At 40.3% G+C, this 72,089-nt stretch overlaps 1 long non-coding RNA gene across 1 annotated transcript; it reads left to right on the plus strand.

Moving 5' to 3' along the window:
* Window positions 1-15,135: 15,135 nt before the first annotated feature.
* Window positions 15,136-41,083, plus strand: LOC120399215. Its single transcript, XR_005595035.1, has 3 exons — window positions 15,136-15,313; window positions 31,989-32,068; window positions 37,689-41,083. It is a non-coding gene; the product is annotated as an uncharacterized LOC120399215 (long non-coding RNA).
* The last annotated feature ends 31,006 nt before the right edge of the window (window positions 41,084-72,089 follow it).

The following is a 72,089-nucleotide window of genomic DNA, read 5'->3' on the forward strand; positions in this document are numbered from 1 at the left end:
ATACTGAAAGAATAAAGATTAACCTTCACAAGGCTCCATGTAATATGTGATCATTTCATTAGAAAAGATGATTTACCCAGATTAATGTGGGGAGGGATAGCTCAGTGGTTTGAGTATTGGTCTGCTAAACCCAGGGTTGTGAGCTCAATCCTTGAGGGGACCAGTTAGGGATCTGGAGAAAAAATCTGTCTGGGGATCAGTCCCCTTTTGAGCAGCGGGTTGGACTAGATGACTTCCTGAGGTCCTTTCTACCCCTATTTTATTATTAAGTTAAGCTGATAATAGTTTTACCTGTGACACTTATTTTGTGCTGAAAAATCTTCTACTATTTTTACATAAAGCAAACTTCATTAGTGTATTTTTCAGGTACATGCTAAAAGTTCATATAGAAGTAATTGATTTAATTTATCAAAATTCAAACATTGCAGAAAGATGTAAAAATACTTTAAAAATCATCATATAACTATAATTATGCTGCCAATGTAATAAGGCTTGAAATATTGTTTAGATTTAGTTGGAAAGCAGAGGGGTTGTGCAGTTCGGCTTTGGAATTAATTTTTTGTTATTTTAATCTCTGCTATAGGGCATTTGAAGTATTCGTAATAAATAGCAAAAGTACTCCAGGATCATGCTTTTTGCATTTTGTTATAAACCTTTAAATGGGGCCCATTTCCACAGAATAGGTAAATCTTCCAAGGACAAATAGGTCCATTTGTGCATGAAGATGGCTTTATAGCAAAACATATGGAAGCTCCCATTTTTAATGTTTCTGATGTGAAAATAGCTACTTCATAAAAATGTCACCCTCAGAGCCTTGCCATTGTAGGCATCTCTGCTTTCTCCAACACACTTCACCAAACCCTCATCCTTGATAGCCTGTCCTTCTTTAGCTAGTGTGGTATGGTTTTCTTCTCCTTACAGCTTTGATTGCTCCTTCATTGTCCCTTGCCCTTGCCCTTTCCACATCTCCTTCTACATCCTATCATTGGAAGCCCATATCTTCTAGCATGTCTATGCTGATGACTCACGTTTGTCTCACTGTCCTGATCTGTCTGTCTCACATGCCAACCTTCCTCTCTGATATCTCTTCCTGGCTGTCTATTGCCCTCATTCCTTTTCTCTTTATGCTTTAATGCCCCATCCTCTGACTGTGCTGCTACTACCTTTCTGCCAGAGCTTGGATAGAACTTTCACAGGTATCCATCACTCCTATTCCCTAACAGCAACAAGAACAGCTTACAAATATTGTCTCATTGTTTCCTTGTGCTCCTTAGCACATCTGGATCCATCTGGAGTTTCATGTCTTATACTTAGATTATGAACCCTTTGGGGCAGGGATCGTCTTTGTTCCCTGTTTGCACAGAACCTAGTACAATGGGGTCCTAGTCCAGGACTGAGACTCCAAGGCCCTATGGCAATGTAAATAGTCAATGAGGGGCTCTGTTGTGAGATGCAAGATACTCACTCCTCCCGCAATGGCACATGCTGCTTTTATGCCGCATCCAGCTGCTGCTGCTGACACAGAGCAAGAGACCAAGCAGTCTAAATTTTTAAAGACACTTTCCTCCTTGTGTGAGCTTGGTACCACTGGAGCAGGGCAGTCCAAAGATTGTATGGCCATGCATGACTCCTCATGTGTCACAGTCAGAAAAAGGGCTTGTAAAGAATTACTGAGACATGTTCATGGTTAAAAGAAACTTTTCAGAGGTAGAAAGAGTATTTATTTTAATATACTCTTTCTACATCTGAAAAGGTATTTTATGAATATGTTCCAGTGGCTCTTTTCTGACTGTTAACTTTAAAGACTTACAGCCCAATCCTACTCCTGTTATAGTGAATAGTAAGACTTCTGTTGGGTTCATTGGGAATTGGATCAGGGCCCTAAATCAAAATACTCATCTCCAATGGTTACTGCAGGTTTCCATTGTATAATATGGATTTGTGCCAATGATATCAATAGCATCCTATGAGCCAGATCCTCAGTTGGTATAAAGGCGTGTATCTCCACAGTGAACCGACACCACTTTGCACAACTGTGCACCTGGCCCTAAAAGGATACTGTGTACAGAATATGTACTACAGATCTCCACTATGCATAAGAAATCTGCAGTGCAGAGTGGAAAGGAAAATTCTACCCTTAAAATTTATATCTGAGTACTAGTACCCATCTCTTGGATTAAATGGTAATGCTGTGGCTTGAGGTATCATAGCTGAATGTTTTGGCTGCTTCCCTCCCTATCTCGTCTTGGAACATGAAGTTCCTTTACAGATATTTTTAACAAGTTATATCTAGATGATGTTGAAAATCTGATTTTTATAAAATGTGCTCACTGCAATAAAATTATTATAGCAGGAATATACTAAAAATCAAAAGCACTGAATAACTTTGAATGTAAAGCTTTGCATGAATTTTTTTCTAAAAAGACTTTTCAGCTGCTTTATTTTCACAGTGCTGAGACTATGGTATATTGTGGCTGCATCAAAAACATAATGACATTGATGATGCTGATTTAAATCTACAGTTTTCCCTGAGTTTTAACTCTGGCACAAGAGTGTGAATCTGGAAAAAATGGATTTTTTTGGTTATTAAAAAAGTAGGCTACCTAAAGTAAAATTAAAATTAGCCTGACCAATCTGTAGTTTATAACTTTGTTTTTTTATATTACATCTGTAATTGCGGTGCTTTATATACTTTTTAGCATTGCAATGAAAATGCAGTCAGAGTGGACTTCTCCAGGCTGTTAAACTGCCTCTTATTAACATTGAAACTATATTTGCAACACATTATCTTAGGCTATTTTTTTTGTATAAGGGAATTGCCATCAAAGCATAGTTAATCTGAACTGAATTAGATTATAATTGGAATCCTTATGAATGGGGATTTAAAATTATTCTGTATTGTTGTAGAGTAACAATACATTATTGGGATATTAAAAATATTTGGCAGTAGTATCATAAGGGTACATTTTATATTATTGCCTGGTGTAAAGCTAAGTCTCCATTTGTTTTCTTCATATCACTAGAATAGTTTCACTTAGTAAGCAGAGTGTGGAAATTTTGAGGCATTTTTCAACTTTAAAAAAAATTACAGTTTAAGATATAGCTCAATAAAGGTCTCTTTCAAAGTCCATTGAAATCAATGGAAAAGCTCTCTGCCTTTGGATCAGGCCCATAGTGCACTTGTTTCAAAGTAACAGCTGTGCAAGCCTTTGTTTACAAGAGAATCAGAAGTCTTAAATGTGGCTGTTAGAATGCAGTGAAGTGCAAAAAACAAGAAAGACGGAGGCAAAATAATACATGACATTTTTAAAAATTAAAATGAAGTCTGTTTTTCTCAATTTTGTAATGCATCATAAGTCTTCAGTGTTGCATTGTTCTACTCTAAACATTTTGATTTAAAACATCTGAAGGGGTCAGAATTTTTCTATGAAATTTGACAATGGCCTGTGAATATTGTGCTGCAAGTGAAATGGGGTGACATCTTTACATTGCTTTGATATACAAATTAATAAGGATGGCAGCTTCCACTCATTTTCTAACACATACATTTGAGCTTGTTTCCCTCTACTCTCTTCTCACATAAGACCAATAGAAAGTACCGCTGGATCAGAGTACTGTTTCTCTGTAAGTAAAGTGCCAGCATTTTTTTCATATCACAGTGTGCTGGATAACCTTTAGATATAGTTAACACAGCAAACATTGACATAATGCAGTGCATAGTGAATAAAAATAAATATGAGAAGTCCACATTGTATGATTAAAAATTTATATTCATTTAAATGTCTAACTAGGTATGCGGTTGACAGGCTCCAACTGTCCTCTGTAATCTTATGGATGTAAAAAATTGAAAGACACATTATAACTATAGTAGGGTCGACTTCCTCCTGATGAGGGTGCACTTATACTATTTCTTGAATTAGAAGATCTTTTAATAAATAGAAAAGTAATACGTGTATTTTAACACATCTTTTGTTAATATAAATTGATTGTATTCCCCATCTCTGTCTTGCTATAAAATCCAATTGAATGCTGCTAAGAGGCAGTGGCAAGCTCAGCTCTTCCACTTGATATTTAGGTTATTGTACCCATATCAGTTGACAGCTATGTTAGTGATAGAGCTGGGGAAGTAGGGCAGTTGCCCCACCCACCATGGGGTTCATCAGCATATGCAGAAACTAAACTTTAAAAAAAAAGTTCCTAGACCTTATGGTTGTGAAGAGAACCCTCCAAATGTGAACTGAGTACAAACCAATGCAGTACTGAGTTTGCTGCCAACAGCTGTAAGAGAGGTGTGAGCTACCACATCCTTTCTCCATTCATGTTGACTCTGGTGGCTATCTCTGGAGGACAACTTACATGTCCATGTAGGCTCATGTAAGATACATTGTTGCCTACGTTGTCAAATCCCAAGAGACATGAGAAATGGAAATGTATGGGGTTTGCAGAGTCCCTGAGGCCTTATCTACTCTAGCAGTTTTAGAAGAAAATTCCCATTGCTACTATCACTGCTGCAGCCGAACAAGAGTTAACGCAGTTGGGAACCCTGATGTAGATAAGGTGATAGCAGCTTCAGGCTTCTTTACTACCATGTCAACTAAACCTGCTGAAAAATTCAGTGCTGGCGCTTGTGTCTTATCCTTTGGCTGAATTGGTTGAGGTTCTCAGGTCTATCTGTGCTCTTCTAAGTATTCTTGAAGAGGATTATGCCAAAAACCTGGAATTTACTCTGGTCCCAATTAATCAAATCAAATCTTTTCTGGTTGTAGAAATGGAGGACATATGGTAGCTTTCAGTGTCTTCTTTTTTAATGAGATTTTTTAAAGATTGTTTTAACTATCAGTTTTTCATTTTCCCCTCTGTCTCAGGTTGTATAAAACATATGGCTAAAGCAAAGAATGTGTTAAGAGTTGAATTTGTTTCACATTACAAATACCTTGCTGTGAGTAGGTATTGTGGTGTTTTTCTTCTGAGTTCTTTTAGTCTTTCTTATCACTGTCTGTGTAATTCTGAATAATTTGTCAGAAGTTAAAATACTTGAAATACAAGCATTGGCACCTTAACAGCAGGATTGTATGGCTATGTGGACTCTCTCCTCAGGCCCTATGCTACCAGCACCCCCAGCTATCTTCGAGACACCACTGACTTCCTGAGGAAACTACAATCCATCGGTGATCTTCCAGAAAACACCATTCTGGCCACTATGGATGTGGAAGCCCTCTACACCAACATTCCACACAAAGATGGACTACAAGCCATCAGGAACAGTATCCCCGATAATATCACAGCTAACCTGGTGGCTGAACTTTGTGACTTTGTCCTCACCCACAACTATTTCACATTTGGGGACAATATATATCTTCAAGTCAGTGGCACTGCTATGGGTACCCGCATGGCCCCTCAGTATGCCAACATCTTTATGGCTGACTTAGAACAACACTTCCTTAGCTCTCGTTCCCTAACGCCCCTACTCTACTTGCGCTACATTGATGACATCTTCATCATCTGGACTCATGGAAAAGAAGCCCTCGAGGAATTCCACTGTGATTTTAACAATTTCCATCCCACCATCAACCTCAGCCTAGACCAATCCACACAAGCGGTCCATTTCCTAGACACTACTGTGCTAATAAACGATGGTCACATAAATACCACCCTATACCAGAAACCCACTGACTGCTATACTTACTTACATGCCTCCAGCTTCCATCCTGGACACACCACACAATCCATTGTCTACAGCCAAGCTCTAGGACACAACCGTATTTGCTCCAATCCCTCAGACAGAGATAAACACCTACAAGATCTCTATCAAGCATTCTTAAAACTACAATACCCACCTGCTGAAGTGAAAAAACAGATTGACAGAGCCAGAAGAGTACCCAGAAGCCACCTACTACAGGACAGGCCTAAAAAAGAAAATAACAGAATGCCACTAGCCATCACCTACAGCCCCCAACTAAAACCTCTCCAGCGCATCATCAAAGATTTACAACCTATCCTTAAAGATGATCCCTCACTCTCACAGATCTTGGGAGACAGGCCAGTCCTCGCTTATAGACAGCCTCCCAACCTGAAGCAAATACTCACCAGCAACCGCACACCATACAACATAAACACTAACCCAGGAACCTATCCTTGCAACAAAGCCCGATGCCAGCTCTGTCCACATATCCATTCAAGTGACACCATCATAGGACCTAATCACATCAGACACGCCATCAGGGGCTCGTACACCTGCACATCTACCAACGTGATATATGCCATCATGTGCCATCAATGCCCCTCTGCCATGTACATTGGCCAAACCGGACAGTCTCTACGCAAAAGAATAAATGGACACAAATCTGACATCAGGAATCATAACATTCAAAAACCAGTGGGAGAACACTTCAACCTCTCTAACCACTCAGTGACAGACTTGAAGGTGGCAATTTTGCAACAAAAAAACTTCAAAAACAGACTCCAAAAAGAAAGTGCTGAACTCGAATTAATATGCAAATTAGATACAATTAACTCTGGCCTAAACAGAGACTGGGGATGGTTGGGTCATTACACTAATTGAATCTATTTCCCTATGTTAAGTTCTCCTCACACCTTCTATGGGCCATCTTAATTATCACTTCAAAAAGTTTTTTTTCCTCCTGCTGATGATAGCTCATCTCAATTGATTAGACTTTTCCTGTTGTTATGCATACTTCCACCTTTTCATGTTCTCTGTATGTATAAATATCTCCTGTCTGTGTGTTCCATTCTATGCATCCGAAGAAGTGAGCTGTAGCTCACGAAAGCTCATGCTAAAATAAATTTGTTAGTCTTTAAGGTGCCACAAGTACTCCTGTTCTTTTTGCGGATACAGACTAACACGGCTGCTCCTCTGAAACTTGAAATACAGAGTTTCTTAGCTGATCAAATCTGAACAAAAAGCATCTGAAATTCCATTGTGAATATTGCACTTGAAAAAAAGTCTGGGATCTCTATAACTTAATAGCTGTATCAGGCTTTGTCTTGATGTTTAAAAGTCTCTGAAGGAAACTTTATTTTTACTTGAAGCTATTCTTTTTGTTTCCCTGATAAAAGTGCAACAGAGAATTTACATGTTTTGGATCAGGCACATCTATGAATTTTCCACCTCAAATTATATATTAACAGAATCACTTTTATTTTTAAAAAACTTTTCATACTGGGGTGGGGGTGGGGACGGTGGAGGGAAGAAAGCACCCAGTCCCTTTGAGGCAGGCTTTTGAAATGTAATATTACTTGACAATGGGTAAGTTCAGTGCATATGCTTTTCAGGCATCAATTGAGCAAGGTATATAAGTTTAATGGGTCTTAAGATTGTACATAAAGTAGCACATGCTTAAGTGCTTTGCTGAATAGGGATGGACTTAGGTATGTGCTTAAAAGCTTTGCAGTACTGGGGTCTTATTGGCCCTGCCAAAGCTAACAATCTAACTGTATTTAGTTTTAAGAACTTTGTACCACAGAACTCAACAGTTAGCTACTTACATGTAAACATGCAGCAGAAGCTACAAATATGGGGAATCATGCACAATACGTCAACTACAGTATAGATGATATAGTGGGTTCAAAGAATAGATGGTATGCAGTGGAATAGTCTACTCTCATATGTCTCTTTTCTCTTTGGAAAATGTGATGGAAACATACAAAAATGTAGCCCCTTGTTGAAGCGAAGTCCCCTGGTTTTGTGCCATTATTATAGTTTATTCAGTTTTCTCCTTTCCCTCATCCAGAAGCCTTGTGGTGCTCATCTTTATATGCAACTCATCTATCTATCGATATTGCCCATAGTATTTGGGTGCCTGTCAAGCATCTTGGTTACATCTATTCAACTGTTGTAAACATATTGAGCAGGAACAGTCAAATTAGGCCACATGTAGGGCTTTGGGGTTTGTTTGCCTCTCAAATGGATTTGTGTGAGCAGCTCTTTGGAGTATGGTGAAAAATGAAGATGCATTTTTTGGCATTGATGCAGAGGATTGAAGAATATTGCTGGTGACTAAGTGGTACAGATATAGAGACATTGAGGGAGAGGAGGTTGGCGTTTCAGTGGCGAAGCAGAAGATTGGTATTGTGCTGTGCAGCTTCAGTCATCGAAGAGGAGGTTGGATGTTTGCATGGTAAGACAGGAGTTTGGGGGCTTGGTCTTTCAATGTGAGAAGCAGTATTCTAAAGAGAAGCTTGGATCCCTTTTGTGAGGATAGAAAGTGAAAGACTATTTGCTTCTGTTTGCTTAGCTACACAGGATCAATTTCAGACAGACTGTATTTTCTGTTTTTCTTAGGCCTGGTCTACACTGGGGGGGGGTCGATCTAAGGTACGCAACTTCAGCTACGTGAATAGCATAGCTGAAGTCAAAGTACCTTAGCTCGAATTACATACCCGTCCTCATGGCGCGGGATCGACGTCCGCGGCTCCCCCGTCGACTCCGCTACCGCCACTTGCTCCGGTGGAGTTCCGGAGTCGACGGGAATGCGTTCGGGGTTCGATATATTACGTCTAGATGAGACACGATATATCAAACTCCGAGAAATCGATTGCTACCCGCCGATCCAGCGGGTAGTGAAGACGTACCCTCAGCTACCACGCCTGTACTTTCAGGGTTCCTTTCTATAGTGTCTAACTATAGAGGTTACATTTGAAAGAGATTAGTTACAGTATTCTTACAGGATTGAGTTTTGCACATAGGAAATTTAATATGTAATAATATGAAAATGTTTACATGGTGATTACAGAGAGGTAGCGCTCAAAATTTAAGGAAGATGTTACTCACTCACAGCCCAAGTGAAGAAAGGATAAATGCAAGAAGTAAGGGGAGGAGGAATTGCCAGCTACCATGCTAGAGAAAAAATACATTTCCTTTCTGGTATCTCTATATACAATAGACACTTCAGAAGAGAATTTCTTTTACACCCTCTAGTTAGTAGAATCACTTTTAATTTCCATGTTATATATGCATATGTTGCTTCCCTAAGATAAGACATTAAACTCTTTTTTTCTATATAACACTAATTTTATATTGTAGACACTCCTGTCTTCTGTTGTGAACTTCATGATTGGACATACATTCTATAGATGGCTGAACTAAACCCCTAAATTTGAACACACTGGCAGTTCAAGATGACTTGAAAACCAGATACAAATTTGGCAGTTCAGACCCATCTCTGTGTAAAGCTTCTATAAAGTCACAAAAGGATGAGCAGGCTAATGGAATATGTATGAGAGAGAGTACTATACATCTCAGTGTTTTGGTAACAATGTCTATATTAGAAAAGTCTTTAGACTAGGGGTTACTAACACTGATAGACATAAATCTTTTTAAATCCCCAAACAAAGTTTGCCTACCAGCAAATCCAAATGCTTCTCTGAGAGAATGAAATGTTCACTAGCTTTCTAAACAGATTGCTAAGGGCTGAAAACCTAATAGTGATCACCTAGTGGAAAAACCCAGTGGATAAAGGGTTAATAGGAATAATTGCTTTTATTTCAGCACCTCTAGAGAGACCCCATATCAGTTAAACAATTCAGTTTTATATTTTGTACATATCCCGCTTTCTGAATTCTGGACTGAATTAACAACATATTTTAATTCACGTTTGGGCTTTAGGTTCATTCCAAATCTCACACTTAAGTCTTTTCTTTACAGTTCATCATCAGTAGTTCTGTCATCTTAACAGTACTTTGTCAAATGTTTAAATGCTCCTATTATCTAAACTGAATGCCTAAAGTTAGGCATCTGAATCTATATTTAGACCAAGATTTAAAAAAAAATTACAACCCTAAAGTTAGGCTTCTAAAAGCAATATTTAGGCTTATAAGGTTAGATCCACAAAGGAGAAAGAGACTCATCGTTGCAATGGCTAACTTCTAGGTGCAGAGATTCTAATGGAATCCACAGCCCTGAGTTAGCTGCCTACACAGTTCATGGGGAGAGTGTGATGCCTAAAAATGTGATCCACAAAAGCCAGCACACTGGCTATCATAGGTGGCTCCCTGCTCAATGGGAAGGCTGAGGAGCAGGGTGTGACCTAAACTACAGCCCTCAAAAGGTTTAAGCACCAAAGTCCAGGTTGCCAGAGTCGGTAAAAATAGGAGCGGAAGAGCAGGGGAGCTTTCACGACACCAGCTAAGGAAGAAGGGTAGCAAGCAGGAGGAATAGAACTAGGTGATTTTTTTTGAAATTATATACCTTGCTGAATTTTTCCAGTGAAAAATGAAAATTTGGCAATACTCTAACCTTTTTTAAATTCATGTTGATTTCACAGAATTGTTTTGGTTGGGAGAACAAAAAACAAAGAAAAAAATTCTGAAAAAATGGATTGTTTTGTTTCCACATTTTCTGAACAATGTGTTCTGATTTTTTAAAATTGAAAATTAGGTTTTCTTTCAGAAATTTCCTTTAATTTTATTTAAAAAAATTAAAAATGTTAATTCTTGAAATTTAAATGAAATGTTTTGGTTTGGGTTGAATGAAAATTAACAAGAGATTAATTTTGTTTCATTTTTTTTCCAGAATTGCCAGCAGAGTGAAAAATTCTGTTATTTGCCCAGCTCTAGTGGGGAAGTGCTGCTTCCCCAAGCAAGGGAGAATTTAAAGCATTCCCTCTACTTTTTCAGAGGAGGGCAGATTTTGCCCCCCCTTGCTTTAATTCCCTCACTGTGGTAACTGCTTGGCAAATGCTGACTTTTTCATTGGGCCCACTTGTAATTCTACTGAATTCTGCTGGCTCCCTCTAATGTAATTTATATGTTTCATACAGGCATCCTGCTACAAAATACTTAATCAGAGCAACAAGTTGTTTGCTTAAAATAGGGGTTCGCAAACTGTGGGTCGGGACCCTTCAGGGTCGCAAGCTGTCAGCCTCCACCTCAAACCCTGCTTTGCCTCCAGCATCTATAAAGTGTTAAATATATTAAAAAGTGTTTTTAATTTATAAGGGGGGGTCGCACTCAGAGGCATGCTATGTGAAAGGGGTCACCAGTACAAAAGTTTGAGAATTACTGGCTTAAACAGATTCTTCAACAGTATTTCCTTTATCTTCCTATATTGTACGAAAACATAGATAAATGCTACAGTAGATCAGAAAGTTAGGCACCATTTTATAGAAATTTCAGAAAGAAAACAAATGAAAATTTAAGTGTATTGATTGGTGCACTTTTCTGAGAACAAAGATGCTAAAGGCCATTTTGATCTACTGACATCTGAATTGGAAAATGGTGACTGTGACTACATAGAGAGAGGAATGTTAAACTACATGCATGGGCAACAACACTAAATAAATAACTGTAGGCGACTTGCAACTGTTTTTTACACTATACTCTTGGTCAAGTCTGATGATTTTAAGATGATCCCTTGATAAAGAAGCAGGTTGTGTTTTGATCACTGCTGCAATCATGCTGCTGGAACATTTGAGTGACTATATACTAATTATCCCCCTAGTGTCCTTGGGTAACTGTTCCTGAGCTGGTGACTCCATTCCTCTCTCTCTCTCTCTGCTCACTCTCCTTTATCTATCTATCTATCTATCTATCTATCTATCTATCTATCCACCTCCTTCTCCTATCTTTTTTTTTTCTTTTGAGGAGGAATTGGAGAGAAGGGAAGCATTTGCTTCCCCTTTACTGGACACTATTTAAGCAGGATTTTTCTGAACAGTAAGAAAAGTGGACAAAATATATGTCACTGACATCAATAGTTACAATTAATGAGTAGAGCAGGGGAAATTTTTTCAGTCAAAACTTTTTTTGACTGAAAAATGCCTGTTTTGGACTGACTGAAACATTTTGCAAATTTGTGTCACGTTGGGCAGATTATTTCAATAAGGGTTAAAAAATGACCGAAATGGGAAATGTCAAAATGATTCATTTCAGCATTTCTGTAATGAAACATTTTGATGTTTTGAGCTAAATTCACAATGGGTGCCATTCACAAGGAGGAGGGGGTGGTGCTGGTTCTTTATATGCAATAGCTTGGGGGTTAGAGCATTCATGTGAGGTGTGGGAGACCCAGCTTCAAATTTGAGCTAGCTAAAACTCACAATTCTTAGTTTGCAAAATATGTCAGCATTCTGAAATTTGGTTTCATTCCGAATCATTCCTATCTGGGCTGCCCAACTCCTGACCAGGCAACCCAAACTTTTTCCTGATATTTTGATTTGCCAGAAATTCTGAAAAAATTCACTTTCAGGTTGACATGAAATGACTTTTTAAAAATTGTTTGGAATTGCCAGTAAACCAAAAAATAAGTTATTCACACAACTCTATTAATGAGCTCTTACAAAACAGAAAACAAAACAGTTGTCATAACTGGTTTCGGTATCTCTTACAGAAAAGGCCTATGGAATGTAATAGGGATTGATCAGCTAAAGAAATTACTCTAAAATTACAGGATTTAGTAGAGGATAGTATATTTTTCAAAGGTTTCTTGAACTTTCCTATAGAATTCTATAGCAGTTCATAATTTCCAATTCAAATGTATAAGTTGATCAGAAATATATAGACAACTTAATGGGTCTTATTCTATACTCAGCCTCAAGGGCTATGTCTACACTGCACTGTAGACAGGGTCTGTGGGACCCGGGCTTGTGGACTCAGTGTTTCAAAGCCTGTGCGTGAGTGTCCACACTGCGTTGTAAATCTGAGTTTAGAGTTGCTGGACCCAGGTCTCACAGCCATGTTAACGCTTCCATATTGCACTACACAGACCTTCTGACTCACTCTGCAGCTAGAGCTGCATCCACACTGCAAAATGACAGGGTTTGGACTGAACTCACATCAGGACTCAGGCACTGACCCACTCCCCTAGCAGGGTCCTAGGACCCGGGTCCTGAGGGCTTGCTGACCCAAGTCAGATTGATTTGTGTGTAGATGGAAGAGGGGCTTGGGCTCAAACTTAAGTTAGAGCCTGGGCATAGTGTGGACCATAGACATACCCTAGGAGGTGCAGTGCAAAAGGAGGGGAAAAGTGGCTTTATATCACCTTTGCATCCTCCAGGGTGCTTGGACTCTGAAGGCTGCTATAATTTATGACAGCCAGTCCTGAACCACCTAAGGTATGTGGTGCAGCCCAGAATCCCTGTAGCATCAGGAGCTATGGAACCTCTCTCTCCTACCCTAAGCCTGATCCCTTCCCCAGTCCACCTCTTCTTCCTGGTTTGTGAGGGGGACAGCATAGAGTTGCTTACAATGACATACACTGTGCCTGCATCAGGGAAATTCTCATTACCAATAATAGGCACAAAAGTGGTGTGTAGGGGCCTGATCATGTCAGAGACAGGATCTGTCCCAAAATTTTCTATTGAAATCTATAGAACTCTTCCGTAATTTCAGCCAAGTAATCCTACTAGTTAAATTACTCAGTAATCTCATTAGAGTATCCACTGTACTCCTCTAAGATCCTGTTCAGACATACTTTGAAATTCATTCAGTCATGGGGCAGTTGTAGAGTTTGTTAGACATGGTAGGAATTTTCCATGAAAAATTTAAAACAATAAATTATTTTTTCCTGTGTTTTTTTAAAATAATTTTCAGATATTTTCCTGTTTTGTCTATGTGAAAGCAGAACGTTTTGAAATTAAAAAGTAAAGCTATTTTTATCACAAAATTTTAATGGAAGATTTTCTACATTCTCCACAGATAAGGTAATTTCCCAGGATTCACTACCCCATGTCCTATTCTGATCAGGTGGCTGAATGTGTAACCATTAGTTTATCCACAAACCCTGGTTTATTCCTGCCATATAAAGTTCCTGACTTGAAATTAGCCTATCCATGTGCACTTTCTTGTGTGTGTGCTTTGAACTGTGTGATTGGCAGCAGGTTCAGCTAGCACTCTCTGTCTACATTAAAGCTAAAACATGTTAATGACTTTTAAACCATGTTAGTATCCCTAAAAAGTTTGAAAAACTGGTACAGAAATGCTGTTGGGTTGGGGTACCAAAGCTAGCGATGTGTCCTTCTATATGTTTGCGGAACATTGAAATTGGAGTCCAGGCTGCAAACCTAGTGTGCTCTCAGATATTGGCAGAATAACTGTAATTAATAGTGAAGGGCAAAAATGTTTCATATGCTTGTATCTTTTGCTCCTTTGTGATGGTACTTACTGTTTGGACCAATGGGCTACTAATTACAAACCGACTTTGGTAGGCTCCAGCACACTCTCCAATGATTATTCATGTGTTTGCATTGATTTTTACATAAAACCAAAATGAAGCTGCACTATTTAGCACTTGGAAGTTGGTCATCAATGAATTGCTTTGGGCTTAATAGGTTTAATAACACTTGGCAGATCATTATTATGTTGTTATAATTATTACTTAGATTAAATAATCTCTCTCTCTGTGTATATATATGTATATACATGGACTGATCATGTAATACTCCTTATACATGAGTATTAATAAATGGGGTTATTTTCTGCTTGGTTATATAAACACCGATGCACTAATTCAACTAAGGTTCTTAAGTATATGCCTAACTTCATTCACAATATAGGTCCATGTTAAAGTTAGGCAGCTGCTTAAGTATCTTGCTGAACTGAGTATGTAATATGCAAATGGTGATTATGCACAGGATCTATCTGTGTGGTTCAACAGCATTCATCCCTTGCAGGGACAGATTAAATCTAGTGAGCCCAGTTTGGTAATAAACCTAGGTGCCCATTCATTATGGGTGAGATATGCTGGAAAAAAACCTACATGAGAGAAGACCCCCTTCAGAGCACCGTAGACTGGCCAGCCAGTTTATTTGATCATACCTTAATCTGCTACTGTCACATTTTGTCATGAGTATTCAGGAGATTTAATTTTTGCACAGTTTCCCCTTCTGGATTATATTTTCCATTGCAGCTATTTGCATCCCCTCCCCAGGGAAGTAGTGTTTCTGAATGTAGGCATTTTCCAGTGGACTCAAACCCTTTGGGGTGAAAATGAAAGCATGCAGGTTTGTCTCTCAGCTAATGGAAGCCTTGAAGCAAAATGCTGAAACTCTGGTGAATCCAGGTTTAGTTTTCAGTGGTAAAAGACTATTTCTGTCTTCCCAGTAACTGGTACAGAACCTGCACTAACCCAGAGCAGTAACAATTAACCACAGGCAGCAAACTGCAAGAATTACTAATATAGACAGGTGGAATTGGACTAATTACCATACAGGGTTACACAAGGAAAAAAGGCCTGAGGTCTCTCTAAGAGAATTACATATCTGTGATGGCCCCCTCCCTCTTCTGCAATTATTTCCAAGTCACACCTGCCAAGCTGTAGGGAAGCATTCCCATTGTTTGTGGGTGAGAACACAGTCAGGTAAACTGTTGTTTTAGTTGGATTTTAAAATACAACACCCTTCACTCCTTTTAAATAATATTTTACAGTGCTTATTTCTTGCATTGAAGGGGCACTGTGAGGTAAAAAAACCACATTTTTAAAAAACAAAAACCAATTCTTATCTCTGTTACTGAATACACCATAGATGATAGAAACATTTTTTAAAAATTTAATTCAATTTTTTTACCATTTATACTAATTGTTACCTTTAAGCTGAGCAAAATGCTTGGGTAGTGAGGCTAGACTGGTCAATTTTTAGGCATATTTGCTTTCTGATATTGTATCAGCATAAATATGCAGTATTTGGGTTGCAAATGTTTCAGGGGAGTTTTTAAATTAAAAATATTTTTTCTATTGATATTTGTTTTAAACGTCATAAAAGTCAGTCCATTAATTTAGCATTTGCAAAACTTCCTTATTTACCTTTGCAGAATTTAAATTTGTGGTTTAAATTATTCCACAATATTCTTATTAAAAAGGAATTTGTATGTATTGCAAAAGATAACAGGTACCTCTTTTGTGTGGAAAACTTGAATACATGTTTGTTAAATGCTTTACTAATATCTGTATAGTACAAGAGCATTTATAAGTTCGTTATGGAAAATCATGACTCAATAATTGTTATTGCGTATTCAGTGTGTTAAAAATTGTTTTCTCTAATTTTGGAGTGAAATCATATTTGACCCCAATCTTGCAAACATCTGTGCACGTGAGTAACTCACGGGACTACTCACATAAAGTTACAGAAAGAGAGCTCTTAGCCTGCCAATAATCAAATGTGAAAGAAAATCTGAAACCCCTTCCCAAACATAGGAGAGGGAGACTGGGAAGGGGAGAGGGAACAGAAGGAAATTAGACATGGAAACCTGAAATAATGTGATCCTGACTTCCGCAGTTTGAGCCAGCACTTCAGATGTAAATAATTTACAATGATAAAGTTGGATAATCAGGGGAAGCTGATGGTGACACCTCTATTTAGTTGTCAGACACCTTGTTATAAAAGTTTCTTGCAACTATTTTTTTTTGTTAGAAACTCTTAAAACCTCTATTGTATACAGCAGGCCTTTGAATTTCATCAAGAAAAAAGTCCTTGGGCTACAGAAATGGCCTGTGTCCTTATGTACACAGGAGTGTTTTTTTTTTAAATAACCTAAAGGTGTGAATTTATACTGATATATTTATACCAGAAAAACTCTCATGCAGACATTATTCTGATATAAGAGTGTTTTTATTCATTTAGGCATATGTGACTTGGGAAAGGGTAAGCTAAACTGAAAAAGCTACTTTTATACTGAAATAAGAGAGTTCACATGTGGGTTTATACCAGAATAACTATACCTGTGTAACACCAGTAATATCACTGCTGGTAAAACTTTTCCATGTAGTCCAGACCTTTAGCCCATTAAATTCCATTCAGGTTTCTTGGAGTTCATGGACTGTTAAAATTCATTATTTCCCTTTTCTCACTTCTGTTGCACCTGAAAAATGTGTCAGCTAGCAAAAATAACAACTCAGTGTGAACGTTCTAAAGAGCAGGGCCTGTGCTGCCGTAGCAACAGTGGCAGCCCAGATTACATTGGGAATGCCTGTGAGAGGCTGTGGAATCCAAATCAGCCACTCCTATTTCCTCTTTTGAAACTGGGAATGGCACAAAATATTCCTTTTCTCCTTGTGAACCCATCTGCAGTACCTTCTGGGAAAGTGATGTGGAGGGGAGTATGGAGTGTTCAGTTTTTGCTCAGTCTCTATTCCCAACAAACTCCCACTGGTATGGGCTAAATCCTTTCACTCTAGCTTGCACTATAATATATGATCTATGTCTAGACTCAGAGGGGTAGCCTTGTTAGTCTGGTTCTGTAGAAGCAGCAAAGAATCCTGTGGCACCTTATAGACTAACAGACGTTTTGCAGCATGAGCTTTGGTGGGTGAATACCCACTTCTTCGGATGCAAGTGGTGGAAATTTCCAGGGGCAGGTATATATAAGCAAGCAAGAAGCAAGCTTGTATCATCAGGTGATGATAACGAGGTTAGATCAATCAGGGAGAATGAGGCCCTGTTCTAGCAGTTGAGGTGTGAAAACCAAGGGAGGAGAAACTGGTTCTGTAATTGGCAAGCCATTCACAGTCTTTGTTTAATCCTGAGCTGATGGTGTCAAATTTGCAGATGAACTGGAGCTCAGCAGTTTCTCTTTGAAGTCTGGTCCTAAAGTTTTTTTGCTGCAGGATGGCCACCTTAAGATCTGCTACTGTGTGGCCAGGGAGGTTGAAGTGTTCTCCTACAGGTTTTTGTATATTGCCATTCCTAATGTCTGATTTGTGTCCATTTATCCTTTTCCTTAGAGACTGTCCAGTTTGGCCGATGTACATAGCAGAGGGGCATTGCTGGCATATGATGGCATATATTACATTGGTGGACGTGCAGGTGAATGAAGCGGTGATGGTGTGGCTGATCTGGTTAGGTCCTGTGATGGTGTTGCTGGTGTAGATATGTGGGCAGAGTTGGCATCGAGGTTTGTTGCATGGATTGGTTCCTGAGCTAGAGTTACTATGGTGCGGTGTGCAGTTGCTGGTGAGAATATGCTTCAGGTTGGCAGGTTGTCTGTGGGCGAGGACTGGCCTGCCACCCAAGGCCTGTGAAAGTGTGGGATCATTGTCCAGGATGGGTTGTAGATCCCTGATGATGCGTAGGAGGGTTTTAGCTGGGGACTGTATGTGATGGCCAGTGGAGTCCTGTTGGTTTCTTTCTTGGGTTTGTCTTGCAGTAGGAGGCTTCTGGGTACACGTCTGGCTCTGCTGATCTGTTTCCTTATTTCCTCGTGTGGGTACTGTAGTCTTGAGAATGCTTGGTGGAGATTTTCTAGGTGTTGGTCTCTGTCTGTGGGGTTAGAGCAGTTACGGTTGTACCTCAGTGCTTGGCTGTAGACAATGGATCTTGTGGTGTGTCCGGGATGGAAGCTGGAGACATGAAGGTAGGCATAGCAGTCGGTAGGTTTTCGGTATAGGGTGGTGTTAATGTGACCATCACTTATTTGCACCGTGGTGTCTAGGAAGTGGACCTCCCGTGTAGATTGGTCCAGGCTGAGGTTGATGGAGGGGTGGAAGCTGTTGAAATCGTGGTGGAATTTTTCCAGAATCTCCTTCCCATGGGTCCAGATGATGAAGATGTCATCAATGTAGCGTAGGAAGAGAAGGGGTGTGAGTGGACGGGAGCTGAGGAAGCGTTGTTGCAGGTCGGCCATAAAAATATTGGCATATTGTGGGGCTATGCAGGTGCCCATAGCAGTGCCACTGATCTGGAGATATATATTGTCATTAAATTTGAAATAGTTGTGTGTGAGGATAAAGGCACAGAGCTCAGTAACCAGTGTGCTGTGGCATCATCAGGGATACTGTTCCTGACAGCTTGTATTCCATCAGTGTGTGGGATGTTTGTGTAGAGAGCCTCTACATCCATGGTGGCTAGGATGGTGTTTTCTGGAAGGTCACCAATGCATTGTAGCTTCCTCAGGAAATCAGTGGTGTCACGGAGATAGCTGGGAGTGCTGGTAACATAGGGTCTGAGTAGAGAGTCTACATATCCAGACAGTCCTTCAGTGAGAGTTCCAATGCCCAAGATGATGGGGCGTCCAGGATTTCCGGGTTTGTGGATCTTGGGTAGTAGATAGAATAACCCTGGTCGGGGCTCTAAGGGTATGTTGATTAGTTCTGGTGTTAGTGTAGGGAGTGTCCTGAGTAGATGGTGCAGTTTCTTAGTGTATTCCTCAGTGGGATCTGAGGGAAGTAGCCTGTAAAATTTGGTATTGGAGAGTTGTCTGGCGGCCTCCTTTTGGTAGTCAGACCAGATGATCCCACACTTTCACAGGCCTTGGGTGGCAGGCCAGTCCTCGCCCACAGACAACCTGCCAACCTGAAGCATATTCTCACCAGCAACTGCACACCGCACCATAGTAACTCTAGCTCAGGAACCAATCCATGCAACAAACCTCGATGCCAACTCTGCCCACATATCTACACCAGCAACACCATCACAGGACCTAACCAGATCAGCCACACCATCACCAGTTCATTCACCTGCACGTCCACCAATGTAATATATGCCATCATATGCCAGCAATGCCCCTCTGCTATGTACATCGGCCAAACTGGACAGTCTCTAAGGAAAAGGATAAATGGACACAAATCAGACATTAGGAATGGCAATATACAAAAACCTGTAGGAGAACACTTCAACCTCCCTGGCCACACAGTAGCAGATCTTAAGGTGGCCATCCTGCAGCAAAAAAACTTTAGGACCAGACTTCAAAGAGAAACTGCTGAGCTCCAGTTCATCTGCAAATTTGACACCATCAGCTCAGGATTAAACAAAGACTGTGAATGGCTTGTCAATTACAGAACCAGTTTCTCCTCCCTTGGTTTTCACACCTCAACTGCTAGAACAGGGCCTCATTCTCCCTGATTGATCTAACCTCGTTATCATCACCTGATGATACAAGCTTGCTTCTTGCTTGCTTATATATACCTGCCCCTGGAAATTTCCACCACTTGCATCCGAAGAAGTGGGTATTCACCCACCAAAGCTCATGCTGCAAAATGTCTATTAGTCTATAAGGTGCCACAGGATTCTTTGCTGCTATGTCTAGACTGGAGCTGGAGGGTGTAATTTCCTGCTTGAGTAAACATACATGCATTAGCTTTGATTTGGCTAATGTGCTAAACATAGAACCCATGGTGGAGTGAGGGGCTAGCTGCCTGACGTGCAATCCTATCTGAGACCCTAGGAATATATTTGGGCAGCTAGGCCCTCCCACCGTTTGCAGTGTCATGGCTACACTTCCGCTTTTAGTGTGATCAGAGCTAACCTAGTGTGTCTATTCAAGCTGGAAATTATATTTTCCAGTTCTCGTGTAGACACAGAAGTAATAGAATCATAGAAATGTAGGGCTGGAAGGGATCTCAAGATGTCATTTAGTTCGTCCCCCATGCTGAAGCAGAATCAAGTATACCTAGATTATTCCAGACAAGTGTTTTTCTAACTTATATTTAGAAACCTCCAGTAATGGGATTCCATAACATACCTTGGAAGCCTATTCCAGAACTTAACTATCCTTATAGTTTTTCCTAATATCTAACCTAAATCTGCCTTGATACAGATTAAGCCCATTACTTCTTGTCCTACCTTCAGTGGACACGGAGAACAATTGATCACCATCCTCTTTATAACAGCCCTTAACATATTTCAAGACTAAACATGCCCAGTTTTTTTAAAACCTTTCCTCATAGGTCAAGTTTTCTAAACCTTTTATCATTTTTGTTGCTGTTCCCTGGACACTCTCCAATATGTCCATCTTTCTTGAAGTGGCTCCCAGAACTGGGCACAGTACTCTACTCTGGGCACAGTGGCTCCCAGAACTTGGCACAGGTGAGGCCTCACCTGTGCCAAGGAGAGCAGTACAATTACCTCCCATGTCTTTCATATGACACTCCTGTTAATAAACCCCAGAATGATAGTAGCCTTTTCTCTAACTGCATCACGTTGTTGGCTAATATTCAATTTATGATCTACTATAAACTCCTGATCTTTTTACCCAGTGAGAGAGTAAAAGACAGGTGATGATAAGATGAAGAACATTGAACTTTGAGTAGCTCTTAAGAAAAATATAGAGATTAAGCCTGAGTTATTTTTAGAAAAAAGCAAGAACTACTTTCATTGTAACACAATTATGATTTAGTTGGGGTTAGTCCTGCTTTGAGCAGCGGGTTGGACTAGATGACCTCCTGACGTCTCTTCCAACCCTAATATTGTATGATTCTATGATTCTATATAAATCATAGTATTTTATTTTAGAGTGATGTTATATATACTGTACTGATTCAGTGTATTCATACAGTGTTAACCTAAATATAAACTTTTTGTATTAATTGAATCCCTAGTGAAAGCAGATTTTAGAATCAATCTTATTTTTTTACGTGATCTAATTATCTCTGTTGTATTGACTGGTATCTAAAAGTTGGATTGATTCTACCATTAAACTGCTATTGGAAAGGACTTCAGAAAAACAGTTGTTTAGCTTTCATATTGCCAAAAGAGGTCAAATTAAAAAGCATGTCTAGAGTACGATATAGCTAGCTAAAAGGAAAGAGGGATTAAAATTCAAGATTTAAAATTTAACATCTTGAAAATTTTCAAAAAGTAGTCATTTTTCAAAAAGATTGACAAAAAATGTTGAAAACCACATTGCTCCATTTCAAGCTCTGTGAAATGGCAATTGCTTCAATTTTTTTTCTTTCTCTTCCTGCCTCTCCTCACTCCATTTTTGGACCAGCCCTACCTGAAGCTCTGTTTGTTTCTCTGAAACCAAATGAAAATCTGGGTTCAGAAGGCCTGCAAACAATTGTACATCTCATTTTAGAGCTATGTCTTAGTTCCCCCTACTGAGCTACTCCCCAGCTCACTATAGCACAGCATTCCCTAACATGGAACCAGGATCAGCACTCTCTGCAGTACAACTAGTATCAACGAGGGCCGTACCAGGGTCAGCAGTGACTATAAAAGGAGGGGACCCTTGCTGAGCCCCCACCCTGCTCTGCGTCTTTCTTTAATGAGTTAGGTACTGTCAAGGTTCCTTCCCCACTCTGAACTTTAGGGTACAGATATGGTGACCTGCATGGACACTTCTAAGCTTAATTACAAGCTTAGATCCGGTAACACTGCCACCAGCCAGTCTGGCACATTCCCTGTCCCCCCAAAACTTTCCCCTCCCTGGATAGCCTTGAGGCTTTTCCACCAAGTCCCTGGTGATACCGATCCAACCCCTTGGATCTTAACACAAGGAGAAATTAACCATTCCCCCCTTCTTCCCCCCCACCAACTCCTGGTGAGTCCAGACCCAATTCCCTGGGATCTTAAAACAAGAAAGAAAAAAAATCAATCAGGTTCTTAAAAAGAAAACTTTTAATTATAAAAAAAGAAAGGTAAAAATCATCTCTGTAAAATTAGGATGGAAAATACTTTACAGGGTAGTACTTAGATTTATATAGCCCAGAGAAAACCCCTCTAGCCTTAGGTTCAAAGTTACAGCAAACAGAGGTAACATCCTCTCAGCAAAAAGGAACATTTACAGGTTGAGAAAACAAACATAAGACTAACACGCCTTGCCTGTGTTACTTACAAGTTTGAAACATGAGAGACTGATTCAGAGAGATTTGGAGAGCCTGGATTGACGTCTGTCCCAAGAGCGAACAACCCCCAAAACAAAGAGCACAAACAAAAGACTTCCCTCTACCTTCCCTCCACCAAGATTTGAAAGTATCTTGTCCCCTTATTGGTCCTCTGGTCAGGTGTCAGCTAGGTTTACTGAACTTCTTAACCCTTTACAGGTAAAAGAGACATTAACCCTTAACTATCTGTTTATGACAGGTACTTTTTAACTTTGTTGAATAGAGGCTTTGTAAAGAGACAGTACTGCTGTTTATCCTGTTTAGCCACTTAGCCTCAATAACCTTTTATGCTCAGCAAACTATGGACAATAATACATGGTGTATGACTGTTGGATTATTTTGAGTTTTCAGTAGAGGTTCTTTATCTCTCCCATCTTTAATCCTAAATGGCCACATCACAGGGTTTTTCCATAGGGATATCAGGGACAAGGCCTCCTCCACCAGGCAGTGGGCAGACTCTGTAGCAGCTTCTCTGTATTAGCTCTGACTATTGTATCCCTTCTTTATAAGGGGGGAACATCCTGGTGTGTCCATGTAGCTGAGAGCCACAGGGGTTGCCATCTCTTTGTGCCTATCCAAATCCTGCCCAACACCTTATTCCTCTCCTCTTCCATCAAAGAAAACCATATTTTCCACGGGAATCTGCATCTTATATCTACTTTTGCAATTCTATACATTGGCCTTATTCTTTACCTCCAGTCTACCAAGGTGTTTGAACTCCTGCCTCTTCTTCCATCAGCTTTCACAGAAAAATTCTTTCCATCTATTCCTTTCAAAGATTGGAGTTTTCATGTAAAAAATGTTGTAGCTTGTCAGAATAACCCATAGCTGTATTGCTTCTTTGTGAGAGTACAGTCTACTTGATATATGCCATTTGAAATATATGTCTTTAGACATGGAAAAATTAATAAAACAGAAATTAAAACTGACAGCTCTGAAATGATATGCTACCCTTAGAATATGGACTACCTCACAAGAACATTTTACAGACTTTGTATCAGGATTATAGACCATTATCCAATTGGGAATAACTTCTAGATATACACCTCTACCTCAATATAATGCTGTCCTTGGGAGCCAAAAAATCTTACCGCGTTATAGGTGAAACCGTGTTATATTGAACTTGCTTTGATCCACCGGAGTGCGCAGCCCCGATCCCCTGGAGCGCTGCTTTACCGCATTATATCCAAATTCGTGTTATATCGGGTGGCGTTATATCGAGGTAGTGGTGTATTCCTAAATCTCACCTGACAGGTTTTTGATGCTGTACAATTCCTATAGAATTACAGCATCATACCAGCGATGCTATAATTTTTGTTAAGATAGTACTTTCATTCTCAGCTCTGATTTTGCCTGATAACTGCTTTTGTATTGAAATTAATTTCTTATGCTTTTTCTCAGCACAGAAAGTTAAGATTTTGTTATCCACCAAGAAGTGTGTGTTGAAAATCCAGAAATGGTTATCTGAATATGGGGGAAATAATTCAGCTTTTTATGCTTGGATAATTTAAATACAGTTATGATTTAAAAGTTCAAACTTGGCATCTCCATTAAAATTGGTTAAGAGATAAAACCGTGAAAATAACATTGATTTATCAGGCACCGTGTGCTAATTTACTACCAGTGTAAGTGCACAACAAGAGCCCTATGTCTGAGTGCAGGATTTGGCCAAAGTTGGGTTAAGGGACAGATCTCTAAGGTTGCAAAATTCTCTACTCCCTGAAAAGTTATCCTGACCTGAATACTCTTCATCTTTTAAAAAATCTATCCAAGAGATTCAGATATTGCTTGAAGGCTCTCTGATAACCACTTCTGTAGCCATAGGACCTAATAGGGCTTGTCTGCACACACAAATTGCATCAGTTCAACTTAAATCAGTTTTAAAAATATTTCAGTTCAACTGGTACAAACCCCTGCCTGAACACACTTATAGTGGTTTAAACATGGCATGTATCATTGTATAATTGCTTTGTAATTAAGGACTTGTCTTCACATAAATTTGCACTGGTTTAATTAAATCAGTTTAGTTAAATTGATGTAAACCCCTTGTGTTTTATTTATGCTCTTATTTCGGTTTAAAAGTGGCTTATTTCAGTTTAACTTAAATCTGTTCCTTCACACAAAGTTACACCTGTTTTACTATACCATGTCTACTATAAACTGTGGCTGTGCAAGTTACGTCTGTGTACAGCCACTGAAGATTTAAAAAGTCCCTTCTCTTATTCCCATAAACACAACGGTGAAGTCTCCCACAGGTCCTGGCTCATGGCATGGCCGGAGTTGTCCTCCTTTTCCTCCTCACCATTCATGGCAGCGGTCTCCGTCTTGGGCTTCTCTGAGGTACCCACAGTGGTCGGCAGGGTGCTGATGGAGTCTCCGCCAAGTTTGGCATGCAGTTCTTTATAGAAACAGCAGGTCTGTGATGCCGCACCAGATCTATTGTTGCATTTCCTGGCCTGGTGGAATTCCTGGTAAAGTGCCTTTGCTTTCACATGGCACTGCAGCTGACCCCTGTCATACCCCTTTGCCTGCATCCCTCTTGCAATCTGCTCATTGATGTCTACATGTCTATGGCTGGTCTGTAGTGGTGCTTGCAGAGTCTCTTCTTCCCATGCTCTCAGGAGATCCAATACTTCCTGTCTATTCCAAACAGGAGCGCATCTAGTGAGTGGAGTTGGGATGGTTAGCTAGGCAGTTGCACACAACAAGGGTGAGCTGCTAGGCATGTTTGCAGGATTGGGCAGTCAGAGAAAGGCATTTCTAGGGGCAGGGGCGGCTCTAGAAACTCGGCAGCGCAGCGCGCCGCGGCGCCGCGCGCCCGTCGGCGGGTCCCGGCGTCCCTCCGGCCCGGCTTCGCCATGCCTGCTGGCTGCCCGGGAGGGAGCTCAGCGAGTGGGCAGCGCCAGCCGCCCGCGCGTGCGTCCGCGGTCCGCTCGTCCGGGCTTCCAGTGCTTCAATGCCGCCCCAGCCGCCGCCCCCGCCTGCTTGGCGCGCTGGTGTCTAGAGCCGCCCCTGTCTAGGGGGACTGAAAGGAGGTGGTGGAGTGGCTTCCGGTCCCTGTGACCACTGTGCAGTGACGTTTAAAATTGTGACCAGAGCAGTCACTGTTACAGGGAATGGCAGCGTCATGGGACAGCTGCTGAGATTAGGGATGACATAGGTTATATAGTGTCTACACTCTCACTGCCTCAACCTCAGTAGGTCAAGCATGGCTCTATCCTATTCTAGGAGGAGGTTTACTATGTCACTGTAACAGGGTCGTTATGTTGGACAGAGACAAATTTGAATGTAGATATATGTGCACATTGGTGCATAGTAGTGAGTTGAGTTAATTGGTGAGGGCAGTGGCTGACAAACAAGCCCTTTTCTGTAAGAGGATGTTTCATTGGTACTTGAAAGTTTATTCATTGATTGTTTCAATTTGTTTTGCAAAAATACCATCAGTATCTGGGGGTAATGACTCTGACAGTCCAGGGACATGATTTTAGCTAGAGCTGGATGAATAATTCATAATTGTTCATTTTAAATTATTCAAGTAGTTCTTGGTCTCCAGCTTGTTTGAGAGCAGTTGTGAAGATTCAAAATGTGAAAGCTGAGCTATTTTGACTGGACGCATAGGTGGTATGGTATGTGTCTGTTTATTGGTTGGATGTGCAGAACTCAGACTAACACTTCAGATGCAAGTACAAAATCAAAACTCACGTCCTGTGAACAAGCTGATTAACATTAACATTCATTGTTTTGGCAAACCAGCCTCCCAATAAATTCATTGCTAGAATATTCATATGAAGTGAGGACCAAAAAGGGCATGGACACAAAGTGGATTTGTTTAATATTTGAACTGATGTAAAAAATGTCTGGAGTATTTGCCCAGCTCCACTTCTGACAAAGGACTTTTTTTGTGTGTTCTGGGGAAGGAGTTTGGACAACCACAGCCCGGGGAGCAGCAGCCCTCACAGGCCTGTTTGGGAACTCCAGCGCAGAATTGTTTTGCTGGGATTTTGGGTAGTTATATTTGTGAATTACAAGCTGTGCTTTTGCTTTTGCCATTAGATGCCCCTGTTCAAAAGTGTACATGCTCATGATTGTTAAAGTATACTAGAAATACAGAATTCTGTCTTTGTGTCTGCTCGTTGATTGCCACCCTTTGAAAGCAATCAGGTATCCTTTCTGACCTCTTGGAAACCAAAACAGTATTAAATAATACACAGAAGTAATATAAAATCAATTTAAAATACTGTACACTTGTATTTAGATTGATAAAATTATACCTGTTCTTCCCTCTAGCTGTAATAGCTCCATGGTTCGTAAGACAAAATATATTGTAGAATTCCAATTGCTGTGGATACCACAATTTTGTCTTCCCTAGTTCTGGTGTGTTTGAAATCCCAGTCCTAATGCTGCATTAAAGGCCAAATATACCATCCACCATACAGCTCACGTAATGGGCTAGTTGTTGAGTAGAAGGGAAAACAACCTCCCACCAGTCACATGGAATAGCTGTGGAACCTCTCCCTGGAGGCTGTTTAAGTCCAATGGCTGAAGTAGCTGCGTGGGGGAAGGATCCACCTAGCAATGGATTCTTCAGCGTTATCCCCATTCTCGCCTTTTTGCTGTGAGCTACTGCACAAGAATGCCCAATGAAGCTGGGTTCCCTGCTGCGCAGGGCATATGTATCCCATAAAAAGGTACCTGACCATGAAAGACTGTGGTGTTCATCTCATCCTTTAGCCTTATAAACATATGCTGTCTGTCCTGTTGTAATTCCTATGCCTGCTTTGTCAGATATGTGGCTCAGGGCAATACTGAACTGTGTCACATAAGGGGTTAAGGGAATCATGAAGCACAAAAACAGCAATGCCAGCATAATCCCCCAAAGAGTAAACAAAAGTCTTAACTGTTGCAAACAATAAATTGTCCATACCTTGTAGAAGCAGTGGATAATGAAAAGTTATAATGCCTATAGTTAGTACCCTCTTTAAAAGAATTTACACAGTATATGAAATTAAATTCTGTTCACAGTTCTCTTAATTTGTCCTTAATTAAACAATACTCCATAAATGGTGCATTCAGTGACCAAATGTTCAGAGACAGCAAAATGGTGGGTCCCAAGCCATTAGGAATGAAATAAAGTCGATCCCCTGAGAGCCTGCTAGAATCTGGTCTATGTAAGTGACAACTGATGGTTTAGGAAAGATAATTAACTTTGCAATTACAAACCCCAGCTTTCACCAATGCTATTTCTTCCAGTATCATCTTGTAAATGTTCTAGTATTTTTATAAAATGAGATAAAATGTTTATGGGGGGAGGAGGGGAGAAATGTTGAGTTCATAAGGGATTAATTCTTCATGGATAAATGTACTGGGAATATTATTTTTAAAAATATTTCATAAATATTTGATGTGCAGTGGTTTTGTACATTATAAAATGATGAAATATTCAATTTTTTGTTTACTGCCAAGATTTTATTTTGTATCGTGTAAGATAAAAGGGATAATATTGGAGTACATATTGTATCAAAGAAACGTGATTTTTCTTTTTTGTAACAAAGGTATGGCAGTTAAACACGGTTTGTTCTATAGCTCTGCAGACTGAGGTTCTCCATCTCATAGACTTTAAGGTCAGAAGGGACCATTATGATCATCTAGTCTTACCTCCTGCACAATGCAGGCCACAGAATCTCACTCACCCACTCCTGTAACAAACCCCTAACCTATGTCTGAGTTATTGAAGTCCTCAAATTGTGGTTTGAAGACCTCAAGCTGCAGAGAATCCTCCAGCAAGTGACCCATGCCCCATGCTGCAGAGGAAGGTGAAAAACCTCCAGGGCTTCTGCCAATCTGCCCTAGAGGAAAATTCCTTCCTGACCCCAAATATGGTGATCAGTTAAACCCTGAGCATGTGGGCAAGACTCACCAGCCAGCACCCAGAAAATAATTATCTGTAGCAACTCAGATCCCACCCCATCTAACATCCCATTACAGACCACTGGGCATACTTACCTGCTGATAATCAAAGATCAATTGCCAAATTAATTGCCAAAATTAGGCTATCCCATCATACCATCCCCTCCATAAACTTATCAAGCTTAGTCTTCAAGCCAGATATGTCTTTTGCCCCACTACTCCCCTTGGAAGGCTGTTCCAGAACTTTACTCCTCTCATGGTTAGAAACCTTCATCTAATTTCAAGTCTAAACTTCCTAGTGTCCAGTTTATATCCATTTGTTCTTGTGTCCACATTGGTACTAAGCTTAAATAATTCCTCTCCCTCCCTAATATTTATCCCTCTGATATATTTATAAAGAGCAATCATATCTCCCCTCAACCTTCTTCTGGTTAGGCTAAACAAGCCAAGCTCTTTGAGTCTCCTTTCATAAGACAGGTTTTCCATTCCTCGGATCATCCTAGTAGCCCTTCTCTGTACCTGTTCCAGTTTGAATTCATCCTTCTTAAACATGGGAGACCAGAACTGCACACAGTATTCCAGATGAGGTCTCACCAGTGCCTTGTATAATGGTACTAACACCTCCTTATCTGTACTGGAAATACCTCGCCTGATGCATCCTAAAACCGCATTAGCTTTTTTAACAGCCATATCACATTGGCGGCTCATAGTCATCCTGTGATCAACCAATACTCCAAGGTCCTTCTCCTCCTCTGTTACTTCCAACTGATGTGTCCCCAATTTATAACTAAAATTCTTGTTATTAATCCCTAAATGCATAACCTTGTACTTTTCACTATTAAATTTCATCCTATTACTATTACTCCAGTTTACAAGGTCATCCAGATCTTCCTATATGATACCCCGGGTCCTTCTCTGTGTTAGCAATACCTCCCAGCTTTGTGTCATCCGCAAACTTTATTAGCACAGTCCTACTTTTTGTGCCAAGGTCAGTAGAGAAGGACCCACCACTGAAGTGCTGCAGATCATGGGTTTTTTTTGGTTTTTTTTTGCTTTGCCACTTGGGGCAGCAAAAAAGCTGGAGCCGGCCCTGATTGGATCAGGCAAAGGCTGAACTCAAGCTGCATGGAAGCTTGTTTGTGAGTCTATAGTTATAACTGTTTTCTTTAATAAATGCCTCCTGTGATTCCATATATCGTGAATCTGAATTCATTTCCCAGCTCTGAGAATTGGGAGAGCAGATTCTGTTTCTGGTTTTGCCCTAACTTGATGGACCACTTTATGGTTAACTGAGCTCAGCTTCCTCATCTGTAAAATGTGGATAATAAAGTTTATATAGTTTTGTAATGTTTTTTGAGATCTACAGATAGAAAGTGCTGTATACTTTTTATGAACTGTGGGATGCATGTGTAAGAATGAATTTTGTTGCTGGTGTAACAACAGGTCACATGACCACTCCCTGAATGATGCAAAAGTAAGATGCCTTTTTTAGCACTGATCTAAAATAGCAGTAGAATGGTGTCACAAAAACTAATTTGCATGTGACCTCAATCTATGTGCCCATTGTTACTTCAGTCTCATAACTACCATCTTTTGCATTTTGTTCCTTTAAAAAAAGCAAAGCAAAGCAAAACAAAACAAAATCTTTGTCAAATGAAAAAAAAAGAAAAAATAGAGAGAGAAACAAATGAGCAGCAAACAAAACATTTATATTTGCGCATTTATATAGCCTTCCAACTAAATCACTGACTCCAGTTCTGGAATTAGTTCTTAGCTCTGCCATGGACTTCCCGTGAGACCAGATAACCTATCTGCCTCAATTCCCCATCTGTAGAATGGTGATAGTAATAAATACTTACTTCCTTTCACCCATGTTTTGACTGTCTTTGAAATGTAATTTTTTGGGGGCATGGAATGTCTCTTACCAGTCATATGTACAGAAAATAGCACAATGAGCCCTGATCTCAGCTGAAGTTTCTAGATGCTCCTGTAGTACAAATAATAAATAAAAACATCTGTATATTGTTTCAATGGTAGGAATGAATTATTTTTAAAATAGGATTTTTCACTGATGAAGTTAACTTTTTGTGGGTTGGGCTATGTATCTGAAATATAGTGGTTGCCATGGTAAAACTTCACATTTGCCATTTGTATGTAATTAGTATTACCATAACTCCCTACACATAGCATAGGGAATACTGTGGAAAGAGTTCAATATTTAGTTACAATACTTTACAACAGTTTGTTTTAAAGAACGTAATGACTAGCACTGCATACTAGCATGTAAATTTGTAAATGCTCAGGAGGAGGGATGTTACTCCAGATAACTTATATATTCTGTTTTCCTAACTAATGTCCCGTCATGAACATACTTTTTAAAATGTTCAGCTGCTTTATATACCATTTTTCCCCAACTTTATTGCTTGTGAAGCAATACACACACATGCTTCATCACAGATAACAGTCCCATCATATCAAGGGGCTTAGAGTCTTAATGTAATATATGAAATTCACATGGAAGGTAGTGTGGTATACCATCTTCCAATTTTGATATGTAGGTGAAAAACATACTGGTGGATAAAAGACAAGGATATCAAAATACATGAGTCAGCAAGGACCCCCTTGTTTGAAAGTATCTGATGTCTATATTTCCACTTTAGTTCCTCATAAATTGTATATAATTACTGCCAGTTGATATGAATTATTTCATATTTAGTAGCTACTTGCAGGATAAAATGTATGGGCCAAATTTATCCCTGATATAAATTTAAACTAATTAGAGTTATACCAAGGGTAAATATGGCTCTTTGAATCTGTGTTCTTGTACATACTAAGAGGAAAATCAATGGTATTGTATAAGCCAAGAGGACAAGTTGTTTCCTATCTTTCTGCGAACACTTTCTAATAGTTACAGTAGATGGTTTTATTTTTATTATAAATCTTTTTTCAGACTAATGCTCCACCTGGCTTTTTTAAAAACAAAGTTAAAGAGATGGATTCATTCTTTCAAAAACATCAAGCAATTTGGAAAGGAAGCAAAGGAGACAACATGGAGTTAACCAACTTGCTGGAGTTTGTTATTGTGGGAACTCCTCTTCCTGGCACTGAATGCTGAATTTCTTCAGGGAGGAAGACTTCTATCAATACCAGCTGTCTCCACCCTTCTCTATGATGTGCAATATTAGATGCCACTCATTGAGAGTGGAATACAGTTACATTCATTAATACGTCTAAAACAGAAAATCTTGCTGTCAATATACACTCATTAGTAGTAAGCTGCAAATGAACTGTATTCTTATTAATTAGGTGGCAGACTAGAAAACATCCCTGCTTCTGTTCCACCATATGGAGGGACACTGGGGGTGATGACCTATGTTGGGCCTTTCCCAGTGGATTTCTTTGGTGAATCTATGTGTCGGCATAGATCCTGCTCCAATTTTCCATTTAAAATAACCATTCTCAAACTTACACAAGTGAGCACTCCAATTAAATTCCTTTAAAAATGTGGTAATTTTGCTTTGTTTTACAGTCAGCTATGCATCGCACTCTTAAAACCCCAGAAGGACTGTGGCACACGGATGTAAGCTGAACAGATCTCTCTAGGAAAAGGTAAGCTAGACTGCTTTTTCTGCTACATTATCCAAAAGTACTCTGCCACATAGTCCATTCAGGTGAAAGGTGTTGGATTACAAACTTTAATTGCCATTTACTGATGTTGCCTTTGTCAGCTGCTGAGAATGATAAGAAGCCTAAGATGGGTAGGACATTTTTTTGTGCTTCATTTGGTGTTGCTCAGCCTATGAAAAGTCCCTTCTTCTCCTGGCGCTCTGGCCTTTTAGGGTATGTCTACACCACAATTAAACACCCTATGGCTGGCCTGTGTCAGGTGACTCGGGCTTGCAGGGTTTGGGCTATAACTGCTGAATCTTGCGAGTGGGAAGTCTCCCAAAGCCCAGGCTCCGGTTTGAGTCTGAATATCTACCCCACAATTAAACAGCTCTGTAGCCCAAGTCAGCTGACATGGGCCAGTTGATGTCAGTGTAGACATACTCTTACTGTTTTAATGTGTCTGTACACTCTTAAAAGCCATATTCAGCTGTGCTTATTCCACTTTATGCTCTGCAGTATAGATATCAACATTTGCATAGCTAAACTGTGGCCTCAGTTCAGCAAGATACTTAAGCCTGTACATTGCTTAAAACACATGAGTACTCCCATTGAAATAAATGAGATTGCTAATCTGCTAAAGGTTCACATGAATTTAACTACCTTTCTGAATCAGGGCCTATATAAGGACATGTGTGGCACCATCACATTGAGAAATGCTCCCACTTCTTTTTTTAAGGTTATCCGTGATTTCTTCAGCTCTGTCAGGCCATAGAAATAATTATTTGTATATTAGTAATTCATCTCTAGGGCATAAAGTGTCAAGAAAAATATTCTATGATAGTGAGTTGGGGTACATATTTACAGATGTGCTGTATACCAGAAGAGGTCATACATAACTGAACTGATGTAATTTCTTGCACCTGCTTTAGTCAGAAGAGAACACTGTTATGAAATTGTAAATGATTTTTTCCCATAAGTGTTTTGTTTTATGCAAGCAAACAATGGAGGTTGGTGACAAAAATAAATGGTGGCACTAAAAGTGCCAGGAGACCCATCATCTCACAGCCTCTACATAGTGAAAAACTAGTGAAATAAGGAAGCTTTAAGGGTCATTGTGTTAGTTACTGTATGTACATATAATATGAGTTAGTCCCTGACCCAAAATGCTTGCAGTCTAAGCAAGAATTTACAATTCTCGCAGTCTACTTATCCAAAACAATTGGCAGAATAAATTTGAGAATAATTTCATATAACTAATAAGCTTAAGAATTTTTTAATAGACACTAAAGGTAATATTTGTTCAATAAATTGTTGAATAAATTAATCCTAGTAGATTATTCACTCAGCTTTAAGTATTTGCAACTTTTCAATGGAAAGTGGTGATGGTACTCAATACATTGTGGATCTGAAATCACATATACAGGACATGCAGTAGCTACACTGTGATACATGCACTTATAGGGTGGCAGTGCTCTGAAAAAGTGACTAAAAATGCATTGTGTGTGTTACATGTTTATTGTCGATTAATAATTCCCATATCCTCAGTTGTCAAGTGAAAAGGTGATTTTCTAACTGTCAGTACTGCATACTTCCCTGGTGCTAGAGAGTCAAGGGTTATGATCTAGGAAAGCAACCCTATTCAGGACAGCACTTAGTACTTACACATGCTTTCCTACTTGAGTATAAGCTTAGGTGCTGCCCTGATTTGGGGCCCAAACTGGGTTCTTACCTCTTTGTGCCTCACCAGTAATAAAAGTTCTGAAGATTAACTTAGGTTCTTAGGTCCAGATTAAAGGTATTTAGGCATTGTGGCACACAGTGCTGCAAGGTCTAACTGATTTAGGAGCCTAAATCTCAATTTTCAAATGACAGCCAATGAGATTTAGGCTCCTAATTGCCTAAAATACATTTAAAAATCTGGACCTTGCTGTCATTTAGGCTAACCTACTGTCTTCCAGTTGTCCAATGTTCTTTATGACAATGGAGTTGCCCAGGTGTCACTGGTTGAAACTCTGTAAACAATTTTGCTGATAATGCACAAAACCGAATCAAATCTTGTTTGCTCACTTAGCTGTTTTGTCTCTGTGTTGCTAACATGAGTAAAAAGAAGTAAAAAAAAATTATTTAATTTGCAAAAGTAAGCAAATCTGATTCTGAATACAGAAAGGAAGCAGATGAGAAGTAAGGAGAAGTCATTTTTTCATAGTCCTTTTTCAGAGAAGAACTGCACTTTAAGCATTTTTACAGACATGGCTAAATAAGTGCCTGCCTAAGGCCAGCCATATCAACTTTGAAATCATATAAAAGCTGGGGAGAGAGAGATTGGATACTAGTCATTGGTCACTTTCAGAATAATGTAAAAGGGCATGACTCCCATGAGATCCATTTTTCAGATCCCTACATAATAGGTCATTTTTTCAGCTAACCCTTCTATCGGGCAGAAACACTGAAAGTACAAGGGCTGTCATCTATCATGTCTGCCCATGAAGTTCAAAGAAGGATAAAATAATTTCATTCTCACTTTCTCTTTGTTAAAGCTCTTTCCCCCCTTTTATTCTTTTACTTCTTCTCTTTAAAACATTATGGAAAACACACGTGATGCATGGTTAAAGGTCAGTGAATACTGATCTTTTTAGTGCTCTCTTTATATGTGTTTTGTGTGTCTATCTTTTTGTTGAGTTTCCTTGTGAAAAAAATATACTGCTGAACCACTGAAAATCTAGTGTTGTTTTTTTACCCACCTCTGAATGATTTTCCAATATTTTTTAAATACTCATCAGTAAAAGATTTCTATGAGGGTCTTAAGTCCTTCACAGTGTATTGAAGGACCACTTTACCAGGATCCAAGAAAATACATTAATAAATTCTGCGGCGTGAAGTAGGTTCCAAATAATATGTACACTGTAGATAATGGAAACATGTTGACATTCTTAAGGTTATAAAAACACTTGAAGTTATAATAATCGTAACACTGAGCAAGACTGAAGATTATGAAGTACAATGTCCCTGAAAATCCTAGAGCAGCATCTTTCCCATTTTACTAATTGCTGAGACACTTGAGATCTCAGTGTGATTTTTTTTCTCTCTGCACAAATGAACAAGTGGAGGCCACAGCACCTCTTTAAAAAGGCAGATGTGCTAAATAATTAATTTATAAAGAGAATCAGAGTGGGAACTAGAACCAGGATACTGTGACTTTCCAGGTGAATTCTCGGATAGTTCAACTAAAGAAGCAACTTTGTTAATGTGAAAAAACACTTCGATAAATCCCGTTTCTTTTTTGAGTACATGTTAGTGTGGATCCCACTATAGGAGTGCACATGCTTTGTGTATGAGATCATATTTATTTTGCATAGCAGTGTGTTTGGGGCTGTGCATGCAAGCTGTGCTGCCTCATGCTCCGGCATGAGGGCCATAAAGGGCTGGGCAGCTACATCCCTTCCTCAGTGCCCTCATATCACTCATAGCAATGAGATGGAACCCAGTGAGTATCCAAGCCCCTACTTTCTTAGAAGCCCTAAGCTGGTTCATTTTCAACCCTTTCCATGAAGAAATCTTTTCACTTTCATTCAATAGCTTTGTCCCCCTAACTCCCCTCAGGGGAAAAGGAAAAAAGAGGAAATTGATCTATGACCCCTCTGTACAGCAGGGTGATTAACTTTGCATCAATCTTCCTGTGGACCATCCTGCCATGTGCTGAGCATCAGATCACCCTCCCTCATGCCTACAAAGAGGAAATAACTCTCCCTGGTGGCTTTGTTCACACTGGAACTGGACAAGGGCCCACAGAAGTGGAAGATGCTAGAAGGACAGCAATAATAATTTCCATCTCCACTCAAGGAATCCTCCTCATTGGTGGACAAGACAATGACAGTAGCTCCCATGCTAGCAATCAATGACATCAGAGTCTTTCCAGGGCTTCCTGTGCAGGACCATTGAGACTATGTTGATATTATGAGTGTGACAACACTGGCTAGGATTGCTCTCCCCATTAATGAGGGGAGCCTGAAAGAGCTAAAGAGCTATGGCAGATCCCGGTCATCATACTTCCCATCTCCAAGCCCATGGAGAAAATGTATCAGGTGCTCCCTAAAGGTTGTGAGCACTTCTATGCCCAACCACACCCTTGGTCATCTCCGTAGTGCAAGGAAAATAAAAATCCACTAAAGGCACTCTGATGGCCAAGAACCCTAAGAAGTTAGATCTGTTTGGGCACAAGGCTTATTCATAAGGTGCTTCCAGTGATGAACCACTAGACATTGTCTGCTATATGTAATTACCCCATGGAAGAGAGGTCATCCTTTCCTTTCAAAAAATCCTGCAGGATTGTAGGTCTGAAATGAAAGACCATCAATGAGAGGCTCTGAGAACATTGCTGCAGATGGTCATGGACACCTCTGATACAGTAGCTATGTCAATGGCTACAGCCATCACAGTGTGGCAGGCATTGTGGCTCCAGGCATCAGGCACACTGCACAAAGTACAGGCTACATACAGGAAGTCCTACAAGTATCAAGTCCAGCAAAGGCCTTTTTAGTTCTGGAGCTGAGATCCTGAATTCCAGTAAAGGAAGAAAGCTAGGTTCTCCAGGGGCACCCATGTCCTTATCTGACTAACCCAGCCTACTCCTAGATCCAGCAGATTTAACAGCCGGGTTGGGAACCACATGGGAGCTGATCTGAAGCCTAATGCTGCCTTTGAGAATCACCAGGCCTGGGCAGCTTTCATAGCCAACAGATGGGCATTAGACCTCATTGTCCAGGGCTACCACATACAGCTCCATTCACTACAGCCTAACCCCACTCTTTCCTGTTCTTCTTCATAAGAGCCTGTTACAATCAGAAATGACATCATTACATTGTCTAGGAGCCATAGAAGAGGTACTGCAGGATACAGGGAAAGAGGCTACTCTAGATATTTTCTTATCTTAAATAAAAGCATTCTTTATCCTATCCTAGACCTGGGGATATCCAAGACACATTCATACACCGCTCAGATTCAGGATGGTAATGTTTGCTTCCATCATTCCATTTCTCCAGGTTCAGGATTGGTTTGTGGTTTGTGACTTACAGGATGCGTACTTCCATGTAGCTATCTATCTGACCCACAGGAAGTGCCTAAGATTCAGAGTGGGGCCCAGTTATCACCAGTATAAGGTATCTCCACGTCACTGAGAGCCTTCCCAAAACGTTTAGTAATAATAGCACACTTCAGAAGGAAAGGCATTCATGTCTACCCTTACCTGGACAAAGGCAGATCCCAGCAGGAGGTGGGCAAGCTTAACATTTATCCTCTCCCTGTTTTTTCAGCTAGGCCTCCTAGTGAACTACTAAATATAGTCCCTCACCCATTACGGATAATAAAGTTCATAGGCCTGACTGACTCTCGTTGACCTTCCCCAAAACAGGTTCCTGTTGATGCAGTTGCTGGTGTTTGGGATAGAACTAAATGTGACACCAACGGTGCAGCTGTGTGTGGGGTTGCTTGGCCATGTCCATGTGCACATACAGGACACAGCTTGTCAGGCTTCATATGCTACCGCTCCAACTCTGGCTCAGGTCAGTCTATTCCCTGAAAAAACACCATATGAACATTGTGATCTTACCTCTTGTTATTGCAGAACTGGTGGAAGAAACACAGAAATGTGCATGGAGGAGTACCATTCTGTCCCCACTCCCTGACAAAGACATTAGTCATGGGACAGAGACAGGTTGGAAAGCCCATCTGGACCATCTATGAATGTAAAGGATTTGGTACCCAGAAGACATGGGGTCCACATCGGTGTCTTAGAGCAGAGAGCTATAAGACTAGCCTGCATGGCCTTCCTACCTGTTCTTCACAATCCCACAGAGCATATCCTGATGGCCAACACCTCTGTGATGCACTATATAAACAAGCAGGAAGGTGCACAATCATCTCCCTTCTGCCTGGAAGCCACCAAGCATTGGACATACCACCAACATGGGATAATCCCAATAGCTCTTCACCTCCCATTTGTCAGCAACAAGTTAGCACGCTTCCTGAGCAGATAGTCAGGCCACCACCTGATCCCCTTTACATCAGTTCCTCTGATCCCCAGAATGATTTACAAGTTGCAAGGGGACACATTCACCATCGTTCTCATAACTCCATACAGACTGAGGCAGTTTTGGCCGATAGACCTACTAAAAATATCCATCTACCTTCTGAGCTAGCTCCAAGACTATCCTGACCTGATCTCCCAGCTCTATAGTCAGACACTCCATCCAGGCCTGAAATCCCTGCACCTGATGGCATGACTGTTGGCTAATTAAGTACCACAGATAGACACTGCTCCTGGCAGATCCAGGAAATCCTGACACAGATGTTTTCCTACTCTACCAGAAGAACACAATCCTATACATGGAAGAAGTTCTTGATTATGGGCAATCCAACATGGTCTAGATCTGTTCCAGGCCTTGATACCAAACATATTTGACTACTTATTGCACTTAAACCCTAGCTATTTGTGGGTGAGGATAGGGGGTGTTAATGTTTACAAAGATCAAAGTATGTGTCCTGTATTTTTATTATTATTAAATATTTTTATTTAAAAAGTCAATGTTTTATTTTGGCTTGGTTTGACATTGAACCCCATCCACCTGAGCTACTGTGGTGTCTCATGGGAGTTGTAGTTTTGCTGCCTTTATGGGCTGAACTCTCTGGTCAGACTACATCTCCAATGATGCACCATGATTATGGGATTCCCATGTTGAATTATTGCAGTGCATCCGGAGGGGTGGGGAACTGCAGTGAATTATGGGAGATGTAGTCCAAATTAGGAGCCCTACCCATAGATGAGAATGGGGACAGGAAGCACCCGAAGTACAACTCCTGTGAAGCACCATAGGTACTCAGGCAGTCCAGATTAATTCAAACTGATTTAAAGCTAAATATTTGGAGTCAGTTTGACAAGCCAAAATGTTTTGACTCAAGTTGATCCTACTTGAAGCAAAATATTATCCCAAAGGAAAAATGAAAAATTTGGTCAAAATAAAAAAAAACATTCTTGGAAAATGTGATTTTTTGGAAACTGCATTTTCAATTGAAAACATATTTTGATAGAAAACTTTGACCAGCTCTAATTAGCTGTTTATTCTGTGAGCTGTTTGGTAAGCCAGGAAGATCTTTCAATAAATGATGATGATGATGATGATAATTTAAAAAATCCTACCTTGGAACTAAATGCTGAATTTCGTTCCAAGGGTAATAAACAATAGACAACCACTATTTGAACAGAGATTGCTAAAAACCATGGAATCTTAGCCAGTGTATTTGTCAGCCTGAAGGGATTCACTGAAGTAAACATCTGAAACAGTCACTGGGTGTAAGAAACATCCCACTGATGGAGGTTCCTGAAAATAAAGTAAAGTTTTTTGCATGGGGAGGTTTATAGAATGCACACTGAAGGTGTAAACATGAATACTTTCAAACTCTCTATTATGTTTCCAGTATGTCTTGGTTTCTCCTCCCACACTTTTGTCTGTCACCTCTTTAGACTTGAAGCTCTTAGGGACTATCTCTTACTATATGTTTATACTGTTCCTAGCACAATGGGGCTATGATTTTGGTTAAGGCCTCTAGGCGCTGCTGTGATACAAATACTAATGTACTAATAATGTTTCAGAGTGTTAAGAATGACGAAGATAATACTTCGTGCTAAGTGCTTTACAAAAATTATTCAACTGAGCCTAACAAAACCTCTGTGACAAATAGCAATCCTTTCACCTGCGACAGAAACGCTGTCATGTTTGGGTAAGCCTCTGGCTGCAGTTCAACAGCATGCAAAAACATTACTCAAAACAGGAAACAAATGATACCATGTGCAGTCACACCTACTGAAAGTGAAATGTAGGTGGGCTCTATCGTCAGGCACCAGGGAGACAGCCAAAATCTGTACAAAAATATCTTGGAATCCATCTCTGATCACAAATGCTGAGGACCTCTGTTTGGTCTCAGAGACATGGCACCTCCTGTAGCACAATGCCCACTAACACCATGCTGGGCCATTGGTTCAACCTTCACTCAGAAGGAAAAGTGTCACCTACAGCCTCTCAGTGTTCATCTATCAGTCTAATCATTGACTGGCTAAACCCTTCTTGGCTTGTATGACCTAACAAAATCACAGAACAGGGTACAGTATGTTCTGCTTAGTAGCAGCCCCTTGGTTGCCAGAAAAAAAGTTGCCATTATCTGGCAGTTGCTAATAAGAGGAAGGAACATTTTCAGGGCTAAAGCCAGGGAAGAAAGTGCTGGGACATGCTTTCCCTGGCTGTAGCCTTGCAAGCCTGTCTGTGGACAGAGCAGCAGCAGGGATGGGGCTTTTTACAGGGACCACAGGTGCTGGAGGCCCATGGACATGCACGATACCTCTCCATGCTCTCCCTGGGGGATGGAACTTAGCACATCCCAGAGCAGCCCAGAGAGAGGTATTGTGCCCTGCTGGCAGACTCCCCTCTCAGCCTGCAGCCCCTACCTCCTGTGCCATGCCTGTCCACAGGCAGGCTTGTGGGGCTGCAGCCCCAGAAGGAAGCGCTGGGATCAGCTGAGCACCGGCTGAAGGCAGGTTCCTTCCCTGACTGTAGCCCCACAAACCTGCCTACAGTCAGTGCTCGACAGGTGCGCTGCCTCGTGCTTCCTTCCCTGGCTGCAGCCTTTAAACCTGCCTACAGCCGGGGCATTTCTTTGAAAAATGTTGTTAGTAAGTGGCATGCTGTTGCCAGCATTTGAGTCTCATTAACATTAAAGTGAATGGAATGGGATTAGTTCCCAGCAAAATGTTGCTGTTAACGGGGAAGTGTTAATATCCGGATCGCTATTAAGTGGAATCTACTGTATCCTGCTAAGACAAACCAAATTCTGTTTGCTTTTGCTTCTCGCATAGGTGTATCATTTTTCTGCAAGATGAACAGTGGAAAAAGTTAATCTCAGGATTCAGGACAGTCTCCTAAAACGGCCACTTAATAGAGTGTTGTACTTTTACAATGGCATTATCTTTGTTTTGTTTTCTTAAACTTATTAACACTAAGTTTAATAATAAACTTTTTGGGACCCTCAGAGTTGCTACCATATAAAAATGCAAATGAGTTTTACAAACAATAAGCCTTTCAAAACTTTTGTATGGTACAGTAGGTAAGTATCCCAGCATCATACTCATTTTACAGATGAGTAAACAGACACAGAGAGGGTAAATAACTCTCACGAGGCCACACAGCAAGTGAGTTGCATAGTCAAGACCTGTAGTGCTGAGTGCTCTTTTCTAACAACTAGACTAAGCACCCTCTGTGTTTAATGTTAAAGTATTAACTTCTTCCCTGACACACCATTCTCAAACTTGCAGGCATAATGAGATACACTTGTAACAGACATATCTACTATACCAGTGTCTGCTAGACCTGTTTTTGCTAGTCTGCTCTCAAACACTCATTGCAGTGCTTATTACTGAATCTGACACTAGGGATATATGGCAACCAGCTTCCAGGTTCACTAGTTTGCATTAGGGGAGGGAGTAGGGCTACCGGGTGGCAGCAAGTATGCAAACTCTTATTTCACATTAGTTCCCCCAGGTAGGAAATTCTTCCAAAGGAGATCATTGAATTTACCTGTTTCATATTTCAACCACCATTGTACGATGCCCAATTGCACATAAAGCATCTGGTGTAAGCAAAACTAATTTGGATTTTCTTTTGTAAAATGTTAGCAGGATTAAAGGATCAGGTAGCCGGTTTCCTTACAAGAATCACTAGAGGGAACCATACTGAGAAAGAGATAAAATAATTAGGACAGCAGAAAAACAGGCAGCACGCATCTCAACTGCAACTGTTCCTGTATAAACTTAGCCTATAAAATTATATTAGTTTGCTTATCAAGCAAGCTTCTTTTCAAATTTAATAGCTACCTATATTACACTGACTGTATCCACACCTGTGACTTTTATATTGTAGACAATTTCCAGATCTCCTGAGCTATAGTTCTGAGCACATATCCAAAAAGGTTCAACAACCAAGGCTAACCCAGTGGATAATGTTTTAAAATAAGTGATATGATTTTAATTATTTATTTTTTATTTATTTACATATAAAATGTAGTATTTTACACATCTGTTGTAGATTTAGTAATACATAAGCAATTTGCCAGATTTTGGATCCCATGACTAGAGTTCCTAAGTGCTACAGTAATATAAATAATAAAATACAATAATACATAAGATAGTTAAAATATTTTTCAATTTATTTAAAATATAGTGAGGCAGATACTCACTATAGGAGGTGTGCTCTAGTGAAGAGGCAGTGTCAGGGAGGGAACATGTACAGGATGTTCTGCACTCTGATGCTCTCCAGCAGTCAGCATGGGGGACATTTATATGTGCTGTAAATTACAATAGTCCAAAGGCTTCTCTTACTTGAATCAGAGGCTGGACTTTTCCCTAGGAGTGTAGGCATCTACCTTTGCCCAGACCCCATTGAGTCCTACATGAACACTGTCTGTCTTAGCTGGACTCGAGGCTCAGGGGCAGTGTTATACCATAAATATGCAAACATGTGAAAACTGGCCTGTTCAATGCTATTGCATGTGTGTGTATAATATATATAAACTATTCCACCTTCAAACAAAAAATAAAGTTGGAGGTATTTTTACAAGGTAAAATATTAAGAATCTTCCATTTAGGGTTTGCTATCACTTCCCCTTTAGTGAAAATGATATAATGGATGCACAGCACCCACCCGTACACCTAAATGAGCCATGCTTTAAAAATGTATCAATTTGGTCTCAGAAAAAAAGTATACAGATACCTGAGTATTTCTCCTTTGCTATACTTATGTACATTACTCTACGTATTAATAAAATGCTGCAGATATTGAAGAAAGGTTGTTTAGTTATCTAAGCAACTGGCAAGTTTTTAGTCATGGGCACCATGTAGAAATTAGAAAACCCTGTTATGGCTAGGTAGCTGGTTACACATTGTCCATAATATTATTAAGACTAGTCAACATTTTTCATAACAAAGTCATTTAAATAAAAAAATAGCCTTTTCTTGAAATGATTTTTTTCATGAACACATTAGAGTTAATTTGGGCTTTTTGCATTTGTGCTGCTTATGTGTTCAAACATTTTTTAATCAAAAATCTTATAGAAAGGTGAAGGGTTTTGGGTAAATGAATTTTTTTTATAGCTAACGTTTTTGATGTTTTAGATTTAAAAAATGGAGAGAAAAATCATCAAAACCAAACCAGTTTTTGTTGTTGTTTTTTTTGAAAATTTGTAGGGAAAATATATTCTCTTACATGGGAAGTCCTAGTCCTTGGTCCCTTACAGTTAGGGCTAGCTCTAGTTCAACCATGAGGCTGTTACTTCTTACTACCCATCAGTGAACCCAGTTAGTAGGAATGGAGTGGTTTTTTGGGGCCTTTTTTGTTTTTGATGTTTTGGTATCTTGTGCTGCTTGGTAGATCTGCAATAACTGGTCTCTAACATCAGTGTTCTCTTGTAAATACATTTTTTCTCCCTACTCGCCTACCCAGTGGGATGTGTTGTAACTAATTCTGGAAAAAGAGCACACAAACAGTATGGAATCTTCCATCCATCACACCATATTTGTATCTGTCCAAGGAATACTCAACCGTTGCTTATTATATGGTATAGGACAATATTTTCCTTATACCACTGCAATATTATAATTACAGTTTTGTATCATCTTTTCCATTACAACACTTTAGTTTCAGTAGTTCAGTGCTCAGTTATTAAAATTCACTCCAGGCTGCAAAACAACATAGTAAACATTTTTTAATATAGTTTTTGTTTTTCGGAATGTGAAACAAAATTATTACTAGCAGAAACAAATGCTAACAAGATATTAAAATGGACAGTTAATCTTCCTGCCTGGTGTTCAGAGCTCCCTATGGGTTCACTCTGCACTACTGCACTGAACTTACATCCCAGCTACAATCCTGACTGCTCACTTTCTCCTCTTCCACCTTCAGTGAGGAAGAGACTTAACCTCTTATTTGTGCTGCTCCCTGTATTTGGAATTCTCCCACCTCCTCCCTTCGAGTGACAGAGTCAGTTCCAATTTTTAAACCTCCCTTTAAATTTTGTGTTCAAGTGAGCTTGTTGTGATTTCATATTTGAAGTTATAATATCTAAGTATTCTCCAGAATTTAGAGGAAATGCCAAAAAACTGTGAGAGAGGCCCTTCTGCCGTATTTCTAGCCTGACCCGAAATAAGTAGTAAAAATCTAGCAAGGAAGCCTATGCTTCTGGGATTTGCAGCTTGTAATATTCCAATATTGTTATCTAATAGAACTGACATATCTCTGGTCCCCGTATGTTAAATCTTCAGCCCTAGCTGTGAGATAAAAGGACTATGCTTTTTGTATGAGGAAGGTACTTACTGTACCTTTCAGTTGATTTTGCTCATGCTTGCTTCCTAACATTTGCCTATCTCACTGATCTAGAAAGTACATAAGAGCTAAAGTTGTGCAAATCTATTTATTGGTTCCTAAATTTAAGAAGTCATTTAACGGGAGTCAGAACATGCTTTGAGGCTGAGCCTCTCAAGGGGAATACAAGAGAAATGTGGTGTAACTCTGAAATGTTGCAATAACCTATGTTTACCACAAGGTGGCACAAAATTGTGTCTAATGAACTAATGAACCCTTGTGAGTTTGGGATCCAGATCTTCAGACTGGGCCTCAGCCTTATTTGTTTTCTGTTTAGCAACTTCCTAATATCTGTGTGTTTGCTCAGCAAAATCAGTGAGCTCCTATAAGCAGTCTACACACACTGCAAAAATAACTGGGTGCAGTTTGGCAGGTTATTATTGTACTTGTAAGGGGTGAAGATATGGATATAAGAATTTTTCCCTGTATTTCTGTGAGAAGGTTCAGAAGCAGATCTCCTTGGGAGACCACTAGTAGCTAACAGTTAAAAGTCTGGATCCAGTGGCCTGAGCTGGGCTTGGTACAGAGCTGGGAGTGGAGGCAAAGGTGGATGTTTTTGTGCTTCCCCAACAATGAGAGCAATAAGGGCTGAAAGACACCATTTAAAAGCCAAAGTCAACTCAAGACAATGCCACCCCCCTCCAAACGCCTAGAACAGAAGTTCTCAATTTGGCAGCGGGGAAGGTTGGTATTAGACTTTCCAGGAGGGCACAATAAGCCTTCCGATGGTTCACACCACGCACACGCACACTTTGACCTGGCCAGCCCTCCATCATGGTAAAGGGGGAGGGACAGGGATGGCTGGGCCAAAATTAAGTGTTATTGTGACCTGGCATACAGCCAGGCAAATCTGCTGCTCTAGGCAGCTGCCTAGTTTGCCGATAATTAGAGCAGCCTTGAGGCCATCTCACCTGTCCATTCCCCCTGCTTGGAGTGGTTGGTGCAGAGATAGTATAGCAGCCCTACACCACTTACTGATTATCTCCAGGTTGAGGGAATGATCAGGGCAATAATTAATCCAGCTTTATGACCCCTTTGCATTGCTAGAGCAAAGGTGCCAAGAATCTGGTCCAATGTCTTCTGCTTAACAAGAAACGTTATTCAAATGGTTTTCCTCTTATCATGCCAAACAGCTGTAGATGGGGAAAGGAACACACCTGCATTGCCCCTGAGTGTTGGCCCCCACCAGGTCTAGTATGCTTTTGACTGACACTTGGCTGGGCTAGTTGTAATGCGCTTTTGAGTGACAAGTGAACTGATGTTTGATGAAGGAGTTTCATTGTGTTTGCAGTGGAGTTAAGAGACCAAGAGAAGTGAGAAGCAGCAGTCAGAGCAAAAGTTTACTTGGGACTGGAATATGGAGTTATATTTTGCTGGAGCCCTGCTGAGGTTACACGTGTCAACTTTGCTACTTTTGCTGTTAAACCATCGTCATTCATAGGAATAAACAGAATTGTTTGTATCACAAATAAAAAGCAGATGAAGAAAATATCCTGGGCCAAGAAGTAATTTACCACTTCAGAGATATCCCATCATTTTGGTCTTGTCAGTGCTGTGATTTTTCACGTCTCTAATGCTGAGCCTTGTCTACACTACAGCTTCATCAATGTTAGCTGCACTAATTGGGAATAATGGTTCTGAAAAATTATAACGTAGACAAGTTCAATGTGTCCTCTTAGTACCTAGGACACACTGAAAAATGGATTGCAAGCCCTATTCTTCAAAAATCATCATTAGATAGAGACAGGGCCGGCTCCAGGCACCAGCATTCCAAGCAGGTGCTTGGGGCGGCAATCTGCAAGGGGCAGCAGTCTGGGTGTTTTTGCCCCCAAGCAGTGCGCCAAATTGCCACCGCGGACGGTGGGGGCAGTCCGTGTGCCGTTAGGGCGGCACGCGCGTTTCCGCAGTGGCGGCAATTCGGTGGCAGCTTCTGTCTTCAGCCAGAAGGAACTGAAGGAACAAACAAACTAAACAAAAGGAAAAGAGTAACTGTATGCAGCTGTGTAGTGCTTCACAGAGGAAAGTAACAAAGCATCAAGTATAAGCATAACATTTTATTATTGTGTTAAAAAATCTTTTTAGAGTAAAAAAGGTATTTTTCTGTATACCTTTCTACGTGTATCAGGTAATCTTCTCTCTTTATCCCGTAAATGCACCCCCATTTCTGGGTACTGTGTGGTGCAGAATAACGGGTTACAAAATGTTCTTCTGCAAGGACAGAAACCTTTGTGATCCGAACAAATAAACTGTGGACTAACAGAAAGTACATCATGAGCTACAGGAAAGGCAGAGCTGTAACTATCAAACATAACTATCAAACATTCATTAAATGTCCTTTCGGCAAGATGTACTGAGGGCAAAAGTGTGAGGCAACAACTGTCACAGAAGTTAGCAGTATTCTTACAAGCCTAGTTTTAAAAAGAGAGAATATTTTTTGATGGTGAGTGTGCTTAACCCATAGTTGCTTATACCTCCGGCTGTCCACCAAACAAATGGTCCAATCTACCTCCACTCCCACTGCCAAATCCTTCCTCTACCACTTGGCAAACATCTCAGCCCCTAACAAGAAGTTCCCTAATACCAGAGCCATTCTTAGCATATGCCCTGACCTAATTTGACATTTGACACTTTATATACTTACACACATGTGCTTCATTCAACCTGCACGTTACCTGTGTTTTTCTGGACATGCATTCCTATTAACTCTTTCAATTCAGCTTCCTTGTCCTGCCCAAAAGGGACGGGCCAACTTGGTCAGATACAATAAGGAAGATGAGGAAGGATGGTCCATGGGTTAGGATGCTCATCTAGGTCTCAGAAGAGCTGAGTTCAGTGCCCTGCTTCACCACAAATTTCCTGTGTGACTGCAGGCAAGTCACTTATTCTCTCTGTGCCTCAGTTCCACATCTGTAAAATGGGGATACTAATACCTTTGTACCTCACAGGGTTGTTTTAAGGATAGATACATTAAAGGTGCTTAGATACTACTACTATGTAGCTGGGACTAGATAAGTACCTAAGAGAGAGAATAAAAACTGTCCTGTAAATAGTAGTATTCTTAGAGACTGTTTTGCAGAATTTCCATCTTGAGTAGAAATGGAAAATACTGGAAATCTAGCAAGAAAGCTTGTGCTCAGGACTACCAGTGTAATTTTGCAGACTTAAGAAGTTTGAGCAGTTCCACTTAGGTCTGAATAAGTACACAAGTGGCAATTTGTTTTAGTTAATTTAGCTGAGGTTTGCAATCCCTCTACTACCCCTTCATGTTTCCACTGAAGCTTTCCCTTGATTCCAGATGCACTTCTGCCATAGGACGGAATTTCTTGTCCCCATGTATGCATTTGATTTTGACCCCTGCACCAGGAAGTATCCAGTGGGATTTCACTAACTGCTGCCTGATTAGTGAACAGGAGGGAGCGGTCTTCACTAGACTCCTTTGGTGCTTCTTCCCTACCGTTACGAGACAGTAGTTACTTTCTTTTCTCTTCCCTACCTGGGAGTCTTGGCCCAACCACAAAACTGTGCAAACCTACAGTCCATCTATGGGCAGTCTCTCTTTTTATGTGTCCTCCACATCCACATTGCAAACATACTATGGCCTGAGCCCCTGCCAGAGTTCCTCAGGACTCTTCCCTCTTCTTCTTGGTGCCCTGCAAACCCCTCCATAAATTTAACTGCGACATCCAGATGAACTGGCTGCTGCTGCCTCACCCGTACTTGGGTATTCTCAGGGAGACTTTGAAGAAAGTGTTCCAGAATCACAAAGCCCGTAATCATCCCCATAGTTCAAGGATTTGGCTTTACCCAGTGATAGGTCCAATCTGTTGATTTCTCTGCAAATGCATGGGGCCATATTCCTGCTGGCCATCTTGCCGCTCTAAATTTCTGGCATTATATTTCTTGGACAGACCTGTCCGGTCCAGGATGGCTACTTTAACCACAACACCGGGGACTGGGTCTATATTGGGGTTAGGATGACTGAACTACGCCGCTCAGGGGTGTGGATTTCTCACATTTCTGACCAATGTAGTTAAGCCAACTTAATTTTCTAGTGTAGATCAGGCCTTCCTGAGCACTCCTTTCTGTGCCATTTTGTACAACACTTCCCTCTTAATGGGCTAATTGGCTCATTGACTCACTAGCCCCAACCTGTCCTAGTAATCAGGTACAACTTTGGCTAATTAGGCCTTCTCCTGGGGAACCTAATTAATACTAATAGTGACCTGAGTGCTAGCCCTCAACACTCTGTCTCAGATTCCAATATGAGCTGGATTTGGTACATTATTTTCTTTCTTGTATGTGATTTTCAAATGCTCATAACTTGATGAAATCAAAATCAGTTCCTTCCAGAACAAGGCCATGCTTCTCTTTGGGGACTATTTCCATGCTAAATTGCAGCTTTCAAACCTTAGCCCTTTTGGCTATAGGATTGTTCGAATAAGAATCACAAGAATTTTACTAAAATCAGAAAAGCATTTTTAGTCTCTTCTGAATGGCTCAACTATTTTTACTCAAACTTTAGGCAGAAAATTGCGCAAACAATTTCTGTCCAAAAGGTAAATCTTTCACAAAATTCTGATGGTCTGCAAATAGGACTTTGTGAAATAGTTTCCATCTCAACTAACTACAGTGTTTGCTGCCACTATTTTTCCACTATAATAATAGTCTTCAATGAGTTTGCAGCCAGTCTACTTCACCATTATAATAGAGGTTACATGATAACAGACATACTTACAGTCAGCACATTGTTGAGTAGTGCAGTCTCTTCATATACAATGGGATTTTTTTGCCTGTAAGATTTTCTTAACCACTTTCTGAAAAAGTGCACAGTTCATGAAAATGAGACTGACAATCTAGCTGCAGAAAATGAGTGTTGGAGAAGTTACAAAGCCATTTTGCTGCATTCCTTCTGCCACCTGCTTGTACATGTTTCTCTGAGAGTCTTATTTATCACCTCATATGTCTGCCTGGACCTGAATTTTAAGTCCATATATTGCTTTTGTTTTAAACTCAAATTTCAAATTATTTGTTTTGTTATGTTTTCATTGCCTAAAAGTGCAATCCATTTTCAGGACATACTGTTGCATATTTCAATTTTCTTTTGGAACAGCACTCTTGGGTCTTTTTTTTTGTATCACAAGCACACAGTAAGAGTACCACAGATGAGGCAGCATTGGCTAGGTTTTACATTTTTTGTTGCCATTGTGAAAACAGTAAATTACTCAATGTCATCTTGGCCTTTTCCATAATGCTGACAGCCTACAATTTCCTCTTCCCCTTTTAAGTATCAATTTTTTTACAGTAGTCTATAAACTACCTCGTTAATCAGATAGTGTAAAATCCAATTAGAGACATTAGAATCCAGAAATACAGAAGTGTTAAGGAATTTATTTCTTGATTGACAAGAAAGCCAAATAGACTCATCTATTTAGAATCTTAGCAACAATTAGCTGCCTTAGTTTCATTTATTGTGACATAAAAAATCTGGTTTATTGAGAGCTCTATTGAATAAGATTTCTATGATATGCACCATGAGAAAATATCTTCAAACTAAAATGATTGTTTTGCTGTAATAAATTGAACCATATGTACACTATGTTATTCAATCTTTTTTCTTCAAGGCATAAATTGATATTAAAGAACATTTAAGTCATAACACATGGTTATCCAGGCATGAACGAGGCAATAACCCATATAAGTTGTCAAGGTGAAGCCAAAGCATTTATTAGAGGTTTGTGTTGTTTTTGAAAAGTGCACGGTTGGATAAACATGGATTAGTGCTATTATGCTGCTACGATGACTCAAGTGTGTTTTTACAGTGTCAGTAATTTTTATGTTTAAAAATCACTGGTGCAGTATATTAGCTATAATTTATGTTTATCATCTTGTGTACTCTAATAGGTTTCAACAAACCATTTAACACTTCAGCTTGTGCATATACATTACTTAATAGGTATTTATCTTAAAAAAGAGATACTTAAATGGGACTTTCAAAGCTTGCAACTGAATGCTAAGAGCAAATACTGCAGTGAGGCACATTAACTTTTTTTTCCAGTCGGCATTTAACTTTGAACAGTGTGACCATACAATTTCTTTGTACACTTTGTTCCCAAGTGGAGCAAGAAAGATAGATATATCATCTTCAAAGCCTGGCAGCATGAATGACATCAAAATCCCTGACTTGGAGTGTCCGTCACACTTACTAAGTAGAGTGGATGTGATAAAGCCAACACAGCTGAAAATATCAATAACTTCCTGTCATCAGAGGTTGCCCTTTGAAGAGGGCGTAGGGCTTTATGCTTTCCTGATTAAGGGTTATTATCGATAGCAGCCACAAATATTTATATTTCTTCTCATTATTATTTTTTCAGTGCTTTGGGTCTCCTGTTTTTAATAACCCCTCCCAGCCCCCAACACTTTATTTGAGGAAAAAAGCTTTCCCACAAACAAAAGAAACAGAAATGGGGAGGGGAAGGGGTCAGGGAAGGAGATCAATTAGAAGTGCCTAGCCACACTAGCCTTTTTGTGGTAATGTATGAGTAAGGCTTAATTTATTGTGATACTATTGATTCTTTCAAGCAACACACTGCTTACTGAATGGGCTGTGCAGATGATATATTTCTGTTCTGGACAGGCTTGATATATATTACGAGTGTTTAGTACTTTCATAAAGGAGATTGATGCTAATTTAAAAATCATCACAAACTGGTCCCTCTGTCTTTTAAACTATTACTCTGGAACTTGTGGGAAACCACTAGACAAATATAAATGTAACTTCTGGTTACCAACCTGAAAAAATACCAGATTCATTTGCCAGTGAGGTCTTTTTGGAGGGGTAAAAAGAGTTTGTTTAGAATTCTAAGATTATGGCCATGCTGATCTGCTCTGTAATAGATTTTTTATAAAAGAAGCTATCAATTCTCTTGACTCGATCAAGCATATCAGTTGGCTGAGTTAGCAAATAGAGAGGATTTATTACTCATGAGGGAAAAATTGACCAAGATGGACTACTTTGTATTACAAACTACCTTTTTCATATAACCTCTTTCTTAACATAATTAAAGAAACATTGGTATAACTTGGAAATTATTTTTAATTTCCAAACCATGGTATTTATTTTCTCAATTTTGTTATTTTTCATATATGAGCAGGGAAAGTATTTTAAGAGTTTAGGTTTTGATCAATATACTTATTAACTATAGATACATACAAATACCCTTTCTTTTATGTTGAGCCACTTCTCACACCTCTGTTTCTACAAGATACACTTAAGGTCTCACTGCATATAAACACAACTGGCCAATTTCAATGCTTACGGTATGTCAGTGGATTTGGCTCCAGTAACTCCAGTGGCGTTGTGCTGCTTATAGTAGTTCTGAATTTTCCCTTGCTTGGCTCACTGTGTAAAGTACATCCAATTCACACTTGTAACAGTAATACTGTTCAGTCCTCTTCAGATGTAACGTGTTTACTTGGAATATTAATGGGGCCCCATTGTTCAGGAGCTGTAAAAACATAGAATAAGAGACAGTCCCTGACCCAGAGAGCTTATAGTCTAAAAATTATGCAGCCACTAGATGTCTGTGTGCTGTATAGAATTCTAGACAGGCTGTGATCCTTGGCAAACAAGGATAACAAAGCTGGAACTTGATCTGTGTGGAAGACTGTTTTTGTGTCTATATTTCATAGTTGTTTTCATTAATAAACGTGCCCAGTTCAAGGAGGATTGATTTTATATGTCATGACATCAGGAAAAGGGGCATTGGAGCAATGCTAGTATCACCAGCTTCATGCCAGCAGTGTTCTTCAGTTTCTGCAACAACACCCTACTGTCCTTGTCCCTTGCTGCCAAGAGGCCCTTTTTACGAGGTGCTCCCATTCTCTGCAGCAATATTGAACTCTTTCCCCGCCCTTGAGGCAGGATACCTGAGCCACTCTCTCTGCTTTCAGCCTCACTCTGCTCTCTTTGCTTCCCTTGAAATGTATGATATTACTATCTCTTAATTTGTTTTCCTACAAGGACTCAAAGACCTTACAATCCGCTCCATCACCGGGCTGGACACTAAGAAAGATAGGGTTCCTGGTCTCTCCTCTTCCTGCTTTCTTTGTTGATGTTAATATTTGTTACTCAAGCTTTCAGCATCGGTGGGATTGGTAGAAACCATGTTATTGCTATTGTACTGAATGCTGCCAACGAGTCCAATCAGTTGCAAAGTACTGCTGACTCAGATGCTTTAAGCTGCATCCGCTTCTTGATATCAGAGAGGTCACAAAATATTACAGTGGGAGGTTACTACGCCTTGTCAAAACTTGCAGGGTTTTATGGTACTTGATTTTAGCACCTATTTTATTTATCCCATAAGGATAGAGAAAGTTGTGGGTATCATGCCACCAGTAAGCTGATGATCTCTATTGTATCTCTACTTCTCTTCTAGCTCAGATAACACAGTGCCCTTTCTATCCCAATGAAGGAAATAGGCATCTGGATTAAAAATAGGTGGCTCAGAAAAAACTGTGGTGATGGGTGGTGGGAAGGGGGAAGTACTTGGAAGAACTAGCTGGCAATATGATCTTATTCTCTGTTGTGGACACCTGCCCTGAAATTGCCAAGGTGGCCTAAAACATTAGACTCCTTATGGATTTCATTCTTTTTGGGTCCCAGATACTCAGAACCTTCAAGCTGTCCTATCTTTTTGAGTGTGGACCCAGTCTCAGTGATTCATGCTTTTCTCATCTCATTGCTGATTACTGCAACATATTGTACCTTTGCCTGACTAAAGCCAGTCTGCAAACTACAGATGGTTCAGCAGCTCATCTGCTAAGTGGAACAGGCCAACCAGAGCATATACTGACAATACTCTGTGCTCTACATTCGTTGCCCATCCAAATCCAGGTAAAGTTCATAGTTTTGATCTTTACCTTCAAACCATAAATAGGTTGAAGCCATGTACCTCAAAAGTCACTTCTCTCTCTCTCGTCCCTTCCCTTTCCCCTTCTCCTACTCCACAGTGACTGCATTCCACAGGAAGATTAAAGCTATTAGAAACAGGTTTGCATTTGAAGGAACCAACATCACCGTCTTCCCTCTTGGGGGCCGTTAAATGTAGAATTCACTGCTGCAAGAGATCATGTTGAGCCAAAGTCTTGATGCTTTCAGAGCATGGTGGAAGACTCATCCCTTTCAGCAGTTATTTTGCTAGTGGCCTAGCTGTAAAATGGTAACAGTAAGTTACTTCCACAATAAGCTTTATAGATCCAAGTACTCATAAGGTAGCAGAGATTAGAGGAGAATTTGGAGCCTGATCCTTCTCCTGAAGGATTTGGGTGGGGGGCGGTTCTTAAATTTATGTGCATCTAGATATTACTGAGATGCACACCAAAAAAATACAATTGCTACTTATAAACCTTTTGAAAATGCCCATGGATATTTCATTTAAGGAAGTACAACTCCGAAGAAAGTCAGTAAGAGCAAGTTTTGAGAGAAAGAAAAGATCTACAAATCCAGCAAAGCCCCCTAGTGTTGACAATTTTATGGGATAAAACAAATGCACAAACAATCATGGTCTTCTGAAGAGATGGGATTGGTAGCTGTTCTAGGCAAATTGCTCTAATTGAAAATGAAAGCAGGCTTTGTTATGTATATATGCTTTTCATTGGGGGGGTTGTGATGTTCACCGATGATGATGATGATGATTATGATGAAGAACTGTTTTGTGCAGACAGAGCAATGTTGGGAAATTAAGATGTCTGTGTATCGTAGCCTTGGCTGGGGCACACTGGAGGTTCCTTCCTTCCTTGAAGTCAGTGGGAGCAGTGTACACTCAGTATTTTTGAAAATACTTGAGTTAGATCCCTAACTTTAGTAAAGCCATAGTAAGCCATTTAAAACACTTCTCCATAAGTTACCCTGGTGGCTCTCAATCAGATAGAGGAGACACAGCATGGGCCAGGTTTTCAACCAATTTGTGCATGTAAATATGTGCTCATTTAATTTGTGTGTGCTGTTGCCATAACTGCATACAAAACTGGTTACTGGATATAGAAATGGCTAATGGACACATTTTCATGCATAATTATCCAATTTGTGTGCACAATTCTGAGCTTAAATTAGGTGTCTGGAATTGGTATATCCCTTGGGGAACATTCTTTGTGTCTTTTTACTTCCAAATTTCTCTCCCTCATCTTCTTTGAAATTCAGTATTAGAAAATGTCCTGTCTCGCAACTACAGGGGTCCAACCCTGCTGAGATTTCTTTCAGGAAAGTTATATTTACCAGTACTTCATCTGGAAAGGTTTTCTCATGCACGGTACTTAAGAGCTATTAGCATCTATTGTTTTACCTTTAATTATATCCATACCAGAGAGATCTTTAATAATCCTGAGAGCCTCCATAAAGTTAGCTTGGTTAGGGTGACTAAAGTTATTTTAATCTGTTAGTCCTCAAGAAGTATAATGCCACTAAAGTCAATGGGACTATTAACATGAGCAAGATGCTTAAGACCTTTCCAGTATCAGGGTCTTTTTTTTCCCTGGTCATGCCTATATATTTATAAGTAGAACTGGTTGAAAAAGATTAATCAACTTTTTTTTTAATGAAAGTTGGAATAAATATTTAATTGAAAAATCAAACTGTAGAACATTCTGACCAGCTTTATGTATTTGGATGTATTTATTGTGCCATTTCTGGGCAGATAGAACCCTGAAAGATGATTAACTTTTCAGTAGGTTATTGGATATTATATGCATGTGACAAGGGATTTGCCATCCCTTATCAAAGATTTGTGTTTGTTTATTCTCCACTTGCAGTGAGATAGCCATAATATTTCTACAGAAACAAAATAACAAACCAATAGATAGAGTTGTCTCAAGTAAAGCCATCTTTTTAATAACAATTCTACAAGAAATGGCTACCATCTTCTGTTACTGTTGATGGGGCAACAGTGAGAGTTATAAAAGAGGAGACAAAACAGCCTTCTAAGGAGCAGAACTGCCCAAGGAGAGTACTTTTACACTAAACTTTATAGTCACTACATGATTATTTGTATTTTGGTGGAGGTTTTGGGCACAAGTAGCGATCAGTGCTTCAGGATTGGGGGCCATTGTTTTAGGTGCCATACAAATACACAATAAGACACTGTCTTTGCCCTGAAGAACTTATTATTGGCCCTGAATCAAGATTCAAAAAAATGTGTGACAATGACAAACAGAAAAGAAGGGAGAGGGACAAGGTAATGAAGATAAAATTGTGTGCCTACATAGATTAGCTAGTGTATAATTTGATAGAGCCTGATGGTTCCAAATGATCCTAAAGTTTTTAAGTATCAGCTATTCCTGGCTACATGTATCTGTACACTAGAGTATTACAAAAGTCTGTGAAATTGCATTTTGTATATAATAACACAAACATTTTGCTTCAAATAGTTTGGCTTATTTAGTACTTTCTTCTCCAGTATATAACACCTGTACTTATTTATCACACTTGGCTATTATATTTCTCAATACAATGAAAATGTAAACACAAACAATATCTAGTGTATTGTGCCCTGTGGGGCCTAGTTCTCAATTCCTCACTGAGGGCCAGATTCTGACACCATTACTCTCATTGAAGAGTAACTTACTCCATGAGTAGTGCCTCTGGAATCAAAGGGCTGGATTCTCCAATCATTTATATTGGTGTAAATCAGGAGTAGCTCCCCTGTGAAATTAGTGTCAGGGAGAAGGTTCTCAGTTCAAAAATCTTTTGAAAATTGTACATTGGTATTTACATTTCTTATAAAGCAAAAAGTGCTTCCCATATATATATGCTTCCCATGTATAAAACAATTACTTCAATGTGTTGTACCATGCGCAAATCCCTTTTTATAAGATACTGAAGGCAGCCAAGGAGAAGATAAAAGGTATAGGACAAGGTATATTTGTGTAAATTAAAATTTAGCACAGGCAATTTTTCCCCATGGATCACTTTTGAGGATTGAGGCCTGTGTACAGTCATTCTATATTCAGAATTTAGAATATTTTTTAAACAAACACTTAGAATAAACTCTACTAAGTAAGGAACTATCAGCATTAACAGAAGCAATCCTGACAAACAATTATTTTCATTTTAGCACTGACAATTATGTAAATGTGTCTGGAACAGCAATGGGCACCTAATTATGACACCTAATTATGCCAATTTATTTATACACCTCCTTGAACAACATTTTATTTATAACTCTCCCACTCATTCAAAGACAAGATAAAGTAAGGAAGAATTTCATAGATGATTGCTTCATCATTGAAACACAAAATACAATATGAACTATTTGAACTTGTACATCCATATGCACACCATGTCCACATTGTATTTTGTTTTCTTCCTTTTGCAGGTTGTGAAGGGAGACAATTTATGATGTCTCTGCATAAATACTACTTTGACTGGCAAACAGAGGGTTTCCCCTTTCAAAATTACCTCTCAAATGTTCTTTTTGTTGCGGGAACACACTGACTATGGTCCCAAAATTACCTACATTACACTCAAATTTGATGTCATCTTATTCTTATTGTTGAAAATTATTTACATCAGAAATAAAGAGTCATGAACATGAGGTTACAGAAAGAGTTACTTATACTAAAGGCACAGAACCCACAGAATTTTAAGTTATCTGCGTGAATACATTTTGTGTCCCTCATCTTGGGTCTTTATCACGTTATGTTCTACATTTGTTTGTTGGCCGGTTGAAAGTATGTTTTCACAGATAAAATAGCTGAGGTAACTTCAGCAGCAGAGCTTGGTGTAAATGAACATAATCAAAATAAAGGTTTCCCGAAAAGAGAGTTTCCTCAACATTTTTCAGGAATGTTAGCATCACTGTGTGGATGCCAAAATCTGTAAAACTTCAGCAAGACTAGATAGATAATAAAAGTTTTCAGAAAGGGTAACTATTCCTTGGTTTCTTTGTGAAAGAAAAAGGCGGATGAATAATGAGTACACAGCCCTTCTGGCGCTGTTTTTCACTATGCAGTTCAGCAAACAGCTGGGAGAAGGATGTAATTTCAGAGTTTTTTCTCTACTTCTCTGGTTTGGATTAGGTTGGGATTCTAGAACTTTAAATTAAAATTTCTTAGAAAATTGCCAATATTTCCCAGCTACAGCAGGTTGAAATTTCCAGAATTTTGAGATTTTGAAGAATTTTTTATCAGAAATTCAATTTTTTACCTCCCCATGAAAATGTTTTATGAAAAAATTTGTCAGAAAATTCATAGCTGGGTGAAATTTTTCACCAACTAAAAAATTTTAATATTTGATCAAATTTTTGAAAATGTCCTGCAAATGTTTGCTTTCACCAGCTCTAGTCCTAGAAGTAGCCAGGATCCCAAATAGATGGTATAGGGCCAATGTAATATTTAGTAGTTTAAAAATATGCATAATGTGTTTGTTTTTTAATAACTAATAAAATAATGGAGAGAAATTATTTATAGTCACCCTTGAGGTTACAGCTAGGAGAAATGGGATGAAATATAAAATGGGACAATATAGGTTGAATAGCAGAAAAACTTCCTGAGAGAGATTCTTCCCTTGTTGTAACTGTATCAGTCCTAGGGTGTTAGAGAGACAAGGTAAGTGAATTAATAGCTTTATTGGAACAACTTCTGTTGGTGAGAGAGCCAAGCTTTTGAGCTACAGAGAGCTCTTCCTCCAATCTGGGAAAGGTATTTGGAGTGTCACAGCTAAATACAGGATCAAATAGATAGTTTAACATAAGTAGTAAGCACATATTCTAATCTAAGGGACCATTAAAGGTGAAGTGGCCCATTAACACCCCTATAGTTATGGGACAAAAAAGTGGGATTAGTGGGTTACCTATTATTTTAATAAGACACAAAGCCAGTGCCTTTATTAAGACCATGATTTTTAGTGTCTAGTAGACTAATGGATTTAACCTCCCAGGTTTGTCTTTTGAAAGTATTATGCAGGTTTTCTTTGAGGATGAGGACTGATAGGTCACATGTAGAGTGACTGCTTTCTGAAAAGTGTTCACCCACAGACGATATGGTGTTTTTGTCTTTTATCGTTTTCTTGTATGAGTTCATTTGAGAGTATAGTAATTGTCTGGTTTCACCCACACAGTTGTTATTGGGGCATTTAGTGCACTGGAAGAGGTGTACCACATGTTTGTTATAGACATGTATAGGATCCATGGATCTTGAAAGGTGTATTAAGGGGGGTGTTGAACATTGTTGCAGTGGAGATATGTCTGCAGGTTTTGCATCTGTTGTTCTGGCAGCGTCTGGTGCTGCTTTGAGTTGGTGTGTCCTGGTCTGTGGGGAGTTGCTTCTGAAGATGAGCTTGGATAGGTTGGTGGTGGGGGGTTGTTTGAAAACTAGGAGAAGGGGTTCAGGAAATATTTCTTTCAGGATGGGTCCCCATCAAGTATGAGTTGTAATTGTTTGATGATACCCTCTATGGTTTCCAGTGGGGATGGTAGGTGACAACTAAGGGTGTGTGGTTGGTGGGTTTTTTTTTTCCTGTATTGAAGCAAGTTCTGTTGGGGTATTTGGGTGGCACGTTACATGATGCAAATTACTTCTCTGATGGAGTGTCCTTGTTTGATGAAGGTGGTTTTGAGTGTGTTAAGGTGTATATACTGGACTTCTTCTCTGAGCATGTTCTGTGGTATCTGAGTGCCTGGCTCTAAATAAAAGATTTCTTGGTGTGGTTGGGGTAGGTACTGGATCAATAAATGTTGGTGTGCTTATTCAAGGGTTTCTTATACATAGTTGTCTTTAGGGTTCCATTGTTGAAGCTGATATTGGTGACCAGGAAATTGATGCAGAGAGAGTTTAATGGATGGGTGGTGGTGGTTGAAGTTGTGATGAGTATCAGAGGGGTAGCCGTGTTAGTCTGGATCTGTAAAAGCAGCAAAGAGTCTTGTGGCACCTTATAGACTAACAGATGTATTGGAGCATGAGCTTTCGTGGGTGAATACCCACTTCATCGGATGCATGCATCACCCACGAAAGCTCATGCTCCAATACATCTGTTAGTCTATAAGGTGCCACAGGACTCTTTGCTGAAGTTGTGATGGCAATCTATGAGGGAGTTTAAGTCATCTGTCCAGAAGATGAAAATATCATTGATGTATCTCAGATATATCATTGGTTCTGTGGTGCATTTGTCCACAAATTCTTCTTCAAGGTGGCCATGAAGAGGTTGACATATTGGGGAACCATCCTAATACCTATGGCTGTTTCATTGGTTTGGACAAAGTGTGTGTCTGTTGTTATTGTTATGGGTTAGGATGAAATGGATGAGTTCAGTGATGTGTTTGGGGTGGATGTCTGAGAGTTGTCCATTGTCTTGTAAATATTTGAGGCAGGCAGCTAGGCTGTCATTGTGATGGACATTGGTGTATAGGGAAGTGAATTCCATGATGGCAAGGATGAGGTCCTGAGACAGGCTGTTAATGTTGCGGAGGAAGCTGGTTGTGTTCAGGAGGAAGCTGGACCTTTGCGTGACCTTTGTGGTTTGAGGATGTTCTAAGAGTCATGATATTCCTTCATCAAGAGTACCATAGCCATATATGATGGGTCTGCCTGGGTTCCCTTGTTTGTGTATCTTTGGAAGCATGTTTTGGATTTCTTGCAAGATTTCCAGGTAAATTTCCTGATTTTGTTTCTTTCAGTTTGTGGGAGCATGTGATGATATCTTGTTTGAGGTGGTCCTTCTAGAATATGTGAGATGCAGGAAGTGGTTCCTCAGTTTTTCTGAAGTTCATGTTCAGAACTGTTCAGCATATTTGGAATTGTATGTAGGGGTCTGAGTGTTATAGATGGTCAGACCTGTGGGGATGATGTTTTGTTTCTTGCATTTGCTTAGGAAGTAGATGTTAAGTTTTCTGTCTTTTTTTCTTCATGTTGTGGAGTTTCCACAACACCATTTCATCTGTGGGTAAACACTTTTTACAAAACTACCTATGTGTGACCTATCAGTCCTCATCCATAAAGGAAACCTGTACAACCATTTCAAAAGATGAGCCTGTGGCCATGCGTGGGGTAATTGCAATAAAACTGTCCAGTCTGGAAGTGATAATAGCATAACAAAGTCTGTAATATCTAAGTTGACAAGTGCCAAGTCATCTGTCACTCAGATAACTTTTGTTCCCTCTAAAAGTGAAGATACTTCAGAGTAGACTGCACAAAAATATTTGGCAGATGGCCCTCCACAGAGGAGTTTTTATTTTTATTGGCCACAGCCATATCTTTCAGATATGGAAAATCCACACTCTCAGACTGAGGTTAGAATAGTTGAACCAGTTCGCGTTCTAAGCATGTGTGAGCTAAAAGTTGCATGTTTCATAGGCATATAACTCAGAGGTCCTTGTTCATTATGCACAGATCCACCATGTTTATGGCAGCTCCTCCTAGGGAGACAGAGGGGATGATTTGGCTTTTAGACTGGAAGTTCCTTAGGACAAGGACTTTATAGTTCTTTGTATTATTACAACATCAAGTATACTGTCAGTGCAGGAAAAAAAACATAACAAAATGAAAGCACAGTTCATTGGTTAAAATATGGCTTATACATAAGGAGATGTATAAAAAGAGAGAAGCTTATGACTCCAATACAGATTCTTAACAAAAAGTAGAGGGGAATATCCTGTATGTGCCATGCATTCAGAACCCCTCACTGGTGTCTCTGAGGGTATGTCTACACTACAAGATTATTTCGAATCAACTTAAGTCGAATTTGTGGAATCAACCTTATGAAGTCGAATTTGTGTATCCACACTAAATACATTAATTCGACTGTGTGAGTCCACAGTAACGGGGCCAGCGTCGACTTTGGAAGCGGTGCACTGTGGGAAGCTATCCCACAGTTCCCGCACTCCCCGCTGCCCATTGGAATTCTGGGATTTCCCCCCAATGCATGCTGGGGGAAAAATATGTCGAGGGTGGTTTTGGGTAACTGTCATCATTGAACCGTCAATCACGCCCTCCCTCCCTTCCCGAAAGCGCCTGCGGGCAATCTGTTCATTCACTTTTCTGCTCAGTGACAGCGCGGGCGCCACAGCACTGCGAGCACGGAGCCCGCTGCAGTTATGGCCATTGTCAACTCCTCACACCTTATCGTCCACCTCTTCCACAGTCAGCTGCTGAGAAATAGGGCTACTTTTCAATGGTGCTGCGAGCACTGGTGGACCATGGGGGACGTTTTACCAACATCAATGTCGGGTGGCCAGGCAAAGTTCATGACATGCGTGTTTTCAGGAACTCTGCTCTGTTTAGACGCCTGCAGGAAGGTAGTTTCTTCCCGGACCACAAAATAACTCTTGGGGATGTGCAGATGCCTACAGTGATCCTCGGGGACCCAGCCTACCCGCTAATGCCCTGGCTCGTGAAGCCCTATGCAGGTGCCTTGCACAGCGACAAGGAACTCTTCAAGTACCAGCGAGCAGCGAGCAGCGTGACCTGTGACTGTTCAGTTTCTTTACAGAGAAGCTGAACCTGCCCCTGTTTCTTTACCAAGTTACTGTTGACTAGCATCTGCAGTTACATACCCTGTCCACCCCGCTTCCCCCACTTCCAACACACGTTTAAAAATAAAATACATGTTCCACTGTAACTTTACAAAGGTTTCTTTATTGATGCCTTTGCATTAAATGGTTGAAACTGGGATGCAGACTGTGCTGGGTAGGGTGTGCGGTGATGTAAAGACCACCTCTAAATTCGAGGAATGACAGGCTCCTGCTCCCAGAGCGGTCTGCAGTGCCGGACTGGTTGTTTCAACGGAGCCTGCCATCCCTCCTTTTTGGGACTCTGTGTGCGGGGGCTATGTGGCCTTGTGGCGGGGGAGGATGGATACAGCTTCCTCTGCTGCGTGGCTCTGTGGTCCAGGACAGGGACCGTTGCATGAGATCTGTAACCACCCTCCCCCGCTACAAAGTCACATACCCCCCCACCCACACAGAACCTGCAAACCACCTCTCATACTGACCAGGGTGCCTACTGACTGCACTGTGTGCGTGACCTGCTGCTGATCCTGCCCCCGTCGCTGTACCCTGCTAAAGGTGACTGTCCTATGCAATACCCTACCCCCTTCCCCACCCAACCACCCACCCACCCACCCCTTCAATCACAGTGTTGTGTAAAAAAGCATGACGGAAACAGTAATTAACAGCAAAGTATTTTTAATAATTAACCAGACAGTCAGGGGATGAAACTGGGATTGGGGCTAGGGTGAGTCAGGAAGGGAAGGAATTCTCAAAAATTACGGTATGAGAGCTTTTGGGTACTTGAGCACTCTGCTGGGGTGCAGTGACAGTTTTCACGGCCCCTGGCGCCACTCCTTCTGGTTACTTTGGGTGACGGGAGGTATGGGACTTTGTGGCGGGGGAGGGCGGTTGCAGATACACTGCGGGGGGGCTCTGTCCTCCTGGCTGCGGTCCTGCAGAACATCCACAAGGCGCCGGAGCGTGTCCGTTTGCTCCCTCATTAGTCCAAGCAGCATTTGAGTCGCCTGCTTGTCTTCCTCAAGCCACCTCTCCTCCCGTTCGCTGTGTGAGCGCTTGTACAGAGAGAGGGTCTCCCTCCACTGGCTCTGCTGGTCCGCCTCGGCTCGGGAGCACCCCATAACTTCAGTGATCATCTCATCCCGTGTCTTTCTCTTTCGCCGCATAATCTTTGCCAGCCTCTGTGAGGGGGATGCTGTGGCAGGTCTGGAGACAGTCGAAGCTGTGTGATGGGAAAAAGCGAGTGAATTCCTTGCAAAGATACATTTTTCCGAACAATGAACACAGTCTAGTCTGTGTCTGTGAACAACACCATGCACAGCACCTATCTCGTCTGCACTCCTGCAGCAGGCAATCCTGAAAGCATAAACTCTGCCCCTGTTCCACCCCATTGCAGTGTCCCCCGACCCTTGCACTTCTGGGTTGAGATCCCAGTGCCTGATGGTGCAAATTTCATTGTCGCGGGTGGTTCTGGGTAAATGTAATCAGTCATTCCTTCCTCCGGGAAAGCAACGCCAGACAATCATTTCGAGCCCGTTTTCCCTGGATTGCCCTGGCATACGCCATAGCGTGGCAACCATGGAGCCTGTTTTGCCTTTTGTCACTGTCACCATATGTGTACTAGATGCCGCAGACAGAGGCGATTCAGCAGTGCTACACAGCAGCATTCATTTGCTTTTGCATGACAGCAGAGATGGTTATCAGCCATATTGCACCATCAACCACGCCAATGTAAATTGGCAAGGTGATGACGGGTAGCTGTCCTATTGCACTACACCTTCTGCTGCTGTCATAGGTGCCCCTGGCCGAGATCAGCCGGGGGCGCAAAAGACAAAACTGGGAATGACTCCCTGAGTCAATCCCTCCTTTATGGTATCTAAAAATAGAAACAGTCCCGCCTAGAATATGGGGCAACTGTACTAGGGTTGCAGTGTATCAGAGAACTACAGAGCACAGCCGCTCTGTGTCAGATCCCGCAGGAATGACGAGCTGCGTGCCATTCACAGGGGGTGACCCTGCAACAGCCCTACCTGTTGCTTCCCTCCTCCTCCAGCCTTCCTGGGCTACCGTTGTAGTGTCCCCCCATTTGTATGCTGAAGTAATAAGGAATGCAGGAATAAGAAACAGTGACTTGTTAGGGAAATGAAATGAGGGTAAGGCAGCCTCCTGCTGCTATGATAGTCCAGGCAGTACAGAATCTTTTCTTTACACATGAAGGGCGGGGGCTGATGGAGCTCAGCCCCCTGTTGCTATGATGAAGACGGTTAGCAGGCCATCTGCTTATGGGCTGATGATGAGGACAGGTAGCAGTCCTATTGCACTACACCATCTATCGCAAGGCTGATGATGAGGATGGGTACCAGTGATTTTGCACCGTCAGTCACCCATGAGGCGGGGGAGGGGAGGCGAGGATGCTACCGTAGCGTGCCGCAGCATCGCGTCTACCAGCAGCATTCAGTACACATAGGGTGACATTTACAAGAGTCAAGAGATGATTTCTTTCCCTTTTCTTTCTGGGGGTGGGGGGTGGCTGTACATTGACGAGCTATGCCCTGAACCACTGAGGACACTGTGTTTGACCCTAGAAGCATTTGGAGCTCAGCCAAGAATGCAAATGATTTTCGGACACAGCGGGAACTGTGGGATAGCTTGCGTCCTCATTCCCCCCCCCCCTCCCTCCCTCCATGAGCGTCCATTTGATTCTTTGGCTTTCTGTTACGCTTGTCACGCAGCAGCATGCCGACTCTCTGCTACGCCGTCTGTCCGGAGATTTTTTAAAAATACTTTGGACCAGGCATAACATTACGGTAATTTTCCTAATTAGATGCAGGAGTCGCGAGCGAGATCGCCCTGAGGAGGGTCACTGAAGGAGACAGAGAGCGCATGCTGTGTGAAAGCCAGCACAAACCAGGGGCCTATGCAGCCATGCTCGGGGAGGCAATGCTCCCTGAGTACCTCATGAAAGCCTGGCACGGAAAGGTGTGCTACCACGGAGCACCCAATAAGGCAGCTCTCCCCAGGAACCTCCTGCGGAGGCTTTTCGATTACCTCCAGGAGAGCTTCGTGGAGATCTCCCAGGAGGATTTCTGTTCTATCCCCATATATATAAAGACCTCCTTTACACATAGTTCAGATTTCTGTTCCATTAATAATAAAAGTTTACATGTTTAAAGCACTTACCGACTGCTCCTTCCCCTGATTCAGGGTCCGGGTTAACGGCCGGGGAGGGTTGTTGGGGGATCTCCGTGAGGGTGCTGAAGAGATCCTGGCTGTCGGGGAAACCAGCGTTGTAAGCGCTGTCGCCTGCCTCGTCCTCCACAAACCCTTCCTCATCTTCCCCGTCCGCGAACATCGCCAAGGAACTGGCCGTCGACACTGTCCCATCGTCAGAGTCCACGGTCACTGGTGGGGCAGTGGTGGCAGGCTCCGGAGCGTCCATTTGCCGCTTTGATTTTTTGGTAGCCTTGTCTGGGGTCCTTGATTTTCACGCGGCGCTGCGTTGCATCCCGCCTGTATCCTCTGTCTCTCATGGCTTTGGAGAAATTCCTGTAGGTCTTTGGATTCCATTTGTTGGAGCGCAGCTCCGAAAGCACAGACTCCTCGCCCCACACACCGATCAGATCCAAAACTTCCCGGTCAGTCTATGCTGGATCCCTCTTTCTATTCAGAGATTACATGAACTCCTCTACTGGAGAGCTCTGCATTGCTGCCGGTGCTGCTGAGCTCGCCCCAATGTCCAACCATGAAATGAGATTCTAACTGTCCAGACAGGAAAAGGAATTCAAATTTTCCCGGGACTTTTCCTGTGTGGCTGGTCAGAGCATCCAAGCTCGGACTGCTGTCCAGAGCGTCAACAGAGTGGTGCAGTAGCTCCCGGAGCTACTAAGTTCGATTTGCATCCACACCTAGCCTAATTCGACATAGCCATGTCGAATTTAGCGCTACTCCCCTCGTCGGGGAGGAGTACAGAATTCGAACTAAAGAGCCCTCTATGTCGAATTAAATGGCTTCCTGGTGTGGACGGGTGCGCGGTTAATTCGAATTAACGCTGCTAAATTCGAATTAAAGTGTAGACCAGGCCTGAGAGTATACCTACTTTCCAATGGGGAGATGTATTTCCAGCTCAGGTGGATGTACATGCATTAGCTTTGCTTGAGCTAGCATGCTAAAAATAGCACTGTGACCTTGGTAGCATGGGTGGAAGCAAAGGCTATCTCCCCCTAGTACATACCTAGGCTCTCTAGTGGTGTTGTATTCAGGGCAGCTAACCTGAGCCACTGCCCATGCTGCTGTGACCACACCGCTATTTTTAGCACCCAAGCCTGATCAACTCAAACTGGGAAGTGCACGTCCCCACAGCAGTGAAGATGTACCCTGATTCCCACACAACAAAGAAATGTAGTATAGACCCAATAATTTCTGCTCTAGAGCTGATATTTTTTCAGCTGCCTATGAGGGTTGGATGCCAGTGGAAACTGGGTAAACATAACAGGCTTTGGGAAATTCAACCTAGTATTCTAGCCTTATACCCTTTGTCTACTGAAATATTTATTATTCACTTCACTGATCTGAAAAGGAAAAGACAAATAAAAACAAAATCACTATCTCAACTTAAGGAATTCCTTCAGCAACAAGGAATTTTTAAATGTGCATTCATTTGGTTGTGGCATTATCCTAAGACGATTATACAGGGTATGAATGTTTATTGTCTGACTTTAAGATGCACAATATAAGATTAACAATCACTGTTTTTTCTATAAATGCTTTATTTCTGCTATTCTGTTTGTGGAAACAGCTAGATAATAATTGATTCTGTGACAGGGATTGGCTAATTTGCCGACACTATAGTATAAAACACATTTATACAGTCAATTACACCCAAGTGCATGGCCTATTTGCTTTATAATTTCATAAACTTGCCAGCAATTTAAATAAAAAAGTTCCATTAAATTATCATATCATGTGATGGAATGATATTGCCAAGTATATTAAACCATGTGTGTTCAGCCAGAATTAATTAAATATTATTACTTTTTTCTTATTAACACATTGAACCTACCCTTCCTACTCGCGACTAGAAATAGAAGGCTATTAGTGAACAAAGTAAACTTAAGGGCAAAGTTTAAACATTTCCCTGAGGGTGTTTCATTAAGATCCCTAGTTCTTTTGTTTAAACATTTGCTCATGGTAAATGTACTTGTATTGTAAAAATATTTTATGTTCCTAGATATGAATACTGGAAAAGTTTAAGGAATAGCTTCAATCATATTATTCCGACATTTAAAACAGACCATATTTGATCTTATTTTAACCCCTTTAGACAATGCATTATTGAAATAATCCAGAGTATATTCAGATTCAGTGTTTGTTTCAGACTCCATGTTTATTTGTGATCATGATTTGATAGCCTTGTGTGCCCTTGTAGGAAAAAGTAAATATTGAGATGGCAGGTATCTTAAATGTTCCCTCCCTCCACTGCCAAATAAAATAAAGCAAAGAGGGGAAATACCTGTTTCATATTGAATAAATTAACAAGATTATCTCATGGGAGTTTGTTACTTTAATAATATGGCACTGAAAAATAAGAATTAGCCTTTTTTATGGCACCTGTTTCATCTCTTGCAATGCAACACATAAAGGGGTCAACTGGTTTGACATCTGCCCACTTTATTGAATAATAATATAACCAGAAAAACCCCACCACTACACACACAACTTGCTCTCTGCAGGTGTTATGATTTCACATATTGTCTGCACTCTTGTGACTTGTAATCACAAGTGATCATTTTAGGGAAGGCTTTATCTTCTCCTTATTTTTTTAAAGACTTTTAGAAAACCCCAAATTTAAAACACGCAGCTTTATAATTACTAGAGTGCATTTCGTTTAATAAGATAGTGTGTTTGAAAGTGGATAAGCATATCTTTAACAGCAGTCTACCAGGAATCAGCAGAAATAATTACCATCAAGATTTAATTATGTCAGACAAGAATATCTGTCCTGAATAACAGTATAGACAGTAGAAATTGGCATTGCTGTATATTCTAACTTGCTCCCTGTATACTTCTGTTGAACATAGTGTTAGCTATTCTGCTGTGACTGACTTTAAATTAATGTAATTGAACACATCAAAGCAATGAAGAGAATTATATATGATAGAGAGAGGAGGAAATATGATGGAACAGAAACTTTTAGAAGAATTGGAGTTGATTCTCCTCTCAGTACAAAGGTGTAAATCAGGAGAAACTTTCACAGAAGTCAGTGGAGCTACCTTTGTGAAAAAGTGGAGTAAGTGAGATTAGAATAAGGCCCACTGCATCTCATCCTGTCCCCTGACCTATCCCTTCCCCCTTCACCTTTTTAGTTTTTCTCATGAGATCATCTTTGAGAGTCACTTTTTAAACAATTTAGGTTGTGATGAGATTTCCCCCTTTTATTAAAACTTTCTCTAAAGCATCTCCACACTCTGGGAATCACTCTAGCTTGTGTTGATGCCAAACTGAAAAATGTGAGGTTTTTGATTATTCAAGTGACTGGTGTTTTTGAGAGAGGCAAATCTGTAATCTGAGTAAATATTACACGCTATTATTAAAAAGGGGGAAAAACAAAACAAAATTGTGCTAGAGTTAATTAAGGCTTCAAGAAAAGCTTGCTTTTATTGGCAATTTTATTGTATTATTTTTTTTAATTTTTTTTTCAACAAGAAAACTAAAAATTAAGAGGATGGTTGGCAGCAATATTGATATGCTAATGGATAAACATGCTAATTTAGAAAAAACTAATCAGCAAAGACATTACTAATGGAAATGTACTGGAAAATGGCTAATGCTGTATGCAAACCTGGTATCTGCAGAATTAAGAACTCCTCATTTTGTATTTATAATTGTAACTTGAAAGCTAAGCTTTGGTCTTCTCTCTGATTTGCTTCAGTTAAGATTTAAAGACATTTCAACTGACCTGGCCTGGTACCATGAAACCTGCTCAGTCACTATATAATTATACAACTTAAATTACATGTTTTGTTGACTAATACGGGAACTAAAATCTAACATTTTCTGTTTAATTTACCAATATCTTCAGACAAAGAAGAGCCCCTTCAAATTAAAAACTGTACCTGAGAAAGGCAGAAGTCTACTTACCTAAAATAGGGTATGGTGAAATTTCTCTTAAATTCATGTTCTATATCTATTATCTCAATATTTGAATGTGTGATGCAACATATGAGCATTAGGGAAACAATGTTAAAAAACATTCAATATTGGCCTGACTCTGCTGCCATTGAAGTCAATGGATTTCATTGGGAGCAGTGTTAGGCCAACACTAAACTTTTGAAAATCATACCCCGCAGTTGTATTGCATTCTTTTCTATGTATGACATGAGACTGCCCTGCAACTCTTGGACGTCTTATGAACAACACTGAAGTGCCTGCCCTTCTGTAGTGAGGGTGGAGTTAACCATCATTCTGTTGACACAACATGAATAACTCCATGTCCTTCTTGGTGGTTGTATTTTCAAGGGAAGCTGCTACTTTATCCTTTTTCATCCCTCTCCTTTAGACTCAACTCTGTTACAGTTCCAACAATGCATTACCAGCTGACAGTTAGTGAGTGAAGACTTATGTATGAAAATTTACTTGCTTTACTGTTACACTGTCCTTCCTCCCCTTCCCTCCCACCCCCATTTTTTTGACTCATCCAATGGTGGTATCCTGTCACAACCTACATTGTTAACTCTTCTCTTTTCACTGTATATCTGTACAGTCTGGTGGGCCCTGAGCCTTGACTGGTGCCCCTAGGTTCTAATGCAATAGAAGCAATAATAAATGCTGATTCTCCAGGACTGGAACATCAGTCTGGAATAACATACTCTGAAATGATGAGGGTTTTTTGGAAAGGACGTTTCACCTAGTGAAACTGGTGAAGTAAAGGGCAAAGTTCAAACAGTCAAGGTTTAGTTCAAGTAATACCCCCAAAGTTTATATACTTGTACACCCATCTGAAATTTATCTGAGCTTGGAAATCTTTTCTCCTCTTCCCCAGGAGTCCTCCAAACCAAACTTTTCTTTCTCTTCCCTACCTCAGCTACCCTAACTGCACCATCTCTCCCAGTAGTCTCTTCTTAGTCTACATCCAGTGACACCCATGCTATCCCTTTTTGTTCTTTTCTTTCTTCCTTCAATTTCCATGAGTTCTGCCTTTCTTTGCTGATAGGCATGCTTTAACTTCATGGAACACCTCATATAAATTCAGTGCTCTGTGACTATATAGGTCTTCATGGTTAACACCAGATAGAGAACTCTGGTTTTCTTCTCCAAAAGTAGAGTTCCCTGCCACCTGAGCTAAAGGAGTTGAAGATTTTAGTACTACCTGGATTTCAGAGTTTTAGGGCAAATAAAAGGCTATACAGTTGCAAAGTATTTGACTAGCTCTGGTATTATGTCTAGTATGTACGCATACACATTACAGTACCAAATATCCTGCAGGATCTCAGTGAGTCTAGGCTGGCTGCTGCCATCTTCTGAACACAACAACCCAAGAAATGAGTGGTAGATCTTGTCCAACACCAGTTTCTTAAATGATCTTTCAAGAGATTTAGAGAACAATATTCAGTGCTTGGAGATGTGCAAACTTGTAGGGCTCTGTTCACAATGATGTTCAAAACAAAACCCTGTGATTTTGTTTGTGAGGTGTTGACATTGAAACAACCTTTACGTTCACTTAAAAGGTCTGAATTCTGTCCTCAAAGGGAACATCCTAATTCCACTTTCCCCAAACCATTTAGGTACTATTGCCATCTTCAGGGGTCTCCTCCTTGCTCTTCTGCTTCATCAGCCTTTGGGGTGGGAGGGTGCCAGGTGTCCATTTCCATCTTTCCTTCAGAGTTTTCCAGGCAGTGCAACTGCCCTCCTCAATCCAAAAAGCATGAGGAAGGCTACCACTATGCATCCAAACATGTAACCTCATGAGAAGGAAATCCTTCCTCTCCCATTGCAGCCAGCATTTCTCTAAAGGGCTGTCTACATGAGAGGTTAAAACTTGCAGATCTCAGGTTAAATGTAGTTAAATTGGTGCAAAGCTCTGTGTGGACATTCTTATTTTAGAGTGAACGTGAGATAAAATTGCCATTGTCGTCCCAAAGAGCTATTTCAGCACTAAGAGAGGCTTACAATAATAATTGACAATTAATGTAATAATAATTAACAGTAAAATTATTACAATAATCATCAAATTAAAATAATCATGTTTGATTCAACTCACATATTTGGACATCCCCAAACAAGGTGATTCTAATCACAGTGAGCCAAATTCATTTGTAGTGTGGCATTCCACTGCCCATCCTGTATTAATTTAACTCAATGTATGATTTATTAAAAGATGAGCAAAATATAAAATCTCCTGTAAACACATGTATACTGTAGTAAATCTGTTCACTGAACTATTCTTTAAGTTTTCTGCTTATCATTTTACCAACTCACAACTTTACTCAGTTTAACTTATTCAAACTTTCCTGACTAAAATGGTTTTTGAGACAGACCATTAATCAAACTCGCATCTAGTAGATTAACTGATTTAATATTTTACCAAAGAACATCATATTTCATTTACTGTAATATTATAATAAATTACCCAAATGGTGTGTGGAAAAGTTTTACATTTGGGGGATGAAAACCTCTGCAATGACTATACATAACATTAGAGTTTCTAACTTCTAGATTATTCTTCAACAAGACTATTCTAAAAAAATCAGTACCCTTTGTCCTTATTATAGAGGGATTACTGTGGTCTAGTTTACAGAGCGCACTCTTTGTATATTATGTAAATAGACACACAATCACAGTTGTAGCTAATGTAGAAGCAGTTTTAAAGTATTTCCTTTTCTTTCAGAAAGCAATCCTACTTAAGAACTATATGACTAGATCTTCAGGTGCTGTGGACCTATATTATTTACTCTAGCTGAGGTTCTGTGAGTTCTATATAACACACATTCGTTCCTGACTCAGGTTTTGAAAATTCCCATATTGACCAAATGAACCGTGAAAGTGACTAGATGCAATGCTATTTAATTCTGTAAT

Source organism: Mauremys reevesii, linkage group 2 (assembly GCF_016161935.1).
Source record: "Mauremys reevesii isolate NIE-2019 linkage group 2, ASM1616193v1, whole genome shotgun sequence".
NCBI lineage: Eukaryota > Metazoa > Chordata > Testudines > Geoemydidae > Mauremys > Mauremys reevesii.